At 45.7% G+C, this 72,089-nt stretch overlaps 1 protein-coding gene across 2 annotated transcripts; it reads right to left on the reverse strand.

Annotated features, from left to right (window-relative positions):
• Nucleotides 1-6,792: 6,792 nt before the first annotated feature.
• LOC141264958 (metalloreductase STEAP4-like) lies at nucleotides 6,793-57,783 on the reverse strand. Of its 2 annotated transcripts, none has more exons than XM_073677408.1 (5): nucleotides 57,656-57,783; nucleotides 25,197-25,649; nucleotides 11,725-12,249; nucleotides 8,363-8,527; nucleotides 6,793-8,084 (listed from the first exon to the last, which is right to left on the reverse strand). In XM_073677408.1, exons 1-5 carry the CDS (start codon nucleotides 57,746-57,748, stop codon nucleotides 7,815-7,817), a joined length of 1,506 nt encoding a protein of 501 aa, XP_073533509.1. In that variant the 5' UTR covers nucleotides 57,749-57,783; the 3' UTR covers nucleotides 6,793-7,814. The 2 variants fall into 2 exon arrangements, with proteins under 2 accessions (XP_073533509.1, XP_073533510.1); XM_073677409.1 differs by lacking the exon at nucleotides 57,656-57,783 and adding an exon at nucleotides 42,454-42,595.
• Between the last annotated feature and the right edge of the window lie 14,306 nt (nucleotides 57,784-72,089).

Raw genomic sequence — 72,089 nt, forward strand, 5'->3', positions numbered from 1 at the left:
TGGGAATAGCAAATAGGGTGTGAAACTATTACTCTACCTCCCCTTACAGTGTAGCTGAGCTAGCTTAAAAGCTCAGTCACCATTTTTTTTTCTGTTGTTGTGTTTGGAGTGGCAAAATCCAGACAGGAAGGCCACAGCTCAGAGAGGAGTTGAAAGCTAGGACTACAACCTGTGTGGGCGAACCCCACACTGCTATGGATTGTGCTATCGTTTATGTTTTATTTTGTTGTTGTTTTGCCAGTAAGGCTGCCTTTGTTTTTACTGGAGCTGCAGGGCTTTATGCCACATAATAAAGCCTGCAGAGAAAACACGGTTCCTGAGTCTACTTCCGGAAGCGGCCGAGTGAGGCGTCTTACCACAGTTGGTGGAGAATGCGAGCAAGATTCCAGGAACACGTGTACCTGCTACAGAGACCAGTGGATGTCTTGGGTGAAGGCTGCCAGCCGGCAGTAGACGTCCGGCAGCATGGAAGAGCTAATTAAGCATCTGGTGCAGAGCCAGCAGAGTATGCAGTAGCACCGTGAGCAGCTACAGCAGCAACAAGAGACCATTAAGCTGCTGATACAACAGGTTCAGCTCAAGAAACAGCAGCAACAGGATCAGCATCGCCAACAGCAACAGCAGATCGAGTTACTTGCAGAGGCGATCCGTGGCAAGGTGCAGCTCTGACAAGTCCAGGTGATGACGCATACATCAGGAAGATGGTAAGAAGATGACCCCGGGGGATAATGTTGAGGTGTTCCTGACTGTTTTAGAGAGTGTGGCAGAACGGCAGAGATTGCCGCTGTAGCAGTGGGCGGAGGTTCTGGCGCCATATTTGACTGGGAAGCCGCAGAAGGCTTATTACAATCTGACTTTACAGGATGCCAAGGAGTACGCCAAATTAAAAACCGAAATATTGGCACGCTCAGGAGTGACTATGTCTGTCAGAGCACAAAGCGTCCACCACTGGGCGTATGCAGCGGCATGCTATTCCATCCGGTTTGCGTTTAGTTGGACCATCATTTATTTTTCAACAGGACAATGACCCCAAACACACCTCCAGGCTGTGTAAGGGCTATTTGACCAAGAGAGAGAGTGATGGGGTGCTACGCCAGATGACCTGGCCTCCACAGTCACCAGACCTGAACCCAATCAAGATGGTTTGGGGTGTGCTGGACCTCAGAGTGAAGGCAAAAGGGCCAACAAGTGCTAAGCATCTCTGGGAACTCCTTCAAGATTGTTGGAAGACCATTTCCGGTGACTACCTCTTGAAGCTCATCAAGAGAATGCCAAGAGTCTGCAAAGCAGTCATCAAAGCAAAAGGTGGCTACTTTGAAGAACCTAGAATATAAGACATATTTTCAGTTGTTTCACACTTTTTTGTTAAGTATATAATTCCACACGTGTTAATTCATAGCTTTGATGCCTTCAGTGTGAATATACAATTTTCATAGTCATGAAAATACAGAAAAATCTTTAAATGAGAAGGTGTGTCCAAACTTTTGGTCTGTACTGTATATATATATATATATATATATATATATGCACAGAATACAGGTCACATATATATATATATATATATATATATATATATATACATTATACATTATATATAAATACAGAATACAGATTTATTACCGTAATTCATCGTGCAGAACAAATAAAAATAATAATAATTTTACGGAGGGCTTCCCAAATCTCAATATATTTTGGGGAGCACTTAAAATAAATTACAATTTTATTAATTCATTAAATTACAATTTATTAAATCATCAAATTACAATTGTATTAATTCATCATACAGAACAATTTAAAAAAATACAGTATATATATATATTTTTTTTTTTCAATCATTCTGTATGATGAATTAATAAAATTGCAATTTAATGAATTAATAAAATTGTAGTTTATTGTAAAAAAATGTTTTTTCCCAAATCTTCATATTTTTAGGGGAATATTTACATTAGTAAATAGGTTTGTACATTGGTGAGGATGGAGAGACAGTTCTTTGTTGGACCACATGTCATCATGGTTGTGTGGTTTGCCTGTATAGGTTTGTCTAATGGACTGGCTATTTTCCACCCTTTTATTATTTTAGTCTCCATATTTTGAATAAGAATGCAATATTCATATCGGCCATATATTTTGTGCAGTTAATGGGGATATCACAGTCTCTGGGCCTTAATTATCAAAACTGTTCAATACTGAGATTGTCTTTTTGTCCCTAGCAGCCAATCAGAGTTCAGCTTTCATTTTTTCAGAGAAGTTTAAGAAATTAAAGCAGTGCTCTGATTGGTTCCTAGGCGCAGCAAAGGAAGTCTTAGTATTAGTCAGCTTTGATAAATGAGGCCTGTGTGTTTTCACAAACCAGGAGTTCAGTGACAAATGTAGGACCGATACAACCAGTCACTCCTTCTCTTTGGCATAATATATTAAAAGAACGACGATTTACCCAGATAACCAACATGTAGTACCAAATGTATCCTGCAGCAGGCATCATAGAGGAAATGTATAGCCCATAGTACCTGCCATTGGGCAAAATTAGCTTTTGGGTAGAGAAGAGAGAAGCTGGATCTGTAGCAATCATTCGCAATATCATCTATCTTCAGGAGAGGCCATATTGGTTATCATCTAGTTTTCTCAGGGTTAGATACCAATAGAGTCATATGAAAAAGTTTGGGCACCCCTATTAATCTTAAGCTTAATGTTTTATAAAAATTGGTGTTTTTGCAACAGCTATTTCAGTTTGATATATGTAATAACTGTTGGACACAGTAATGTTTCTGCCTTGAAATGAGGTTTATTGTGCTAACAGAAAATGTGCAATCTGCATTCAAACAAAATTTGACCGGTGCATAAGTATGGGCACCCTTATCATTTTCTTGTTTTAAATACTCCTGCCTACTTTTTACTGACTTACTAAAGCACTGTTTTTGGTTTTGTAACCTCATTGAGCTTTGAACTTTATAGCCAGGTGTATGCAATCATGAGAAAAGCTACTTAAAGTGGCCACTTGCAAGTTGTTCTCCTGTTTGAATCTCCTCTGAAGAGTGGCATCATGGGCTCCTCAAAACAACTGTCAAATGATCTGAAAACAAAGATTATTCAACATAGTTGTTCAGGGGAAGGATACAAAAAGCTGTCTCAGAGATTTAACCTGTCAGTTTCCACTGTGAGGAACATAGTAAGGAAATGGAAGAACATAGGGACAGTTCTTGTTAAGGCCAGAAGTGTCAGGACAAGAAAAACATCAGAAAGGCAGAGAAGAAGAATGGTGAGATCAGTCAAGGACAATCCTCAGACCACCTCCAGAGAGCTGCAGCATCAACTTGCTGCAGATGGTGTCACTGTGCATCGGTCAACTATACAACGCACTTTGCACAAGGAGAAGCTGTATGGGAGAGTGATGCGAAAGAAGCCGTTTCTGCAAGTACGCACAAACAGAGTCGGCTGAGGTATGCAAAAGCACATTTGAAGAAGCCTATTTCTTTTTGGAAGAAGGTCCTGTGGACTGATGAAACCAAGATTGAGTTGTTTGGTCATACAAAAAGGCGTTATGCATGGTGGCAAAAAAACACAGCATTCCAAGAAAAACACTTGCTACCCACAGTAAAATTTGGTGGAGGTTCCATCATGCTTTGGGGCTGTGTGGTCAATGCCGGCACTGGGAATCTTGTTAAAGTTGAGGGACGCATGGATTCCACTCAGTATCAGCAGATTCTTGGCAATAGTGTTCAAGAATCAGTGATAAAGTTGAAGTTACGCAGTGGATGGATCTTTCAGCAAGACAATGATCCAAAACACTGCTCCAAATCTACTCAGGCATTCATGCAGAGGAACAATTACAATGTTCTGGAATGGCCATCCCAGTCCCCAGACCTGAATATCATTGAACACCTGTGGGATCATTTGAAGAGGCTGTCCATGCTCGGCGACCATCAAACTTAACTGAACTGGAATTGTTTTGTAAAGAGGAATGGTCAAAAATACCTTCATCCAGAATCCAGGAACTCATTAAAAGCTACAGGAAGCGACTAGAGGCTGTTATTTTTGCAAAAGGAGGATCTACTAAATATTAATGTCACTTTTCTGGTGAGGTGCCCATACTTATGCACCTGTCAAATTTTGTTTGAATGCAGATTGCACATTTTCTGTTAGTACAATAAACCTCATTTCAAGGCAGAAACATTACTGTATCCAACAGTTATTACATATATCAAACTGAAATAGCTGTTGCAAAAACACCAATTTTTATAAAACATTAAGCTTAAGATTAATAGGGGTGCCCAAACTTTTTCATATGACTGTATGTTCTTCCTTGTTTTTCTCTAGCATTGAAAAAAAAACATGATTTTTTGATACTCTGCTATGAGATAGTTATACTGCATGTGTCTATATATCGTCATCTAGTGGTAGTGTTGTGAACTGCTTATTTCCAAAAATACTTTTTGCATCTTAACAAAAGAGAATAACTAAAGGACTTTTATTTTTAGATTCATCTTATTGAAATAAAAAGGCATCTATAACAGTCTAAGCTCTATTTCTCCGCTACAGCTCTCCAAATTACCTCTTACCTTTACACAATCGTAAACTTACAAGATAAATGGACGTCTGCCATCTGCAGCCACTACATGGATGTACAGTTGCAATCAAAATTATTCAATCCCCATTGCAAATTTTGTTTATTAGAAACATTTTTCACAGCAAGACACAAAATAAATTAAGTTCTCCATATCCAAAATACCAGGACATACACCTCTACTGATCCAAAAGTACAAGAAAAGTTGGCTCCAATATGCTGAAAACCATATAAATAAACCCAAAGGTTTTAGGATTCTGTTCTGTTAAATGACAAAACTGGAACTTTTCAGGCTTGTGGATCAGCAGTAGGAGGGAGAATGAAGCAAATGCTGAAAGCAACACTTGCCTACAGTGAAGCATGGTGGTGGCTCGGTCATGACTACAGTTATTATTATTATTATAGTGCCATTTATTCCATGGCGCTTTACATGTGAAAAAGGGGGTATACATAGCAAAAACACTTACAATAATCTTAACAAAACGAGTCAGCGACTGGTACAGGAGGAGAGAGGACCCTGCCCGCGAGGGCTCACAATCTATAAGGGATGGATGAGGATATAGTAGGTGAGGGTAAAGCTGGTCATGCAGTGGTATGGTGGAGCGGTGATTACTGCAGGTTGTAGGCTTGTCGAAAGATGTAGGTCTTCAGGTTCCCTTTCAAGGTTTCCGCGGTAGACGAGAGTCTGATATGTTGGGGTAGAAAGTTCCAGAGTAGGGGGGATGCGCGAGAGAAATCTTGTGTGCAATTGTGGGAAGAGGAGATAAGAGGGGAGTAGAGAAGGAGATCTTGTGAAGATCGGAGGTTGCGTGTAGGTAAGTACCGGGAGACTAGGTCACAGATGTATGGGGAAAACAGGTTGTGGATGGCTTTGTATGCCAGGGTTAGGGTCTTGAACTTGAGTCTCTGGGCAATGGGCAGCCAGTGAAGGGATTGACAGAGGGTAGAGGCCAGGGAATAGTGGGGGGACAGGTGGATTAGTCGGGCAGCAGAGTTTAGGATAGATTGGAGGGGCGTGAGAGTGTTAGAAAAGAGGCCACATAGCAGGAGGTTGCAGTAGTCGATGCGGGAGATGATGAGGGCATGCACTAGTGTTTTTGCAGAGTCTTTGCTGAGGAATGTGTGGATGAGGGAGATATTTTTCAGTTGGAGTCAGCAGGAAGTGGAAAGGGTTTGGATATGTGGCTTGAAGGAGAGATCAGAGTCCAGGATTACCCTGAGGCAGCGAGCTTGTGGGACTGGGGAGAGCAGGCAGCCATTAACTTTGATGGATAGGTCAGATTGGGGGTGTTGAGTGAGGTGGGGGAAAGTTGATGAATTCAGTTTTATCCATGTTAAGTTTTAGAAATCTAGCAGAGAAGAAAGATGAAATAGTGGACATACATTGTGGGATTCTGGTTAGTAAGGAGTTGATATCAGGTCCAATGATATGTGTCATCAGCATAGAGGTGGTACTGAAAGCCGTGAGACTCTATGAGCTGTCCCACGGCAAAGGACTCTATGAGCTGTCCCAGGCCCAGTTAAGCATAGCGGTGGTTTCGTGATACCTACAGTGAGTATTGTGGTGGCTCGGTGATGCCTACAGTGAAGCATGGCGGTGGGTTAATGATGCCTATAGTTAAGTACGATGGTGGTTTAGTGAAGCCTACAGTGAAGCATAGTGGTGGCTCAGTCATCCCTACAGTGAAACATGTCTGTGGCTTGGTAAAACCTACAGTGAAGCATGGCGGAAGCTCAATGATGCCTACTGTGAAGCATGGTGGTGGCTCAGTGATGTATATAATGAAGCTTGGTGGTGGCTCTATGATTCTTATAGTGAAGCATAGTGGTGGCTCAGTGATATCTACAGTGAAGCATGGCAATGGCTCGGTGATGCCTACAGTGAAGCATGGTGCTGGCTTGGTGATTCTTACAGTCATGCATGGTAGTGGCTCAGTGATACCTACAATGAAGCATAGGAATGACTCAGTGATACCTAAAGTGAAACATGACAGTGACTTGTTGATGCCTACAGTGAAGTATGGTGGTGGCTTGGTGATGTATACAATGAAGCATAGTGAGGGCTCAGTGATGCATGGTGGTGGTTCAGTAATGGATATAGTGAAGCATGATGGTGGCTTGATGATGCCTACAGTGAAGAGTGGTGGTGTCTCAGTGATGCCTACAGTGAATCATGGTTGTGGCTCAGTGATGCCTACTTTGAAGTATGGCGTTGACTCTATGATGCCTACAGTGAAGTATTGTGGTGGCTCGGTGATACCTACAGTGAAGCATGGATTTGGCTTGGGGATGTCTACAGTGAAGCATGATAGTGGCTTGGTGATGTCTACAGCGAATCATGGTGGTAGCTCAGTGATGCCTACTGTGAAGCATGGTGGTGGCTTGATGATGTATACAATGAAGCATGGTGGTGGCTTGGTGATGCATACAGTGAAGCATGGTGGTAGTTCAGTGATACCTACAGTGAAGCATGGCGGTGGCTCAGTGATACTATTGGGCTCTTTGCTCCTTCTAGCACTGGAAATCTACAGCGTGTGGAGCACAACATGGATTCAATAAAGTAGCAGAAGATCTTACCTTCAGTGAAAAAACTGAAGATTGGGCATTATTGGATATTACAACATGACAATGATCATAAGTATTCCTCATAGTCCACCAAGGCTTGTTTTCAGAAGAAGTCCTAGAAGATTCTGGAGTGGCCTTCATAGTTGCCTAACTTGAACCCCATGGAAAATCTTTGGTGGGATCTGAAAAAAGAGGTTTCAGCACAAAAACTCAAAAATATTAGTGAAGAGAAGGCTCATTGTCTATAAGAAATGAGCCAAGATTCCTCAGGAACTCTCCTGGAAGCTGGTGACAGGTTATGATCATGTTTGCAGCAGTCATAAGAGTCAAAGGTGAATAATTCTGAGACTGCAGTAGTCAGTCTAGTAGTAATAGAGGCATTTTGTGCTGAATTTGGAGAAACCACCTGCTATATTACAGTAGTTGTATTGAGCTATGTGTATTTTTATTATTTGATAGGTTTATTGCAAAAAGCAGAATATTTGTAAAGTTTGATAATAAACCTAATTTGCAATGGGGCTGAATAATTTTGATTGCAACTGGATTATTGAGTTTAATGAAAGCTGTATACAGCTGTCTGCAGTGAGCTCCCCCTAGTGGCGATTATGTACCGTCAGAATATAATTACGAAACAATGGATTTAGATGTTTACTCCAGTAATCAATCAGTCCATGCCTGGAAAATGACATTATAGAGCCATACTGTACGTTTTTAACTTTGTTTCTGAGTTTTTGCTTGCAGACCTCTCCCACCCTTGTCGTATTTTGGTAATCCGCTTATCAACGCATGGTATTATTAGAACAAGCTTCAGTATGAGAACAAAGCATGGGATGACAAGCGAAAACATGTACACGGGAGGCATGTACCATCTGTATCTAGCGAGTATAAGGAATCGGTCCCAGCCGTAGACCATTGCATGTCCTGTGCACAGCACCAGGGTGAGATATCCCAGTTTAGACTGAAAAATAAATAAATATATAAAGATATTTTTATAAACGAATTGTAGGGTGGATCTGACTATACAGAAGAATACTGAATGCTGCTTTGAATGTTAATAGAATTTACATAATGCAACTCAAGATCAGTATACGATAAGGCATGTAAGTTATTTACACCATTAGGAAATATTATACTGTATATATCATTGAATATTCATGTATCTTTCTTTAGTGACTTATTTATTTTATGTTCTTTAGTTTGGACAGAACATTGTATATAACAAACTGCAGAACATACCTGGACAAACCGAAATTCTCTCCAGTTGACTGAATTGCTGACAGAAGGAAGAGATGTTATTCCCAGGACAATATAGAAGAAAAATCCCAAGATTCCTAGTGCTAAATAGGTGTCACTTCTCCAGATCAGGGGTTTCTCCAAATTCCTGGTTTTATTCGTCTTTATCTATTAAAATAGGAGAAGAATCATTATACAGAGTCATACATCTCATATCTATCTATCTACTGGGGTGGCCGTGGGCTGGTATTTTTAGGATGGGGAGGGCCGAATATCCAAGGACCTTCCCAGCCTGATAATATAAGCCTGCAGCTGTTTGCTTTACCTTGGCTGGTTATCAAAAATACTTGGGAACCCCACATCATTTTTTTTACATTATTTATTCAATAGGTTAAATAAGGCTACACACCCCTTAGTACCACATAAAAGGCACTAAAGGGTGCAAGTTTATTATATGTAAGGGGCTTGTAAATTATATGTCTACATATGTATATATTCTATCTATCTATCTATCTATCTATCTATCCATCATCTTCCCAATTATCTAGAAATTAATTAGTACCATGGCTAAAAATTTAAGTATATCAGATTTTTGGCAAATTTTACAAGACAGGATGCAATTTGGAAACTGCAGGAAGAGTACTGTTTGGTAGTGGGCACATTTCTTATGACAGATTCCCTTTACCAGCTGTCCATAATTGTTCCCTGTTGATTACAGTTGCCATTAAAGCCATTCAGACCCCATTGGAAATTACAATTATTTGCCAAATTTACAAACTTTCTGCTGTTTGCAATAAATTAATCAACCAAGAACATGTAAATAGCTGAACACAGCTAATGCAGCAAGTTCTTTCTCCTACTTCAACATATAAATGCCACTTTTACTGACAACTGTATTCTCAGAATTACCTCTGGCTGTTATAACCTGCTGCAAACTCTATCTTTGAGACACTGGGCTCAACTAGTGTTCCTGAGGAATCTTAACTCATTCCCCTTGGTCAATAGCCTCCAGTTCACTAATATTCTTGAGTTGTCAAGAGATTGGCCCAAAAAGTTAAGACAAGAGTTTATTGCCTTCACAAACAAGGAAAAGGATGCAAATAGATACAAAGGCATTAAATGTTCCTAGAGAATGTTTTGGCAAGTTTGGCTAAGCGCCGACCTGTGGTTATTAACTAATCATCCCAATAATTTTTCTTAAAGAGGTCATCTTCCATAGACAGTCCCTTTAATGGAAATTTTAATACATTTACAAGATGCATTGCGCTTTGAATCTCTACGCACAACCTTGCCTGGAAACGATTTTGTTAAAAGACCAATGTATACGGATGCAAAGATAACGCTCAAAGAACCACCATAAAGGGAACCAGTCAGTACCATCTACAGACCTAAAGTACCACCACTGTCTTTTAGTGTGGATAAAGAGCTTTCCAAATATGTCCCTAAATATACAGTGTATCCAGCACCTGCATGGGAACCTACTAGGAGTCATGGAGTAAGCCAAAGCAGGCCAATAAATGATCACGGTAGGTCAAAAAAACAATACAAATCCTAAACAAGAGAAAGACCCCAAGACTTCAAAATAGCAAAATAAATGTATTCCTTATTGAACACACAATTAAAAAGACTCATAATAAACAAGTACATGGGAGCATATTACATGATTCGAACAAGACAAGAAGCTGGAAATACAGAGACATTCCATACAACATAGACTTTGGATAGTACAAGGTTCAAGATTACAAAATATTGCACAATACCCTATGGCAAAATTACATTATAGTAGCGATCAAAGTTCAGTGCATAGTAATCCATGGCACCATTCTAGGTTGGGAACTGCTTACATTTGACCGCTAGACAGAAATACGCAGCTGACTGGGCACTAACTAGTAATAATCAATATGACAAGAAGTTTTACCTGATAATACATAGTGTTCAACCCTAATTCCGTCTGCATGGTAGATATCATAGGTCTCAGTTTGTGCCCAAAAGAAGAAAAAATCTGTACCTTAGATTCCTGGCTAGTACCACAGTATATACCGGATAACTTCATCACAACTGCTGAGTACCATGCAAACAAAATAGGGGAAACCAATGATTGATGAACAGTATGATATGGCTCAGGATATTCCTCTGTCGCAACTACCCAGTTTTTACATCATAGATTAAATATACTAAACAATGCCAAGCCTAGAAAGTGCAAAGTGCCTTTCTATGTAAAGTGCTGCGTGCTAAAGTGGCTTGAAATATATTCCAGGAAACTATTTGGCATACTAATGGACAATGCATCAGAAAGGGGCAGAGTGCGTACTCATACAAAGTGCTGCGTGCTGTCATGGTTCAATACCGGTTCTCAGGAATGCAAGAATACGTTACCCACCAGTGGAATGTCACATCCAGCACCCCCTGACGCGCGTTTCCCAACCTAGGATGGTACCGTGGATTACTATGCACTGAACTTTGATCGCTACTATAATGTAATTTTGCCATGGGGTATTGTGCAATATTTTGTAACCTTGAACCTTGTACTATCCAAAGTCTATGTTGTATGGAATGTCTCTGTATTTCTAGCTTTTTGTCTTGTTCGAATCGTGTAATATGCCCTCATGTACTTGTTTATTATGAGTCTTTTTAATTGTGTGTTCAATAAGGAATAAATTTTTTTTGCTATTTTGAAGTCTGGGGGTCTTGCTCTTGTTTAGGATTTGTAGGAGTCATGGAGGTGGAGTCACTCGGCTGAATAATCATGGTGGACTGTACCTAAAAATGCCCAACATGTCCTGACAAGGAGTTCAAAATTCTGTGCAGTCACCATTGACTTATAGTTTATGAAGAAGCCACAAGTGGCACAGTGGTTAGCACTGCAGCCTTGCAGCGCTGGGGTCCTGGGTTCAAATCCCACCAAGGACAACATCTGCAAGGAGCTTGTATGTTCTCCCTGTGTTTGCGTGGGTTTCCTCCGGGTTCTCCATTTTCCTCCCACACTCCAAAGACATACTGATAGGGAATCTAGATAGTGAGCCCCGATTGGGACAGCGACGATAATGTATGTAAAGCGCTGCGGAATATGTTAGCGCTATATAAAAATAAAGGTTATTATTATTTATTAATGCAAGTACACCCAACCTCACTGCGCAATCCAGAAAATCAAAAGACTACAGAGTATGTGCAGAATTTTGGGGACCTTATGATGACATATTCCTGCCTCACAGATTTCAGTCCAGCCACAATGGGCATTCTTAGAAACTGGTCACCATGACTATTCAGCCCAGCGGCTCCAACTCCAAAAGTCTAGTTTAGACATAGCGCAAGCGCCTATTAAGGTGGATGTATAGGATAAAGCTCACTTTTCGGTAATACGTTACCTGGCTGATTATACTCATGTCCGTCCTGTACCTGACACTGTATCGAATGGGAATAACAAGGGTGTAAATTGCATGGAGAAAAGCATAGGACAACGCCACCAGCCCCAGCTGCTTCCTACATAACATCCATCGGTCCAGCCAGTTTGGAAATCGTCTGTACTTGGTTCCTCTGTATAGCTGAATGATGGCGGCAAACAAACCGGGAAGATAGCACAAAGCCAACAAAATCAGTGAGACGACCGGGAAGATCCTGTTCGGAATTGTGATCATCAGATGATGTGAGACGTCGTTTTTTCTTTCTGCATTGTAGAGTATGTCATATATCACGCAATACAGAAAGACCGCCACGGTCAGCCCTGCACCCGTGTACATAGGGAGTCTCCACTTTGGAAAGAGCTGCAGCGGATAGTCTTCTATTTCCTTGGCCGCTACCAAACATCCTTTGTCTTGTGGCGTCAATCCAATGGCGCGGACAATATCCATCACATATTGTTTGGCTTTATTGTCATCTGAACATACAAAGACCTAGAAGGGAAATAATAAAGATATAGTAGATCATCAGTCATATGAAGAATAAGGAACCATGAATGGGCTGTAAAGCATCCACAACCCAACTTTTTGAATAAGGAGTTAAAGAAAGTACAGTGTGTGGCACTACTATTTTCAGAGGGCACCATGTATGACGACATTGTTTTCAGCTAGCACAGTGTATGGCAGCATTATATTCAGGAGACACCGCATGTTACAGTATTGTTTTCAGTGTCGCAGAGTGCATCTTCTTACAGTCACCACTTTACTTACCAGAGCTTCAATCAGCAAGATATCTTGAGTAAACAGTATTTATTTCATACTGGTTAAACATGAGATACAATTCAGTGTCACACAGTCCGTGTGCTGCTGACATAACACATTCAGGAAAGAAAAAATAACGCAGGAAGTAAGAACAACCAACAATTGAGAGCTTTTCTCCCACCATAACAGCAAGCATATAACTTTACACACTATCGCCATCTGCTGTTTGGTTAGTATAAAGTCCTCCTTTCATTTATAATATGTTCTAATCTGTTGCATATGCCAACATTCAGGAAGCCCATTATGTGGAAAAATTGTTTTCAGGGAGCCCAGTATGTCCCAAAATTGTTTTCAGGGGGCATCATGCATGGCAGTATTGTTTTTAGGGGACACAGTGTTTGGAAGTATTGTTTTCAGAGGGCACTATACAGTGGGGAAAATAAGTATTTGATACACTGCTGATTTTGCAAGTTTTCCCACCTACAAAGAATGGAAAGGTCTGTAATTTTTATCATACATCACTTCACCTGTGAGAGACAGAATCTAAAAATAAAAAACTGAAAATCACATTGTATGATTTTTACATAATTAAATTGCATTTTATTGCATGAAATAAATATTTGATCACCTACCAACCAGCAAGAATTCTGTCTCTCACAGACCTGTTCGTTTTTCTTCAAGAAGCCCCCCTACTCTACACTCATTACCTGTATTAATTGCACCTGTTTGAACTCGTTACCTGTATAAAAGACACCTGTTCTCACACTCCAACCACTCCACCATGGCCAATAAGTATTTGATACAATAGAAAAACAAAACATAATATTTGGTACAGAAACCTTTGTTTGCAATTACAGAGGTCGTTCCTGTAGTTCTTGACCAACTTTGCACACACTGCAGCAGGGATTTTGGCCCACTCCTCCATACAGATCTTCTCCAGATCTTTCAGGTTTTGGGGCTGCCCAGCAGGATTTTAATCCATGACAGCGTAGAGTGTTACTAACATAATGTTTGAGACTGTGGTCCCAGCTTTCTTCAGCTCAATGACCAGGTCCTCCCGTGTAGTTCTGGGCTAATTCCTGACCTTTCTCAGAAGCATCCTTACCCCATGAGGCAAGATTGACAGTTATCTTGTGTTTCTTCCATTTTCTAATAATTGCGCCAACAGTTGTTGCCTTCTCACCAAGCTGCTTGCCTATTGTCCTGTAGCCCATTCCAGCCTTGTGTGGGTCTGCAATTTTGTCCCTGGTGTCCTTAGACAGCTCTTTGGTCCTGGCCATGGTGGGGAGGTTGGAGTGTGATTGATTGAGTGTGTGGACAGGTGTCTTTAATACAGGTAACGAGTTCAAACAGGTGCAAGTAATACAGGTAATGAATGCAGAGTAGGAGGGCTTCTTAAATGAAAATTAACAGGTCTGTGAGAGCCAGAATACTTACAATTGTATGAAATTCTTATTTCATACAATAAAATGCAATTTCATTATGTAAAAATCATACAATGTGATTTTCTGGATTTTATTTTTAGATTCTGTCTCTCACAGGTGAAGTGTACCTACGATAAAAATTACAGACCTCTCCATTCTTTGTAGGTGGGAAGACTTGCAAAATTGGCAGTGTATCAAATACTTATTTTCCCCACTGTATGTTGCAATATTGTTTTCTTGAGCCCCAGAATGTGGTGTAGCAGTATTTTTTTTTTCGGGGGTGGAGGGGGGGTCCAATTTGTGGCAGTATTATTTCCAGGGAGAAATAGTGTGTGGCAATATTGGGGACATATACAGGTGCATCTCACTAAATTAGAATATCATAAAAAAGTTAATTTATTTCAGTTCTTCAAAACAAAAAGTGAAACTCCTATATTATATAGAGTCATTACAAACAGAGTGATCTATTTCAAGTGTTTATTTCTGTTAATGTTGATGATTATGGCTTGCAGCCAATGAAAACACAAAAGTCATTATCTCAGTAAATTAAAATAATTAACAAAAAACACCTGCAAAGGCTTCCTAAGCGTTTAAAAGGGTTCCCTAGTCTGTTTCAGTAGGCTCCACAATCATGGGGAAGACTGCTGACTTGACAGATGTCCAGAAGGCAGTCATTGACACACTCCCAGAGTCTGGGGGAAGAGTGGAGAGGCCACAATCCAAGCAGCTTGAGGTCTAGTGTGAAGTTTCCACAATCAGTGATGGTTTGGGGAGCCATGTCATCTGCTGGTGGAGGTCCACTGTGTTTTATCAAGACCAAAGTCAGCGCAGCCGTCTACCAGGACATTTTAGAGCACTTCATGCTTCCCTCAGCCGACAAGCTTTTTGGAGATGGAAATGTCATTCTCCAGCAGGACTTGGCCCCTGTCCACACTGCCAAAAGTACCAATACCTGGTTTACAAACAACAGTATCACTGTGCTTGATTGGCAGCAAACTCGCCTGACCTTAACCCCATAGAGAATCTATTATAGAGAATCTATGGGGTATTGTCAAGAGGAAGATGAGAGACCCCAGACCCAACAATGCAGACGAGCTGAAGGCTGCTATCAAAGTCACCTGGGCTTCCATAACACCTCAGCAGCCACAGGCTGATCGCCTCCATGCCACATTGCCGCATTGATGCAGTAATTGATGCACAAGGAGCCACGATCAAGTATTGAGGGCATTTACTGAACATACATTTCAGTAGGACAACATTTCGGATTTTAAAAACATTTTTCAAGCTGTTGTTATAAAGTATTCTAATTTACTGAGATAATGACTTTTGTGTTTTCATTGGCTGTAACCCATAATCATCAACATTAACAGAAATAAACACTTGAAATAGATCACTCTGTGTGTAATGACTCTATATAATATATGAGCTTTACTTTTTGTATTGAAGAACTGAAATAAATTAACTTTTTGATGATATTCTAATTTAGTGCGAAGCATCTGTATGTGACAGTATTATTTTCAGGGGGGGCCACAGTGTGACAGTGTGTGTTTCGGGGTATCGCTCTTTGTCATTTGTCATTTGGCTAGGTGAGAGGCTTTGGACTGAGGTCTAAGGGGTAACTAACGTTTCTCCTTGTGGAGAATGACATACCGGCCCTGGCATGCCAATGTAAGGAGGCTTATTCACTGTGCAATGTTCCTCTGGGAAATTTAATATACAAATTGCCTCTTCAGAGAGGAAGAGGACTAGAACTCCAGGGAGGCACAGTGAGTGTCAGCATTGATTGTTCTTAGGGAGCACAGTGTGGCAGTATTATTTAGAGGGCAGTCTTGGTCAAATGGAGAACAAGAGGAAAGAAAATTACAGCACATGGATAGACGTCCCCTGTGAGTCACTGGATGTAATGCTTATTCTGCTCATCGATGCTTGGCAATTCTTTCTACAGATTGTCATTGCCGATTTCACTTTTTGCAATACATAAAGTGAAATGACTGACCAATTAGTAACACAATCAACAAAAAAAATCAGCCTGTAACACACGTACCTTTTGCTCCAGATATGTTGGGGAATATTTGCAGCAATGTTCCCAGGTGGCAAAAATGCAGCAACTTTCCGTTGTGTATTCGCTTGCAGATAATTCACTGCTATTTACGGTAAAAGTGTTGTGAATGAGATTAGACTAAATCTCATATCCATGCTCAGGGCCGCCATCAGGGCATTACTACCCTTACTGGCGTATTGGGCCCGGTGAGCAGAGGGGCCCGGACAGGGCTCCTATCTGCTCACCAGGCTCTAGCGAACTGAACTTGTGTCCTCGGACGCAGGTTCACTTTAAATCCATTGCCGTGTGGGAGTCTTCCCGCACGGCGATAATTAACAGTAGCCAGCCAATCACAGGCTGGCACTGACGTTAGCGCGCACGTCGCTGGCGTATGACATCAGTGCCAGCCTGTGACTAGCTGGCGTCCGCGCTTCAAATCAACGAAGCACCACTGGAGCGGTGGCAAGGTAAGGAGGTACTTTTTTTTGAGACATGGGGGCAGAAAGGGAAATGACACATGGGGGCAGAATGGGAGATGACACATGGGGCAGAATGGGAGATGACACATGGGGGCAGAATGGGAGATGAGACATGGGGCAGAATGGGAGTCGACACATGGGGGCAGCATGGAGAGACATGGGGGCAGAATGGGAGATGAGACATGGGGGCAGATTGGGAGATGAGACATAAGGGCAAAATGGGAAATGACAAATGGAGCAGAATGGGAGATGACACATGAGGGCAGAATGGAGAGACATGCGGGCAGGATGAAGTCACATGGGGCCAGGATGGGAAAACATATGAAGGCAGGATGAAGACATATTGGGTCCAGAATGGAGTACATATGTGTCATGCAAGGTGTGGGAAAGACTAGTGCAACACAAAGGGAAGAGGGGAAGGGAGCCCAGACTCTAGGGAAAGGGGGAGTGGAGACCTCCTAGGCTGATCTAATATCGCCCTGTCTCCACTAACGTCCCTATATTGGTTCTTCACAAATCGCCCTGGCTTTCCCTGGTGCTTGACCTTGGCTTGGAAAGGGAGGGGATGAGTGCTAGTCGATCCCCATTGACAACTAAATACAACAAGGGGGGACAGACAAGGGAAGATAGCTTAGCTTTTAGTTGACTTCAGAGAGATGAACACCCGTCCTCATAGCACCAGAGAGGAAGAAGTAATGCACTTGCGCCAAGCCTTCACAGGGGATCATGTGAGTATCGCCGGCACCTCCCTCTAGCACACAGCAGATGTTTATACATCCAGGCCAGGGTGTTAATTAGCCAGAGGAAGGTAGCCGCTGGGTCCTAGAGAGACAGCTTCTAAGAAGGTGTCTGTAATGCCAACCAACTGAAGGACGACTGTCTGTCACTTCTGACACACCCGTGACAATATGGGAGCAGGATGTGGGACATTAGTACTGTAGGGGCTAATTAAAGGATATAATTACTGCTGTGATGTATTTTATTTTTTAAGATATTGTTTTAAGTGGGAAGAGGGTCTTATTACTGTGCAGGGTGACACTATGTCGCTTTTTTTCTTCATCTGGTGCAGTGTAGAGTTGGGAAATGTGCTCTGAAAGCAGTGCTCTAGATAACTGTGTTATTTTCTGCAGAGACGAGTCCTGGCTGGAAGAAGTGATAGTGGTCTGTGTTGGATGAACAAGAAAAGCTAAGATGAAGGACTTCACCAGTGAGTCAGTGTGTTACCTGTACACTGAAACTATAAACTACATACTATAAACAGGGCTCCTGTGTATAATGTCACTGGTGATCCCTGTATTACCTGTACACTGACACTATATGCAGAGTTCCTGTGTTTAATGTCACTGATGATTCCTGTATTACCTGAACACTGACACTATATATATAGAGCTCCTGTGTATAATGTCACTGGTGATCATTGTTTTTTTATTAATGATCAGTATTGTAGTAGTCAATCATTATGTCATGGTAATATGTGGTCCGGCCATGGTGTGGCGGCATTTGTTCCTTGTATGTGACATTATTCAGTCACTATGTGGTGGTAATATGTGGTCTGGTTATGGTGTGACTGTATTCATTGTATATGGTATTATTCGGTCACTATGTGGTGGTAATATGTGGTCTGGAAATGGTGTGGCAATATTTGTCCCTTGTACATGGTATTATTGGTCATTTTTAAAAAATGTATCTGACACATTATCTTAAAGAAAAATATACGTAAAAAGAGTATTGGGTATTCTAAGAAATGTTTAATGGGTTAAAGTAGAGTAGGGACCGGCCAAAAGAGTCTACCTTGTCCTGGTGGCGGCTTAAAAAATCTTTTGGCCAAAACAAAAGCTGATGGCTATGTATGTGATGTGGTGTTCGATGGGAACTGTTAATGTGTGATTGGTGAGGACGTGGTGCAGAAGTGGAGTTTTTCCAAGAGGGGGCGGTGGGACTGTGGAAGGTTCGAGGGGTGGAAGCGGAGCTGGGATGGAGGAAGACCTGGGGTGGAGCCTCGGGCAGAGTCTCAGGGGGTCTGAAAATTTTGCCAGTATGGGGCCCTTAAATTCCTTGTGGCAGCCCTGACCATGCTGCATAAAAAACCTTCAGCACCAAGCTATGTGCTCACAGAGTCTTTTTGCACAATTATTGGGACATAAACTGAGCTGAATCCCAAAAACTTGAGTTTTGAGATTTTTTTGAGAATTTAAAGAGTTTACGCTCAGTTTCCTCTCAGTGGCTATGTGCACACAATGTCTTTTCCAGCTGCATTCCACTCTTAATCTGCCTGAAAAAAACGCCAACAAATTGCTGCTAAAAAATTAAATGAATGCACAGCAATCTAAAAACGACTTTTCTTTGCTGTGCACATGTTCAGTATTTTGTTACTTCAGAGTTAAACCCTTAATGAAGATACAAGGGAAAAGACGCCAGCGGCGGACCAGCTACGAAGACAATGGGAAAACCACCAGCAGTGCCGCTTCAGGTAAAAAGCCGCAGGCTTTTCCCTGATATGGTTTCGGCTGGGAAAGCATCTAAGAGACACCGTGTGCACATAACCAGTTTCTCCATAATCTCCTCAAAAGAGTCCAAGTGCATGTAGCTAAAATTGGCTAATGCTGTGGATTTTAAATCTACGGCATGTCAACTTTTGTGATTTCAGCACATATTTTAACTATTGTATTGCAAAGGGCAACAATGTGCAGAAAATCTACACCTTTTCAGCACAAATCCCGCAACAGTATTTACCACTAAGAATTTTGCTGTGCTTTTTCCACTGAAATTCTGAAACAAACCCAACCCAGGGAAACGTACCTTTAGGAGAATTCCCAAGCTGCAAAATTTCGCAACTCATCTATTTATCTGAAACCGCTCCATTCAAATGATTTATTTTTCAAAGTTTTGGTGGCACGACGGAGACCTAACACAATGAGTCTGTGTATAAATGGCACATGATAAGTTGTGGACCTTAGTGTAGACTTTGCATTGGGCACTAGAAGCTTTTAGTTATGCCTCTTGTGACAGATAACAGGTTTCCTGAAAGAGGGGGAGTTCCAACAGGAAAGAAATATACATTCCTGGCCAAAAGTCTTGGTACCCATGCAATTGTTCCAGAAAATGAAGTATTTCTCCCATAAAATTATTGCAATTACTCTTGTTTTGTTATACACATGTTTATTTCCTTTGTGTGTATTGGAACATCACAAAAAAACAGAAAAAAAGGCAAATTGTACATAATTTCACACGAAACCCCAAAAATGGGCCAGACAAAATTGTTGGCACTTTTCCAAAATTGTGAGTAAACAACTTTGTTTCAAGCATGTGGTGCTCATTCAAACTCTCCTGTGGCAAGTAACAGGTGTAGGCAAAATGAAAATCACATCTGAAATCAGATAAAAAGGGGAGAAGTTGACTCAATCTTGTCTGTGTGTGCCACACTGAGCATAGAGAGCATAAAGAGGAGAAGAGAACTGTCTGAGGACTTGAGAACCAAAACAATCTCAAGGTTACAAGTCCATCTCCAGAGATCTTGATGTTCCTTTGTCCACCAAATATTTAGTTGAGGGTGCCAACATTTGAGTTTTGTGTAAAATTATGTCCAATTTGCCTTTTTTTCTCTGTTTTTTTTGTGTTGCTCCAATACACACACACAGGAAATAAACATGTGTATCACAAAATATGTGTAACTGCAATAATTTTCTGGGAGAAATATTTCATTTTCTGGATCAATTTCAAGGGTGCCAACACTTTTGGCCATGAGTGTATAAAGGAAAGACTGATATTTTCCTCTTTCGATTCTAAAAAAGTGCATAAAAAAATTTGAACAGATCAATAAAATTTCAAACCTCTTGATTAGACTTTAGGACTCCAAGACAATCATTTTGCTTTTTACATGTAATAAAAAAATATTTTCAGAAATGAATTGTTAAATGACTCTTCTTAATTCATGTGAGAAATATTAAAAATAAGTTGCCTGCCACAAAAAAACAAAGAACTGAGGAGAAAATGAAGAATTGTTATGATGTTAATTTGTCTACAAACGCTTTTTCCAATGTGTTAAGGTTTAGATGGATTTTCACTGTGGTAATTGTTTTTAGGAGTTTAGCTACAACAGTTTTTAGCCACTATAAATATGGTGATCGAAGACTGCAAAAGTTGCAAATCTACAGCCGGCCAGATGAATGACCATCCACATAAGCAGTTAATTACTAACTCGTTTCTGCTACTGCTCGTAGAGAAGTCCTATATGTATGGTGATGTGAGCACAGCAAGATTGGAGCAGGCTCAGGAGTTTCGCCTCCCCAAAAATGGAATAAAAGAGATCCGAAACTGATACAGACCCCAAAATAGTATCAATAAAAACTACAGCTTACAGTATCTAGCAAAAAACAGGTTCTCATACGGATTTATTGATCAAAATGTTAAAATATTATGGCTTTCAGAATATGGCGACTGAAGCCAAAATTCTTTTGCAATTTTTATGTTATATTTATTTAAGTATTTAATTATTAAGTATTTATTTAAGTAGTTAAAAAAATTATGAGTTTGATAACACCATATCAGGACTGACCCATAGAACAAAGTTACTCACTTTTTCATTTTTTTCTTTACGTTATATGGTAAAATGAATGGTGTCTATTAGTGTTGAGCGAGTATGTTCTGTCCGAGTATGCTTGGGCCGAGCTCCGAGTATTTATAGCTGCTCGGTGATCAGGTTAAATCGCTCCTGTGTGCATGATTTGCAACTGTTTGACAGTTTTATTATATGTGAGGAATGTGTAAGAAATAGACATTCCTCACATGTATTAAAGCTGTCAAACAATCGCAAATCATGCACACGGGAGCGATTTAACCTGATCACCGAGCAGCTATAAATACTCGGAGCTCGGCCCGAGCATACTCGGCGAAAGGGTTAATAGAACATACTCGCTCAACACTAGTGTCTATCAAAAGTAAAACTCGTCCACCAAAAAACAAGCCCTCATACAGCTATATCGACTGAAGAATGAAGAAGTTATGACTCTTTAAGGGATTAAGAAGAAACTAAAGAGAAAAAAAAGATGAATGGCTGCATCTCCAAGCGATTATCACATGCATATGTGAAAAATTAGCAAACATCCATATGTCTCTGGTAGTGTTTAAAAAGCTAAAAAGCCAGGATTTTCCCTTTAGTAGAAGTTATACACATGCAGACAACACAGACCAATGGAGACAAGCTGTGCAGCAATAAGAAATTCCTGTGTCCTAAGTATCTAGCAAGTGGGGGTGAGCAGCACTGTCTCTTAAAGGAAAGCGATCATCAGAAAGTGAATTGTTCGATAAAACGGGTTTTTGTTTTAAACTTATTTTTAAAACATGTTTGCCAATGTTTTTTTTCCATCTCACAATGTTTTTTTGCAAATAAAAAATAAAAAACTTGCAATTTTCACACTGGCTACTGGGGCTTTATTATACTCTAACTTCCTGTTGCTTCAGGAAACAATACATGTACATTGGCCTCTGTGACGAAAAAGCTTCTTATCTTAATCAGCCAGACGTCTAGATTTCTTAAGCCAAGAGAAATGCACTATTGTGTTTGTGTTGACTTTAGAACTTGTGTGTGTTTCTTTTGTGGTGCCCCTGAGGGTTCAGTCGCCCCAGGGGTACTGCACCTCAGTAGAGGTGTGGTATCTCCTCTTCCAGGTAAGGATGGAACATCTCTCAGGACCCCACTTCACCACTCAACACTACACCACTCCCGTCCTGTAGGGGGCCTAAATGCACCAGGGTGCTGCCCCGGCCCGGGATAGAGGAGATGGGGGGAACCAAAGATAGGGGGAACCATGTAGTGGATGAGGGTGGAGTACACACTTTTAGGCAACACTTACTAATTCATATTTAATCTACGGCCATCTTAAGTTCAAGGTCTTTTGATTGTGATCTTCATCTGTGATTGTGGTCCTCTGCTAGAGCCTGCATCCGACTGAAGATACATGGTCATCATTCTCTGGCCTTGAGACGAGGAGCGGATCAGAGTTAACCACTGTCTCTACCCGGTCAAGGTCCTTATCTAAGAAGGCCTGGAGGGGAGCAGAGGAGATAGGCTCCACAGGCAAAGGGATCCCAGGGGGATACGGACGGAGCGGCATATGACACCTGTATTCTTTATTCTGGCCTAGTCAGAGGGATTCCTGCTGCAAGATGAGAGACCGGCCCCCGATATCTGACTTTGTTACTTCACGTCTCAGTCAGAAAAGCCCGGAGGCTTAGTGGATCCCAGGGGGAATACGGAGGGAGCGGCTTACGCCACCTGTATCTCTCTACCTGCGTTTATCCAGTGGGACCCGGCCTTACACCTAGTTCTAACCACACACAGTCAGGAGAAGACTTAGTGGGAGAACTCACCAAGGAGAGGAACACACACCAGAGGGGTCTCGACAGGTGCTCCTGATCTACATGGAAAGTGCTGGACCCCCTTCCCGGTGGCCGCAGTACGCCGTGAGGAGCAGAGGGAAGCTTTGCGGCTATAATTCATCTGAATGTAAGTAAAAACTCTGGATGACTTCATACCCCGCTTCAGCCTGTTATTTCCTGCACGGCACTGCACCCACCACTCTTCCTCACACTGCCCTGAGGCCTGCTCCGCCTGTGGAGAGCTATCCCATCTTAGCTGCCCGTAACACCGGCCTCAGTGAACTGAAGCAGCGCTGGTGCCCATCACCAGAAACCGCAGGTGGCGTAGTCGAAAAATACCACTCTTACTTGAAAGCCCATTACATCTTTTATGTGACTGCCCTGGGCACGGAACGGGTCCAGGCCACGACTGCATCCCCCGCTAGACCTACACTGACCCGGCTCCAAGTAACCCCATTTCCCAGGGAGGGCGACAGGTGTCACACTTTGGTGGATCAAGAAGGACAGACCAGTATTTGTATAACCCTGAATGTTGTCTTCTCTTGGTTCTGAAACAATGATGTTCGGTACTATGCCTATTGTACTAAAGCCAGCTAGATGTTTATTTAAAAGAGCCCCCTGCTACATCAACTATGTAAATTGATTAAAACAATGAGACCTGAGCCCTGTGAAATAATACCCTCCCTAACTCTTGCCCTGTGGATGTGTACTTGAAAGAACAACTGTGAACTAATTAAGGAACATATGCCTCTGTAGCAAGCAGAATTGAAAGAGACTTTACAAGGAGAATCAAAGATCAGACTCTCTTCAGACCATCAGCTTTGTAGCATGGCTTTATCCAAAGAGACAAAGGGTATATGGCCCTGACTGGAAAGATACAGATCTGTTCCATTGACCATCACAGAGCCCATGGATATATTTGGGGAGACCAGGTTGGGACAATGAAGTCACTTGGCCCCATGGTTATGTTGTTTGGGGTTGCCAGGTGGAACCCTCCGGTTGCCTGGAACCCATGGAAACATTTGGAGAAGCCAGATTGGGACCAGCCGGTCATCTGGCCCCATGAAAACTCTCGGAGAGGCCAGGGTGGGACCCTCGGGTCTTCGGGCCTTGTACCTTGATGGACTGTCAGCTTCCTAAGCTTGCCGCTACCTTCTTTCTGTGGGGGCCCGCCAAAAGCAGGGGGCCACTGGTTGAGGTAGTTGGCCCTGGAAGTCCCAAAGTCACAGCTGTTTTATCCCAGGCGGGCCAGCAGAAGGAAGGGTGAGACTGTGTAATGTTGTACCATCTTGTGTATTTGCTGGGACTGTTCTATGTGTTTATTGTTTGTTTGGTGATTCAATAAAGTATTGCCATGCTGTTTTACCCTCACCCTGTATTGTCTGAGTGGTATTACGTCCATGGACGACCCCGGGTCTTCACAGCCTCAATAGTCAGACTGTTACCCTTTGTATCTAATGAATGTGTGTAAGGGAAGGGAGGAGCAGGAAGGGGAGCAGCGCCATCGCCTATTATGATTGGAGGATCCTTTGTTATCTCTATAGAAGATCTAACTGTCATTGCAACCCTACCTCTGAAGATAAGGAGTCTGCTGAAAACTATACCTGAAAGGACAGGAAGTATGAGCCTAAAATAGCCCACTACCCTGTGTGGAAATTTCAAGATTACTAATTTCTTTTTAATAGGTCATGACATGGAAAAAAACAATGGCAATTTTTTTTTTAGATACTTGTAGCACAAAAACCTGCGTTTCACAGGACGTGTTTGAAGCGCGTCACCATGTCCTCTCTCGCTCCCCACTTAATTCATATGGAATTTTAATCATTTTTGAATAGAAGAGGATTTTATATGATTCAACCAGAAGCTGGACTCTCCACCTTTTATTCCATTGTGTTGACGCTGGTCAGAGCAGTTGTCCTTTGCATGCTGGACTACATGATACGGTGAGCTGTCTTTTTCCTATTTTTTACACTACCCTAGGGCTTAGTGAACTCAACAGCGGTAAAAAACAGAAGCTCCAATTTCCACTTTGCAGTATGTGAATAAAAAAACCAAAAAAAACCCCAACAAAATGCACAAACAAAACAAAAACTGTTAGATATTTTAAATATGTAAAGTATTACATTTGATTATTACATTTGATGATTACTACCAATGTTAAGTAAAATGAAACGTTCCTGGGTCTTAAACGACATCCAAAGTTCTTCCAATTATTCTTGTAGACTTAAGATGAAAGAAGTTGTACATGATTATAAAAAGTCGGCTGCTTTCTTCCATAAACAGCGCCACACCTGTCTGCCAGCCAGGCTTTGTGCACACATACGACATGAGCAGTTTATTAGTATTCATGAGGATTACCTGTCTGCTGGCATCCAGACCTCCGGACTGCAGAGCCCAGGCGGAGACGGTATTAAATGCTTTGACGACTGTGGCCTTGGGTACAATCTGGGCAAGGTATTCGGCATTAGACTCCGGGTACTGGTTTACCTTGACATTATTGCTGACATCCACCAGTATTTTACCTTCCAGAACTTCTTCAAGCTCCTTTAGAAAATCATAATGGTCCCTTTGTATGGCCGCAATGATAACGGAACATTTTCGTGCCGCCTCTGAGTGACTTAGCGCTTCAGCAGCTCGGGGCAGTAAACTTGTATCACCCGGATTACGGCTTCCGAATATCACAGAATATCCACTTTGTAGCAGTTTGGATCCAAGTGATCGGCCAAAATCTCCAGTTCCGAAAATGCATATGCTGTCGTGCTTTTCTGCAAAATCTGAGCATAGCGGTATCATGACCTTGGTTCCCATTATCTGAAAGTAATAAAGTGACAATTACTATGGACACTTTTTGTGCAGCAATATCAGTAGCATATCTACCATAAAGACAAGACTAGTGACTACTATGGGCCTCGAGGTAGGAAAGGGCTTGACACTAAACTGTTTTCTATACTCTTATGGCAGCTACCTAGAGTCAACACTAGGGGGAGCTCACAGCATACAGACCTATACAGCTCCCATTGTGTTCAATATTAGCTGCTTATACATTTAGCTCCCCCTAGTGGTGGCTGCGAGTATCTGGAATTATAACATTTCTCAACACTACAGGAGTACAAATGGAGGTCTTAAGTCACAGTTGTCAATATTTCAAATTGGACCATAACAGGGACAAAGATTAATTCAAATTCTCCAAAGTATTTTGGGGGGTTCTAAGGCTGGGCCTAAATATCCAGAATTTTGCATTGTAAATATTGTTAAGTATCTGCATTGGATGTTTTAATATTCTTGCTATTGTTATTAAATCCTATTAGCAAATTCAAGTTGCTTTGTATATGGACAGACTGCAGGCTGCAGTATTATGGCAGCCTGCATCCTGCTGATTGATCTGTAGGATTAATGGGAAGGATTTGTGCACTGATAGGTTATTAGCAGACAGATGATGTAGCTAAAAGAAACAATTGGAATGAAGAATTGTAATTTATGCAAATACTTAACCCCTTAATGACAACCATTTTTCATTTTTTTTTTGCTTTTTTTCATACTTTTATCCATGACCCTTAACTTTTTTTATTTTTCTATTGACATAGTCATGAGGGCTTATTTAATTTACAGGTAGATATTTAATTTTCAGCTACACTACTCATTTTAACCAAAAATTTACTGAAAAACAGGAAATGGATTTCAGGTGGCGCCGATGGGAGTGGTTCATGACGTGTCGGAGATTGACAGCGGCATGTAACTTGTTAACAACCGCTGGTTGATTGCGATTCCACTCGTGACTGTTAGGGGCACATAACAACTGATCAGATCAGCTGTCATGTGTAGGAAAAGATGTAGGCTCAGCGCCAAAGGGGGAGACACGACATATGACGTATATATACACTGCTCAAAAAAATCAAGGGAACACTCAAATAACACATCCTAGATCTGAATGAATGAAATATTCTTATTGAATACTTTGTTTTGTACAAAGTTGAATGTGCCGACAACAAAATCACACAAAAATCATCAATGGAAATCAAATTTATTAACCAATGGAGGCCTGGATTTGGAGTCACTCCCAAAATTAAAGTGGAAAAACACACTACAGGCTGATCCAACTTTGATGTAATGTCCTTAAAACAAGTCAAAATGAGTCTCAGTATTGTGTGTGGCCTCCACGTGCCTGTATGACCTCCCTACAACGCCTGGGCATGCTCCTGATGAGGCTCAGTATTGTGTGTGGCCTCCACGTGCCTTTATGACCTCCCTACAACGCCTGGGCATGCTCCTGATGAGGTTGCGGATGGTCTCCTGTGGGATCTCCTCCCAGACCTGGACTAAAGCATCTGCCAACTCCTGGATAGTCTGTGGTGCAACGTGACATTGGTGGATGGAGCGAGACATGATGTCCCAGATGTGCTCAATCGGATTCAGGTCTGGGGAACAGGCGGGCCAGTCCATAGATTCAATGCCTTCATCTTGCAGGAACTGCTGACACACTCCAGCCACATGAGGTCTGGCATTGTCCTGCATTAGGAGGAACTCAGGGCCAACTGCACCAGCATATGGTCTCACAAGGGGTCTGAGGATCTCATCTCGGTACCTAATGGCAGTCAGGCTACCTCTGGTGAGCACATGGAGGGCTGTGCGGCCCTCCAAAGAAATGCCACCCCGCACCATTACTAACCCACTGCCAAACCTGTCATGCTGAAGGATGTTGCAGGCAGCAGATCGCTCTCCACGGCGTCTCCAGACTCTGTCACGTCTGTCACATGTGCTCAGTGTGAACCTGCTTTCATCTGTGAAGAGCACAGGGTGCCAGTGGCGACTTTGCCAATCCTGGTGTTCTGTGGCAAATGCCAAGCGTCCTGCACGGTATTGGGCTGTGAGCACAACCCCCATCTGTGGACGTCGGGCTCTCATACCACCCTCATGGAGTCGATTTCTTTTTGTTTGTGCAGACACATGCACATTTGTGGCCTGCTGGAGATCATTTTGCAGGGCTCTGGCAGTGCTCCTCCTGTTCCTCCTTGCACAAAGGAGGAGGTAACGGTCCTGGGTTGTTGCCCTCCTGTGGCTCCCTCCACATCTCCTGGTATCTGCTCCATGCTCTGGACACTGCGCTGACAGACACAGCTACCCTTCTTGCCACAGCTTGCACTGATGTGCCATCCTGGATGAACTGCACTACCTGAGCAACTTCTGTTGGTTGTACTGTAGACACCACCTCATGCTACTTTACCTCTAGGTGTGAGAGCAATGGCAAAATGAAAAAGTGACCAAAGCATCAGCCAAAAAGGATGAGAACAGAAAAATGGTCTGTGGTCACCACCTGCAGAACCACTACTTTATAGGGGGTATCTTGCTAATTGCCGATCATTTCTACCAGTTGTCTGTTCCATTTGCACAACAGCAGGAGAAATTGATTCACAATCAGTGTTGCTTCATAACTGGACAGGTAGATTTCACAGAAGTGTTATTGACTTGGAGTTACATTGTGTTGTTTAAGTGTTCCCTTTATTTTTTTGAGCAGTGTACATCATATGTCTTGAAGGGGTTAATAAATGTGAGCTTGCCCACGTTGGCTGTGGACAGGTGCATGCCCCTGTCTGTTATGACACTCCCTGCCGTGCTAAACACTCATTTAGTGCTAGACACTCTGACAGTACACTTGCAGCGGCCCAGGCCAGCACCTCCAAGACGTAAAGGTCAAGCTCAGTCTATGTGTCCAATTTTAAGACCCAAAAGTTAAAAGGGGCAGACCCATCAGCTATAACGCGTAGACATGTGGACAGGTACTCTTCCACTATGTTGTCGAAATGCTGCCTCCTGCTGATATGGACCGTATTAGATGATAGTGCCAGATGTTGTGGCGTGTCGAGGAACTGTTTCCACATTTCGGCCATGCTAACCCTGTCTTCCGAGGTGCTGGTGGTGCACGAACTGTTTTTGGGTCTTCCTCCTCCACTCCAGCCTTGCTCTTCCACTGAGCCCCTGCTGGCAGGTGGGAAAGCCATCATTAGTTTCTCTACCGGTGTGTGCTTGTATGCACGAATAGTGCAATCCTGGTCCGAGGACGGAAGAAAGGATGGTAACTTGTCCTTGTAGCAGGGATCCAGCAGGGTGGCAACCCAGTAATCAGAACTGGTAGTAATATGGGCAAAAAGGCGGTCATTGCGTAGGCACAGCAGCATGTATTGGCTCATGTGTGCCAGGTGTCCAGAGTCAATGACAAGCTGTCCTCGGTCGGAGGTGTATGGTTTGGGTCCTTTGCAGCCCCCCAGCCACACACACTCGAGTGATGTCCGTAAGCAGCTTGGAGTGCCACCTGGCTGGAATCACGGTTCCTCAACATCCTCCTCATCCTCCAAAACAGACACACTGCATGTGTAATGACCGGAGGTCCGAGAGAGATCCAGTGAGTCACAAACTGAGACAGAGACAGAAATAAACAACACTTTCTTTACTAAAACAGGGATTCGACTAAAATTCAGTATTGCATGAATCAGTCTCAGGTTCTACCTGGGACACTGTCTCTACTAAATACACACAATCAGCAAAAGCGGAAATCAATGTGCCAATCTCAAGGTTTCCAGTTTATGTGAATTATTCTAGAGATCTGGAACAATTTTACCTAAACACTGTGTCAGTCTAGTGAGGATGTTCTATAGGGACCCCTGAGATGGCACACTGAGTACAATCCTACCACTATTAACAATAACAATGCATGAAACTATACCAATTGCTCTTATACCCCTATTATAAGGATAACCGGGTATCTTAAAGTTACGGTACCGTTAACCTCAGATGTGGTCTATCACAGGCCTGTGAATCGCGGTGGCTGCAGCTAGTTCCGGAAAATTTGGCGCCAAAACAAAAGTAAAGTTCACAAAAACAGCAAAGGTTCCTTGTCTTGTCGGCTGATGCTGAGCCCACACGCCGGGGACTTTAGTCCTGTAGCCTCAGGTTAAGGTCCGGGAAGATCTCTTTACAAGGCTTGTCAGTATCCTCTCAATGTGAATGGCACCGGACTCCTTCTCTCCTCTCGCAGTCACTCACTCTTTTCCAGACCACCGACCATGTGCTCCGTCACAGAGATGGATTCCTCAGTCTCTTTCCTTCTCACTCGACACTTGGCTCCTTCAGCACAAAGTCTCTAGTCCACTCAGCATGGACTTCCACAAAACTCCAAAGAGCCACACAGCTTTCCCCAGCACAGCACTTGTTCTTAAGCAGGGACACAGCTTCACCAGGGATAGGGGTTAACAATCTCCACAGGGAAGCTTGTAGAGACAGCGTTTTGTTGCAGCTCAGTTCTCACAGACTTCCTGTCTAGCGTCTCACACAGCAGACACCCTCAGAACACACAGGGTTTCCAGCTCTGCCCCTGCTCTGAGCTCAGCCCGGCAAAAGTCACAGGGTCCTAATGTTCTCCTGCTGCTATCACAGTTCACACTCTCACACATGCACTTTCATCAGCAAATCAGACAGAAGTTCTGCACCACCAAGTTCAGCACATATGCCAGGCAAAGGGTGTGAGTCAAAACAGATAGGCCCAGAGTCGCCTTTATTGTAAACCACCAGGCCTGGCTTGAGATTCACCGAAACCAACCACTCATCTGCTGTTTGATCCTTGTCAACAGCTCCTGCGTGGTATGGGATCTGTCCCCCAAACAAATGAGTCGCAGAGCAACCCGCTGCCGTGTCCACCTGGCTGGGCTGAAATTGGTGGAGCAGGGTTCACTGTGAACGGATGAGGTGATGGTGGAGGATGCGAAATATTCGTCATATGTCATGAAGGGATTAAATACAGTGAGGGAGCAATTATAATGGTATTTTTGTTGGTATAGAGGGGAAATCAGGAGATGATAGAAACGTTTGTGGATGCAACGCAGAAGCAGATAAAGGTGGTGGTATTTGTTCAGAGACACAAAAACTGGTGACAGTTTCCCATTAAATACATATGCAAATAACCTCTTCAGAGAATGAGAAGATGTGACCTCTAGTGCCACTTATTTGGGTAGCAATCCTAAAAGTCAATATAGACCCTTTAACGAGCCTTGCCACATGTCCTAGGATAAAAAGCCAAACCAGACACCTAATTTGCAGACAGATGTTTCGAGGTGTTTGCCCCTCATCAAGTCAAGGCAGCAGGCCTGATTTGGCTGAGTGAGAGGCCTCTGACAAGGGGTATAAGAGGGAGAAATGCATGCAAATACATATGTAGCACCCTGAGGATTCGGCTGCTACAGGGGTATTGCACCTCAACCCAGAGGTGTGATATTCCACTCCCGGGTAAGGAAGGAGTGTGGAACTGAGCTCGGTAGGCTGCATGCACTACACACATCCCATTTCCGAGGAGCAGACCGACGGTACTCCCACTTAGAAATGTGCAGGTACGACCGAGTCTGTTCCTGGCTGGAGTGGGAGGGGGGTGGTACATCCCAAGTAGTGTAGGGGCAGATAGGGGGAGCAGCCTGGGTAAAGATAGGAGCTCATTGGGTGCTGGTCACCTGAGCTCACACATAGAGGGTGTATAAAAGGAGGGCACCAACTAAGATCAGGGTCAGATGCAGAGAACAAGTCAGCAAGCAGAGGAGAAGAGAGACCCAGAGTGAGAGAGGAGAAGAGAGACCCAGAGGGGAAACAGAAAAGAGGACTCCAAGAACCCAAATTAAATCCCCGGGTGAAGAGTCGGCACAGGGTACCGGATCCCAAACTGGCGGGGGCAGAAAACACACCCTAGCCAGAGACCGGAGGCCGTGGGCAGCATCTGCCATGGCCACCCATCACATCCACCCCGAAGGCACACCACATGAAGGGTCAGGGAACCCAAGGCCAAGGGTGTCCCAACAGAAGGCCCGAGGGAGCTGGACCTAGGTGGATCACTGGTGGGGACGGCCAGAGAACGGGACAGAAGGAGAGCTCAGGGCCACGCTCCGGACTTGTTTGGGGGTTGGCTGGATCCAGGACCTGGTGGACGCAGCACGGCTCGGGTGGTCACTCGAAGCTGGAGTGACCAGTACAACATCTGCAGTAAGTAAACACCCTTAACTGCACAACCCGACTCTGTCTTCATTGCCGTCTGCACTGCACCACCACAACCCCCATCCTCTGCACCTGTCCCCCCTGAGGCTATACCCCTCCCGTTGGGGGTTATCCCACCAAGCTGCGCACCCACCATCAGCCTCAGCGGACCCTGCTGCAGCGGCGGCCACAGTGACCGCATCCCAACGGGTGGCGTAGTCGACACAAAAGAACTCTTAATAACATCTGTAGGACTGCCACATAACACTGAGTTTGACGCCCTGGGCACGGGCCGGGTCACAGCCGCTCGGAGACTACAACCCCCCATCTGATCCGGTGCCGGGTATTCCCCTCAAAAAGGAATATGTCCCAGGGGGCGCGTCAACTTTGGCGTAGTCAGCAGGATTACGTGCCCACAACAACCGGGTACTGCGTGCCTGAAGAAAAGTGCAAGTTTACCTCAGAAAGAAGTCTCCTGCCGGTTCCGGAGGGTCCACGCCATCGGACCCCATCACAGGTCGTTTCCCGCCGATTGTCCGCCATTTCCAGCTTGTTCCCGCCATCTGCAGAGTTTCCCGCCACTGGGCGACGCTTCCCGCCAAATCCGAAGATTTCCCGCCTTGGAAGAGCAGCGGACGCCATTATGGGCGTGCCAAAGGAGGGCAAGAGGCCGCCTCCCATCGTGGGCCAGGACAGAAAATGGCGCCAAAAGTGGAAACCGCCCCCACCAACAGAGACTGTGATGCTGGAGGTGTCTGTCAGCGTGAAAGAACTACCCCTGGAGCTGACAGTCACCGAGTTGCCCCGGGACCGCCCTCGAAGTGGGAGGAGACGAAAGAAAAGAACGAAGATGGGTGCCGCCTGGAGCAGTCTGGAGCGAGCGCACCCGGAGACAAGAAGTCTAACGAGGAGTCTGGAGCGAGCGCACCCGGAGGCAAGAAGCCTGGAGAGGAGTGGCGGAGGAGCTTGCCCGGAGATGGAGAGAAAGCAGAGCAGCACCGGCCCGTTGGCCAGGAGCCTGCTAGAAACCGAGGAGGGAGAGCAGAGCAGCACCGGCCGGCTGGCCAGGAGCCTGCTGGAAGAAGAGCAGAGCAGCACCGACCCGTTGGTCAGGAGCCTGCTGGAAACCACGACCCCACTAGGCCTAGTGGAGGTCCTCGCACAGCTCCCCCGAGACCGGGAGTGTGCACAGACTGCCCTGGAGGGCCTCGCACGGAGGATGGCCCGGGTACAGCGAGAGACATTGGCGGAGTGGAGCCGAGAGATGGCCCAGCAAACCAAGACCCGGAGCACGCCAGTCAAGATGAGGAGACAGACCGCCTCTGAGGATGGCGCGGGAGGACCCAAGGCCGGAGACGGCGCCGAGAAGGGAGCCGAACGCATGGAGGCAGGTAAAGGGGACGCCTATACCCCAAGCCGGGAAACCGCCCACCTGCCCCAGCTCCCCGTCGCAGAGCCCGAAAGTCCCCCTGCTGTGCCCGAAAACGCCATGTCACCGACACAGACTAGGCCCCGACCGGAAGCCGCCGCAGCGACCCCTGTGACGTCACGCGCCTCGACCCGGAGCGTGACAAAGCAGGAAATACCACCAGCCTGGTCGCAAGGCCTAGTACCCCCGGGCGCCGCATCACCAACAGCGCCCCCTACCTCCGCGGAGCCTCCGGCCTGGCCGCAAGGCCAGGTAGCCCAGGGCGCGGCCGTCCTAACGGTGCCCTTCACCTTCCAGGTGCCCCAGGCCTGGCCGCAAGGCCTGGGCAACCCGGGCGCCACCACCACCGCGCCCGCACCCGTAAAACCAAGGGTGCCGCGTCTGGGAGAGGACTTGTTTGCCCAGCACACGTGGCCGGACGGGCAGCCTTTCATCTGGCCCCAGGAATATTATGGACTGGAGCGCCAGAGGAGGGTTGGGGCCATGTGTGCACCCCTGATTCCGGCTCCGAAGCCCGTGATAAGGATCTCGCCCCCGCTTGAAGAGACCCAATTTGAGTGGGACCCCACCGGAGAAGACCTAATGGGGTTCACTCAGGAAACCAGGGCAGCTGCAGCAGAGCGTGCTGAGTGTTGCCGACAGCAGCTCGAGGAGTTTGCGAGGGAGCGGAGAGAGAGGCGGGTCCGGGAACAACAGGCCCAAATAAGGAGCGCCGAGCAGAAGAGCCGAACCAGGAGGGACCCCCGTGCAGCGCACAGTCCCCGCACCACCGGGACTGTAATAAAGTTTAACCTGCAGCACGGGTGGGGCTTCATCAGAGACAACAACACCCCCGGCGACGTCTTTGTCACGCGCAGAGATGTGGAGTCCCATCTGCCGGAGGGGCACAGAGGTCGTGACCTCTACATCGGAGACGAGGTCACCTTCACCCGGCACAAGTGTGCCAAAGGACCTTACGCCCTCCACGTACACCGCCTGACGGAGGAGGAGTTGCGGTGCGAGGAGGAGGAGCAAGAGGACCCGGACGGGTCTGAAGCCAAAGGTAACCATAAAGCAAGAGCAGGAGGACGCCGTCGCTAAGGACAGCGAAGCAGAAGCTGTATATAGTTGCCCGTCGGGGCACAGTAAACTGAAACCGTAAACTGAAACTGAAACTGTTGTTGCTAATATAGTCCCCGTTGGGACCAGCATGTGTGAACTGTTACCCGTATTTCCCTTAATCCCACTGACCGAGGACTGAGAGCGGTCATTCCTCCCCAATACCTGGCCGAGGACTGAGAGCGGCCATATTCCCTGTATATAGTTGCGCGTCCTAAAGCGCCCCCTACCGGTTTTATAGGAAAACCAGTTTTCTAGAGACGGTTTTATAGGAAAACCAGTTTTCTAGAGAGACTGTCGCACTGTACCCGGTCACACGTTGCACAGTGACCGGAGGAGGAGCCAGAGGCGACGAGAAAGTTTTATATATATGATGTTTTATATATTTTATATGTTTATGAAAAATTTTGTATGTTTTTGGTGTTATGTCTTACAGCCCGAGGACGTGCTGTGATTTACCAGGGGGGAATGTAGCACCCTGAGGATTCGGCTGCTACAGGGGTATTGCACCTCAACCCAGAGGTGTGATATTCCACTCCCGGGTAAGGAAGGAGTGTGGAACTGAGCTCGGTAGGCTGCATGCACTACACACATCCCATTTCCGAGGAGCAGACCGACGGTACTCCCACTTAGAAATGTGCAGGTACGACCGAGTCTGTTCCTGGCTGGAGTGGGAGGGGGGTGGTACATCCCAAGTAGTGTAGGGGCAGATAGGGGGAGCAGCCTGGGTAAAGATAGGAGCTCATTGGGTGCTGGTCACCTGAGCTCACACATAGAGGGTGTATAAAAGGAGGGCACCAACTAAGATCAGGGTCAGATGCAGAGAACAAGTCAGCAAGCAGAGGAGAAGAGAGACCCAGAGTGAGAGAGGAGAAGAGAGACCCAGAGGGGAAACAGAAAAGAGGACTCCAAGAACCCAAATTAAATCCCCGGGTGAAGAGTCGGCACAGGGTACCGGATCCCAAACTGGCGGGGGCAGAAAACACACCCTAGCCAGAGACCGGAGGCCGTGGGCAGCATCTGCCACGGCCACCCATCACATCCACCCCGAAGGCACACCACATGAAGGGTCAGGGAACCCAAGGCCAAGGGTGTCCCAACAGAAGGCCCGAGGGAGCTGGACCTAGGTGGATCACTGGTGGGGACGGCCAGAGAACGGGACAGAAGGAGAGCTCAGGGCCACGCTCCGGACTTGTTTGGGGGTTGGCTGGATCCAGGACCTGGTGGACGCAGCACGGCTCGGGTGGTCACTCGAAGCTGGAGTGACCAGTACAACATCTGCAGTAAGTAAACACCCTTAACTGCACAACCCGACTCTGTCTTCATTGCCGTCTGCACTGCACCACCACAACCCCCATCCTCTGCACCTGTCCCCCCTGAGGCTATACCCCTCCCGTTGGGGGTTATCCCACCAAGCTGCGCACCCACCATCAGCCTCAGCGGACCCTGCTGCAGCGGCGGCCACAGTGACCGCATCCCAACGGGTGGCGTAGTCGACACAAAAGAACTCTTAATAACATCTGTAGGACTGCCACATAACACTGAGTTTGACGCCCTGGGCACGGGCCGGGTCACAGCCGCTCGGAGACTACAACCCCCCATCTGATCCGGTGCCGGGTATTCCCCTCAAAAAGGAATATGTCCCAGGGGGCGCGTCACATACATCTTGCTGGCCTTAGAGGCTTCTGATTGACATTGCATGTTGTTATTTAGTCTGCAATTTAAAAGTACACCCAGATCCTCCTCTACAAGTGGCTCTCCTAGTTTTAATCCTCCCTAGAACATATGGTGCCTTCAGGGAAGCAAGCATAGAGTTACATTGAACGACAGCAAGCAGAGATTTTGGAAACCTTGAAGAATTGGTAAAAAAAAAGTATATTAGAGACATATAACTTTTCCTTATGCAATACATAACATTTATTTAATTCCCTATTTATATATTAAGGAAATGGACTAATAAGGTAATAAACCGTATAGCGTTGAACTTTATTAAAACTAATTTAGCCTTGAAAAATACATTCAAGGATGAATTAGAAGTGAATGTGGTGGAAAAACATGACATTAGTTTCTGCGGTTTTCTTTTATGTGCTGTGCTGAATACATTTACTTGACCGGAAGCCTTGATTGCTATTAGGTCTCATCTGTTCTTATGTTTGCGGTGGTATTGTACCATCTAATGGAGGTACAGCACATGTATAAAAGGTAAGAGATGTAAAACACGTATATGAGGTAGGAGCTATATACTATACATACAGTGCTCTTTTCTCTAACATCTGCACGTAATCCCTTCTCGATGCGGCCAATTTTAGTTTTTGCGTTTTCATTTTTTTCTTCCCATTCTTCCAAGAGTCACAACTTTTTTTTTTCCCGTCAACATTGGGGATTGTTTATTTAGTCCATTCTTTTTACCGTAAAATGTAATGAAAAACATGGAAAGAAAAATTCCAAGTCTGGTGTAATGGTGAAAAAAAATCAACTTTGCCACAGTTTTTTGGGTTTAGTTTTTAACAATGTTCACTGTGCAGGAAAAATGACTTGGCAATATGATTCTCCAGGTCAGTACGGTTACAAAGTTACCAAGCCTGTACAGTTTTCTTTTTTTTTTATTTAAAGAATAACCGCCATTTAAATTTTTAATTTATAAATCAATAGTACACGGGAAAATAAGCAATATACACTACCGTTCAAAAGTATGGGGTCATTTAGAAACTTCATTATTTTTGAAAGAAAAGCACATTTTTTTCAATGAAGCTAACATTAAATGAATCAGAAATACACTCTATACATTGTTAATGTGGTAAATGACTATTCTAGCTGCAAACGTCTTGTTTTTATTGCAATATCTACATAGGTGTATAGAGGCCCATTTCCAACAACCACCACTCCAGTGTTTTAATGGTACATTGTGTTTGCTAACTGTGTAAGAAGGCTAATGAATGTTTAGAAAACTCTAGAAAACCCTTGCACAAGTATGTTAGCCCAGCTGAAAATGGTTTGGCTGATTTGAGAAGCTATAAAATTTACCTTCCTTTGAGCTAGTTGAGAATCTGGAGCATTACATTTGCTTGTTCTATGAAATTCTCAAAATAGCCAGAAAAAGAGAACTTTCATGTGAAACAGTCTATTCTTGTTCTTAGAAATGAAGGCTATTCCATGCGAGAAATTGACAAGAAGCTAAAGATTTCCTACCACGGTGTGTACTATTCCCTTCAGAGGAGAGCACAAACAGGCTCTAACCAGAGTAGAAAGAGAAGTGGGAGGCCCCGCTGCACAACTGAGCAACAAGACAAGGACATTAGAGTCTCTAGTTTGAGAAATCGATGCCTCACAGCTCCTCAACTGGCAGCTTCATTAAATAGTACACGCAAAACGCCAATGTCAACATCTACAGTGAAGAGGCGACTCCGGGATGCTGGCCTTCAGGGCAAAGTGGCAAAGAAAAAGCCATATCTGAGACTGGCTAATAAAAGGAAAAGATTAATATGGGCAAAAGAACACAGACATTGGACAGAGGAAGATTGGAAAAAAGTTTTATGGACAGACGAATCAAAGTTTGAGGTGTTTGGATCACACAGAAGAACATTTGTGAGACGCAGAACAACGGAAAAGATACTGGAAGAGTGCCGGACGCCATCTGTCAAGCATGGTGGAGGTAATGTGATGGTCTGGGGTTGCTTTGGTGCTGGTAAAGTGGGAGATTTGTACAAGGTAAAAGGGATTTTGAATAAGGAAGGCTATCACTCCATTTTGCAACGCCATGCCATACCCTGTGGACAGCGCTTGATTGGAGCCAATTTCATCCTACAACAGGACAATGACCCAAAGCACACCTCCAAATTATGCATGAACTATTTAGGGTAGAAGCAGGCATCTGGTATTCTATCTGTAATGGAGTGGCCAGCGCAGTCACCAGATCTCAACCCCATTGAGCTTTTGTGGGAGCAGCTTGACGCAAAAAGTGCCCATCAAGCCAATCCAGCTTGTGGGAGGGGCTTCAGGAAGCATGGGGTGAAACTTCTCAAGATTACCTCATCAAATTAACAGCTAGAATGCCAAAGGTCTGCAATGCTGGAATTGCTGCAAAGGAGCATTCTGTGACGAAAGCAAAGTTTGAAGGAGAAAATTATTCTTTCAAATAAAAATCATTATTTCTAACCTTGTCAATGTCTGGACTATATTTTCTAATCATTTTGCAACTCATTTGATAAATAATAGTATGAGTTTTCATGGAAAACACAAAATTGTCTGGGTGACCCCAAACTTTTGAACGGTAGTGTATCTTATCAGAGAAATCAGCTTCTTTCTCTGCTAAAATTGATCATTCATTAAGCCCTTCAACCTGATTTTCTGTTCTTTCATTTTCGTTTTTCCTCCTCTTTTTCCAAGAGCCATAACTTTTTTTTATTTTTCCGTCCCCATAGCCGTGTGAGGGCTTGTTTGGTGCAGGACGAGTTTTACTTTTGAATGACACCATTCATTTTATCATGTGATGCACTGAAAAGCAGGAAAATATTCCCAGTGCGTTGAAATTGCAAAATAAGTGCAATTCTACAATTGTTTTTTGCGTTTTTCATTCACCATTTTTACTATATGGTATAACTGACATGGCAATATGATTCCTCAGGTCAGCGCGAGAACACAGATACCAAACATAGTACATATAATGGCCTCAAACAATAAATCAACTCCCCTCTGAACATTAACAATGTATCAAATAAAGAACTCAACAGAGTGTATGGGATAAAAATTACATGATCTTTATTTAGAAAAATTAGATATATCACACATTATTATATAAATATTACACAATATACAGAGTAACAGAAAACCGAAAGCTACTGGTCAAACATTGATCCCACCTGGTATATACAATCAGCCTCTCAATGACAGGCTTTGCAGCATATAATATTCAGTTATATCCACACTGCATGAAGATATTAAGCCCATATGCTATAGAGCATGGTCAGGTGCATATATGAATTGCCATTTCTTGTATCAGAATAACACTGCCTATATATATTTTGGCCAAATAAATCCCACAGACATACCTATGCTCATGTTTGTAAAGCACACCGCCAGATACCAAAGTGGGAAGAGGGAACGCCAGAAAGACTGCCTCGACGCGCGTTTCACCGCCTCCACTTGTGGCTTCGTCATTGTACATACCAGGTGGGTATATACCCACAGAGATTGACAGTGGCATTTTGTAGGTTAACAGCTGTGGGCAGAGTTGTTAAAGGCACATGATGGCTGATTAAATCAGCCATCATCTGCCAGGAAAGATGCAACTTTTGTTTTTTGTGTGCCAAAATATAGTTTTAACAAGTAAAATATTACGGTGCAGACAACGTTTTGATGACTTTTTATTGCATTTACAGTTTTTCTTTTTCTTTCTGTTATATGCTGTACAGGTTAAATAATTTTATATTTTGTTAGATTGAACTCTTGCAAAATCCTTTATTTTTTAAGCTTCTGCAGTTGAGGGGGGCACAAAAGGAGGAGATGATTCAAATTGTTATGTTTTTTTAATATTTGAAAAATATTTTTTTCTTACTTTTCACGATTTTTTTCTTTAAGCCCCTGGCACTTGAACTCACGATTGTTTGATCTCTTCTTCTATGCAATGTATTACAACAGTGATTACAGCATATTGGGAAGATGATGGCTTCCTTTGAAGACCAGCCTTTGGCTGCGCTTCACAGGGTCACCTAAATGTAGACATGAGCCTTCAGCTGGCCCTCACCTGCCATGGCAATTCATTGGCACCTTGCAGTGAAGTGCGATTCTGAACATCCTGGCAGGTTGTCCACCTTTAGAGACAATTTTTCATACTTAAGTGCATATATTTCGGGCAAAAAAATAAAAAAAAAAATTGAAATTAAGTTTCAGTAGAAATTTTGCATTGCTTGTCTTCTATAGCCTCTGTGTTTACACTGTGTATTGCTGGTTTCAGAATGAGTTAGGTGAGAATCTGTCAGTAAGCCCGATATGATAGTCTGACAGTGAGTTTGTATCTCTTATCTGTACTTTTCTGAGCTCCTCTCAGCTGATTTATGACCACAAACCACATCATAATTGAATGAGAAGGCAAATAAAGAGCCTGTAAAAGCAAATTGCTGCACTGTCATGCGCCACTCATCCCACTGTGTCCACCCACTAGCTATGGAGCAGGAAGAGGATGCTACTCGCCACAGGGGCGTAGACAGATAAGAATATTTTTTTTTACATTATTACAAAAAGGGGCCCGGGACAGGGGACATTATTAAAGGAAGGGGCTCAGAACAGCAGACAGTATTATTGGAAGTGGTCCAAGATGGTAGATATTATTACAAGAAGGGGCCCAGACAGGGACATTATTACAGCATGGGGGACATTATTACAGGAAGTGGCCTGGATGGGGGACATTAATACAAGATGGGGGCCAGCATGGAATACTTTAATACAGGATGAGTAACATTATTACAGGAAGGGGCCAGTATACGGGATATAAGGGGTCTGTATGAGGAACATTATTATAGTATGGGGCTAATATGGGGGACATTATAGAAGGGGCCAAGGATGGGGGACATTATTATTGGAAGGATACAAAATGGGGGACATTATTACAGGGAGGAGCCAGGATGAAGGACATTATTACAGGGAGGGGCCAGGATGGAGATATTATTAACGGATGAGGGTGAGGGGGGGGGGGAATTATTACAGGATGAGAAACATTTTTACAGAATGGAAATTATTACAGGATGGGGGCCAGGAGGGGGCATTATTAACGGAAGGGGCCAAGGATGAGTGACATTATTACAGGATTGGGCCGGGATGAGGGATTATTATTAAAGGAGCGGTGACATTATTACAGGATGAGAGGCATTATTACAGGATGAGGGACATTTTCATAGGTTGAAGAACATTATTACGGGATGGAACCAGGATAGGGGACATTATTACATGAAGGAGTCCAGAATGAGGGATATTATTACAGAAAAGGGACAGGATGGAGGACATTATTACCGGAAGGGGCAAGGATGAAGGACATTTTTACAGGATGGGGTCAGGAGGGGGGACATTATTACAAAATGAGGGACATTATTACAGGATTGGGGTCAGGAATGGGGGCATTATTACAAAATGAGGGACATTATTACAGGATGAAGAACATTATTACAGGATGGTGGTCAGGAATGGGGGCACTATTACAAGATGAGAGACATTTTTACAGGATGAGGAACACTATTACACAATAGGGTCCAGGACAACTAACATTATGACAAGGGTCTGTACATCTGACCAACATGCTGATGGGGGTCCAGGGCACAAGGTGGGACATAAGACTCTAACTGCCGTGAGACATCATCACTGATGAATCCTGAGACAATCAGCTGTGATTGTCATGAGACATCCCCTTTACTAAACCCCTTTAATCCAAATGACACCTTTAAGGTGTGATGTGAGACAAATACCAAGTATGATGAGCTGCAGAAAGCAGAGAAGTCACAAACCAAGTTATATACAGCTGCTTGTATACATTAGAACGGGTTTTTGCCAGTTGTCAAGTAAGAAGAATGTCTATGGTTGAACATATAAATATGGGACTTCCCATTAGTAATTTAAATGAAGAAAACCATAGAATATCCTGAGGCTGAGAAAGCTGATAACAGAGAACAATAGATTGTATCTCTTGTATCTATTAAACACTGATAACACATTCTTTTTAAGTTTCGTTTGTTCACACTATCTACACCTGGGGTCAGAAAACTGATGTGAAACTACAACTCGAATAAACTAGACTGCATCAGTCCAGGAATGTTGGGAGTTGTAGTTTCCCACTGGCTGTAGGTTGCTGTCTGACTCCTGGACTATAAGCATGTCCTGCCAATAGCCTAATGCCATCTGTGATGTATATACTAATACAGTCCACACTACAGCATGGCAGACATTACAAAAAAGTAGAAACAGATGTAGAAGAGCTGAATCTGCTAGCTTAGCTGAGGTTTATTGGCAGTCCTATGTAAAATATCTGCTATTTCATATTATAATGCTGAAATTTAAACTCAGCTCAGCTACATGCTACTCCAAATTAGTACTCACCGTCAATCACTGCAGATAACGCACAGAAAGTTGTGATCCTTCTTCGTGGTAGCTTGTAGAGTATCCTCTCCCTACTAGTATCTGCTAGCTGCTGAGCAGATATGAGGCTGGAGCCTCAGAGCATGAAAAAAAGTTTTTTTCCTTTAGGGGGAGGCAATAAAGAATGTGCCATAAAGGACTGACACGCAGGAGCTTGGTGGGGCAAAAATTGTGGCTGTTGTCCGGCACCCCCCCAGGTATCAGTAGATGTGGGGACATCCCTGACCTGCATGGTGGTCATCATTGCTGGTGCCATCCTCCTCATCCTTGGTTGCCAACATCGGCACCCATAGTCAGTCCTCTCTTCCACTTTCATATAACTTGTAAGGATCAAATTTACAAAAATCCGTTCCCGGTGGTGAAAACCTACAAAGGATATTGCCAGTCGCTGCTGATCTTGATTGCACCCCGTCTATTTATGTAGCAGATTGTCACTGGATATGAATGGGGCGTAATCCATGGTGAACCCACAACCAAAATTTTGCTGAAAACCCGACTTTAAATCTTTTGCAAATTATATTCTGTGAATTATACTACATGGATGACTATGGGTTGTGCATTATATTATATGAAGGATATGGGCTGTGTATTATGCTAATAAGGAGGATGCATTATACTATATGGAGGACTATGGAGAGTGCATTATATCATATGCAGGATTATGGGGTGCATTATATTATATGGAGGACTATGGGGAGTGCATTATACTTCTGCTATTGGGCCCCATGATTTCTATGTACGCCCCTGTGAGTATAATGGTTTATTTTTTTCTATACATTAAAGAACCGCGGCAAAACGGGGGACATATACCAAGATGGGGATATATATACCAGGATATGGGATGTATACCAGGGTGAGGGACATAAATAACAGGATGGAGGGCATATATACAGGTGCATCTCACTAAATTAGAATATCATCAAAAAGTTAATTTATTTCAGTTCTTCAATACAAAAAGTGAAACTCATATTATATAGAGTCATTACACACCGAGTGATCTATTTCAAGTGTTTATTTCTGTTAATGTTGATGATTATGGCTTACAGCCAATGAAAATACAAGTCATTATCTCAGTAAATTAAAATAATTAACAAAAAACATCTGCAAAGGCTTCCTAGGCGTTTAAAAAGGTCCCTTAGTCTGTTTCAGTAGGCTCCACAATCATGGGGAAGACTGCTGATTTGACTGATGTCCAGAAGGCAGGCATTGACACTCTCCACAAGGTCCCAGAGTTCAAATTTTCATTTGTTAATCAAGGTCCCAGAGTCTGGAGGAAGAGTGGAGAGTAGTGTTGAGCGAGCATGCTCGACACTGCTCGGTACTCGCCCGAGCATCTCACTACTCGGGATGTTCGGAAAGCACTGAGCATTTCCGGGTTACTCGGGCGGGAGCTCGGGTCTCCGCCCTGCATGTTTGGCGCTCTTTACAGAGCCAATGAACATGCAGGGATTGCCAGCCAGTCACTGTAATGCCGCAGCCATGTTGGTTGTGGGCATTACAGTGATTGGCTGGCCGCACAGCGTCACCACGAGTATTTAAAACCGGGCGCCGCCATCTTGGACACAGTCGCTCCAGATTAGACAGTGTAGGGACAGCGCTGCTGAGTTAGGGAGAGATATATAGTGCGAAATAGTTAGTGTAGGGTCTCTAAAGCCTGCCAAATCAAACAAACAGTCCTTCTCAGGACTAATATCCATCCCAGATATCAGGCAGGCAGGCTGTATAGGAGACGCAGTGGTTATACCAGAAAACGCTGCATTACAGTCCTGTATGGTGCTGCTCAAATTTCTAGACTTAGTCCCAGGTCTCGGGGGCCAGGAAAAATCCTTTTTTTTCATCTAAATCCTCTTTTTTTTCCCCCCCTCAGTCAGACTGTACAAATACCCGTCATATTAACCTTTTGGTATCCCCCCCCCCCAAAAAAAAAAATTGAGTGTGTCTGTGAGTGTTCAGACACAAATATATCTGTTTAAAAGATTCTGGTGTAGGCCAGATAACTATAACTGTGGTTTTGCAGTTCCACGGTTCAAATCTCTGTATTATCCAGCTTTTTGCCTTTTTTCCGTAAAAGAAAACAGTAATAGTGTCTCACTGACTGTTCAGACACAAATATATCTGTTTAAAAGATTCTGGTGTAGGCCAGAGAAATAGAACTGTGGTCTTCCTCTTCCACAGTTCAAATCTCCTTTTTATTACCCTTTTTCCATTGATAGTGCGAGTGTAAGCTATTTTACTTCATTTACAATGGGCAAGGCGCATGGCAAGGGACGTGGAACTGGACGTTCTGGTGATGGTGCGTGTAGAGGGCCGCGGCGAAGGTGAAAATGTGCCACGACCTACAGCCACATCTTCTCGCTCCCACTTCTTGACCGAATTACTAGGGAAGCACACAACAACACCACTATTGCGAACTGATCAGTGTGAACAGGTTATTAATTGGATAGCAGATAATACTTCCAGTTAAGTGGGCACCACCACCTCCGGTCTGTCTTCCACACGGTCAAGTTTTAGTAGCCGTGAGTCTCGACCGCATACTCCTCCTCACCCTGATGCTCCTTCCTCCCACCATGCCGAGTGTCGTCAGACAGCAAGTGATCCCACAATTGGACACTCTGAAGACCTGTTCACTGGTCCATTTCCATATTTGTGCCCCTCGCCTGCTCCACTTGAAGTGGTGGAAGAGGAGATCCCATGTAGCGATGCCCAAATATTTGAACAGCCACGGCCACAGGAAGGCGACGCTGGCAATTTGTCACAAGAGGTGGACGATGACGAGACACAATTGCCACGAAGTGAGGAGGAGGATCGTGGTGTGCAAGTGGAAGAGGAGGAGGTGGTGGATGATCTAGTAACTGACCCAACGTGGCAGGAGGACACGCAAAGCGAGGCCAGCAGCACACAGGGGGAGGGAGGCAGAGTACCCCAACAGGCAGGAAGATGCAGTGTGGTGGCCGCAGAAAGAAGGCGGACAACCGTTCCCCGTAACACCAACACGAGGGACGTTGCCAGTACAACCGGGAGGTCTTCCAGAATCTGGAAGTTTTTTAAAGACTCTGCTGATAACTCCAAAAAGGCCACTTGTACCACCTGCCATGCCAGAATCAGCAGGGGTGACAAAAGTACCAGCCTGACCACCACCAGCATGATCAGTCACATGTCAGCAAAGCACCCGACTTTGTGGGGCGAACCCCAGGGTCCACGACCAGTGTCAGCGGGTGTCACCACTGCTTTTTCCGCTGTTGTGCGTGTAAGAGAACCCCCTGTTGTGTGTGCAAGGCAATCCCCTGTCCATACTGCACGCAAAGATGCCCCCTCCTCTCAGTCTTCACTTGTTATGGCAGTTTCTCAAGAAACAGCATCAACGTCCACGTCCACGTCCCACCGCAGCGTTCAATTGTCCATATCCCAGACCTTTGAACAAAAGCGCAAATTCGCAGCCAACGCCCCACAGGCCACAGTCCTAAATTCGCACATTTCACGACTGCTTGCATTGGAAATGCTGCTTTTTAGGCTGGTGGAGACGGAATCCTTCCGCAACCTTATGGTGGTGGCCGTCCCTCGGTACTCGGTCCCCAGCCATACTATTTTGCCTGGTGTGCCATTCCCGCACTACACAAGCACGTGTCCCAAAACATCTGTCGTGCCCTCAACAGCGTAGTTACTGGGAGAGTCCACCTGACAACGAACACGTGGCCAGGGAAGGTACATCTCCCTGACGGCACCCTGGGTAAACATAGTGGAAGCCGGGACCCAGTCGGACTTTGGGACGGAACACATCCTCCCCACACCGAGGATTGCGGACCCTATGTCCGCAATCCTCGGACCCTATTGCGGACCCTATGTCAGTCAGAGTTGCCCCCACAGTGTACAGCTCCTGCGCATCATCCTCCTCCTCCTCCTCTTCATGTTCAGCCTCCATCTCAGATATCACCACATCAGTTACAAGCTGGAAGCACTGCAGTACTGCCTCCGCCAAGCGGCAACAGGCTGTGCTGAAACTCAAGCTTAGGTGATAAACCTCACACTGCTTGTGAGTTGTGGACAGCTGTGAAAGAGCAGGCAGATCTGTGGCTGAGACCGCTGAACCTACATCCAGGCATGGTCGTGTGTGACAATGGCCGTAACCTGGTGGCGGCTCTGAGGCGAGGCGAGATCACACACGTACCATGCCTGGCTCATGTGCTTAACCTCGTGGTTCAGTGGTTTCTTAAATCGTACCCCAAGTTGCCAGATCTGCTCGTCAAAGTACGCCACATGTCAGCTCATTTTCGGAAGTCGGCTACAGCTTCCGCCGCCCTTGCTGTGTTGCAGCAGTGTTTGCAGCTTCCGGCACACCGACTGGTGTGTGATGTCCCCACACGTTGGAACTCTACCCTCCACATGTTGCAAAGGATTTGTGAGCAGAAGAGAGCAGTTGTGGAGTACCAGCTGCAACAAGGCCGTCGATATTCAGGTCAGACTCCATACACAAGACCTCATGAGTGGACCTGGATGTCTGACATATGTACCATCCTGACAAACTTTGAGGAGTCCACCAAGATTGTGAGTGGCGATGACGCCATCATTAGTGTCAGCATCCCACTTGTCTGTCTTTTGCAACGCTCTCTGCAGAGAATTAAAGAGGAGGCATTACAGCCAGAGTATGATGAGATGGATCAAGAAGCCGTAGTGGGCAATTACACACAGCCCAGCCTCATCTCATCCCAACGTGCATTGGGGGACAATGAGGGAGAAGAGACGGAGGAGGAGGAGGAAGAACAGGAGCTGGTATCATGCGCTGTAGACGGTAGTATCTGTACAACTGTCATACCGTCGGTTCAGCGTGGGTGGCCTGAGGACAGGGGGGAGGAGGAGGAGGAGGAGAGCATGGTCAGTCGTCATCTTGGTGAGGACACGGAAGTCTTGCCCGTTACCAGTCTGGCACGCATGGCTGACTTTATGTTACGCTGCCTTAACCGTGACCCTCGTGCTGTCAAAATGTTGGGTGACAGTCATTACTGGTTGGTGACACTTTTAGACCCCCGCTACAAGGAGAACTTTCACTCTCTTATTCCTGAGGTGGAGAGGTCTACAAAAATGGGGCAGTACCAGAAGGCCCTTGCTGCAGAAATGTTAAAAAAATTCCCATCTGAACACGCTAGCGACAGAGGTCACAGTTCGTTGCCCAACCAAGGCATACAGGCGAGAGAGACGCAACTCCAATCCAGCAGAGGCAGGGGAACAATGTCATCGTTCTGGGACAGTTTTCTGAGACCCGCCCAGCTTACAGTCCCAGAGGCGCGGAGTACTCTCACAAGGAGTGGAAAGATGGTGAGGGAGTACCTTGCCGACCGTACCAGTGTCCTCCGTGATTCCTCTGTGCCTTTTAATTATTGGGTATCCAAGCTGGACACTTGGAATGAACTCGCTCTGCACGCCTTGGAGGTCCTGGCCTGCCCTGCCGCTAGCGTGTTATTGGAGCGTGTTTTTAGTGCCGCTGGGGGAATTATAACTGATAAGCGCACTCGCCTGTCGACAATGCTGACAAGCTGACCCTTATCAAAATGAACAAGGGCTGGATTGGGCCAGACTTCTCATCACCACCAAATGACAGCAGAGTAACATAAAGTCAAATCCACTGTGTTATTTCGGGAGGTGTATTCCCATGCACCACTTCACACCCACACATGGGTATACGCTTCCTCATTTTGGCTGTTTTTTGCTCTTCTCCTTATCCTCAGCCTCCACCACCACTATACCACCAGGGTGACCGTGGTCTGTGTTGCCAGCATTGCAAGTCCCTCTGTTCTAATTTTTGGCAGCTTTCGTTTGGAAGGCGTAGGCAAAGACTATGGGAGACCCACTCCCAAATAATGGGAATAATGTTTTTAATATGCTGTACTGCATGGCTATTGTAAGGGGGCATTGCAAGTTCCTCCGTCCTAATTTTTGGCAGCTTTTGCTTGGAAGGCATAGGCAAAGACTATGGGAGACCCACTCCTCAATAATGGGAATAATGTTTTTAATATGCTGTACTGCATGGCTCTTGTAAGGAGCTTTAAAACCGTCTTGTTAAGCTACTGTGACCTCCACGTCTCTTCCAAGGGTTCATTTATATTGTCTTTTTATTCCACTGTGACCTCCACCACTCTTTCAAGGGGCATTAAAACCGTCTTGTTAAGCTACTGTGACCTCCACGTCTCTTCCACGGGGCATTGATATTCTCTTTTTATTCCACTGCGACCTCCACCACTCTTCCAAGTGGCATTAAACCCATCTTGTTAAACCACTCAGAACTCCACAGCTCTTCCAAGGGGCATTAAAACCGTCTTGTTAAGCTACTGTGACCTCCACGTCTCTTCCATGGGGCATTGATATTGTCTTTTTATTCCACTGCGACCTCCACCACTCTTCCAAGGGGCATCAAAACCGTCTTGTTAAGCTACTGTGACCTCCACGTCTCTACCAAGGGGCATTGATATTGTATTTTTATTCCACTGCCACCTCCACCACTCTTTCAAGGGGCTTTAAAACCGTCTTGTTAAGCTACTGTGACCTCCACATCTCTTCCAAGGGTTCATTGATATTGTCTTTTTATTCCACTGTGACCTCCACCACTCTTCCAAGGGGCATTAAAACCGTCTTGTTAAGCTACTGTGACCTCCACGTCTCTTCCACGGGGCATTGATATTGTCTTTTTATTCCACTGCGACCTCCACCACTCTTCCAAGTGGCATTAAAACCATCTTGTTAAACCACTCAGAACTCCACAGCTCTTCCAAGGGGCATTAAAGCCGTCTTGTTAAGCTACTGTGACCTCCGCGTCTCTTCCATGGGGCATTGATAGTGTCTTTTTATTCCACTGCGACCTCCACCACTCTTCCAAGGGGCATCAAAACCGTCTTGTTAAGCTACTGTGACATCCACGTCTCTACCAAGGGGCATTGATATTGTATTTTTATTCCACTGCCACCTCCACCACTCTTTCAAGTGGCATTAAAACCGTCTTGTTAAGCTACTGTAACCTCCACGTCTCTTCCACGGGGCATTGATATTGTCTTTTTATTCCACTGCGACCTACACCACTCTTCCAAGGGGTATTAAAACTGTCTTGTGAAGCTACTGTGACCTCCACGTCTCTTCCAAGGGGCATTGATATTGTCTTTTTATTCCACTGCGACCTCCACCACTCTTCCAAGGGGCATTAAAACCATCTTGTTAAACCACTCTGAACTCCACAGCTCTTCCAAGGGGCATTAAAACCGTCTTGTTAAGCTACTGTGACCTCCACGTCTCTTCCACGGGGCATTGATATTGTCTTTTTATTCCACTGCGACCTCCACCACTCTTCCAAGGGACATTAAAACCGTCTTGTTAAGCTACTGTGACCTCCACGTCTCTTCCACGGGGCATTGATATTGTCTTTTTATTCCACTGCGACCTCCACCACTCTTCCAAGGGGCATTGATATTGTCTTTTTATTCCACTGCGACCTCCACGTCTCTTCCAAGGGGCATTAAAACCATCTTGCTAAACCACTCTGAACTCCACAGATCTTCCAAGGGGCATTGAAATGTTGTTTTTAATTTCCTCTAACCTCCACGACTCTTCCAACGGGCATTGCATTTCCTCCTCATTTTAGTCAGCTTTTGCTTTTCAACGCATAGGCGAACACTAAGGGAGACCCACTCCCCAATAATGGGTAGAAGGTTTTTAGTACGCTGTAATCCATGTCTGTTTCAAGGGGCATTGCAGTTCCTCATAATTTTTGGAAAGCCTTCCATTCACTGCTTAGGCCAACAGTGTACAGGAGACCCAGTTGCTATAAATGGAAAAAACGGTTTAGTTAAGGCCCTCTGACCTCCATGTCACTTCCAAGGGGCATTGGAGTGCCTCGAAATTTTTGGTAGGCATTGCACTCACTGTATGCCCTATAACTGTGTAGCTGAACGGCTCCTTTTGGTACAGAAATATATCCTACAAGACATGTGTGGTTGACTGGCCTGATATTGATGTGAATGGTCCCTGTTCCTCCTGCTTTTTCTCCTTTGCCACCACCTCATCCATCATTCATCACCTGAAGCTTTGTTTTAACGGCAGTCATAACTGGGATAGTAGCAGGAAAACATCCAGCAATCATCGGAGGAGGTAGGATATGCGCCAAAACGCTGACCACCTCAGGCCTAGCCGCTAATACATACATGCGCTTGCATTCCAAGGAACAGAAAGCTAAGGAGATGGATGGCCTCATGATCATGAATAATTTACGCGCTGTGTAGCAGGCCGACCACTGCTGCTGTCTACCTTCTGAACTTTGTGTTGAAGCCTGATTGACCCAGGACCCGCAATCCTCTATGTCTGGAGGCCGTGTTGCATCCCAGTGTCCAACTGTGTCCCGGCTTCCACAATATTAACCCAGTGTGAAGGCGTCAGTGAGATGGACCATCCCTGGCCACATTCACTTCTCCACGTGTTTGTGGTTAGGCTGTCCTTCCCACTAAATGCACTGGGGAGGGCACAGGTAATGTTTTGGTATGCGCGCTTGTATATAAGGCGCACTGGGACAAATAGGGGCGGCTGGGGACCGTCTATGGACACCCGGCCGCCCCCAGGCGGCTGGGGACCATGTGTGGGCACCCGGCCGCGGGGCAGCTGGGGACCGAGTATGAACACCCGGCCACCGGGCGGCTGGGGACTGAGTATGGATACCAGGCCGCCGACGCAGCCATGACGTGGTGGCCAGATTCCGCCTCCACATGCCTAAAAGGCCCAATTTCAAGTGCAAGCAAGCAGTATGGTATTGCAGCCTGTGGGTGGGTGGGTGGCAGGCTGCATACTTGCGCTTGCATTGCAAGGAATGGGGGAGGTACTATTGAACACTGCCCTGGGACAAGGACTTGCACGGGGATAGTTGCAAGTCTGCATCTTCTGATGCGGCAAGGATCACTTCTGATGGGCACACGTTTAGGCAGTGACCTGGGGGTCAGAGATGCTTCCAGGGGTCTTCCCCATGCTGTTCCCATGTCTTTTCAGCACTGTATGCATGTGTCACACAGCACATGGCCAGATAAGGTTGTAAAATGTTAAAATTACATTTCCGGGTGAATGCATTTGTCACGGTTGAAAGCTATACAAAAGTGCAAAAACGCATAAAAAATGCTACGTGTGAACATAGTCCAAGGTGTGGAGGAATATTTTTGCTTTTGGTTATTTATTTTACCTTATACACAAGTCTTTACCCTGGAAAGGAAGTTCCTTAACATATTTCACAGGAAAACCGTTTCAGTTTAGTTTTTGAACGTTTTATTGTGAGCCCGTAAAAGTCGCTTAGTACCTCTGACCACGTTGTTGACAGCAGTGACCTGGGGGTCAGAAATCCTTCCTAGGACGATCCCCATGCTGTCCCCATGTCATTTGAGCACTGTCACTATCGTTTTGGGCACTTTTTAGACTTTCTACAGACTGCCGGGGGTGCCGCCGCAAAAATGCTCAGGTCTCCAATAGACTAACATTGGGCTCGTTGCTCGGGTCGAGCACCCGAGTATCACGGTGAGCTCGGCCCGAGCTTCGAGCACCCGAGCATTTTAGTGCTCGCTCAACACTAGTGGAGAGGTCACAATCCAAGCTGCTAGAGGTCTAGTGTGAAGTTTCCACAATCAGTGATGGTTTGGGGAGCCATGTCATCTGCTGGTGTAGGTCCACTGTGTTGTATCAAGACCAAAGTCAGCGCAGCCGTCTACCAGGACATTTTAGAGCACTTCATGCTTCCCTCTGCCGACAAGCTTTTTGGAGATGGAAATTTCATTCTCCAGCAGGACTTGGCCCCTGTCCACACTGCCAAAAGTACCAATACCTGGTGTAAAAACAACAGTATCACTGTGCATGATTGGCAGCAAACTCGCCTGACCTTAACCCCATAGAAAATCTATAATAGAGAATCTATGGGGTATTGTCAAGAGGAAGATGAGAGACACCAGACCCAACAATGCAGACGAGCTGAAGGCTGCTATCAAAGCCACCTGGGCTTCCATAACACCTCAGCAGTGCCACAGGCTGATCGCCTCCATGCCAAATTGCCACATTGATGCAGGAATTGATGAAGAAGGAGCCCGACCAAGTATTGAGGGCATTTACTGAACATACATTTCAGTGGGACATTTTGGATTTTAAAAACATTTTTCAAGCTGTTGTTATAAAGTATTCTAATTTACTGAGATAATGACTTTTGTGTTTTCATTGGCTGTAAGCCATAATCATCAACATTAACAGAAATAAATACTTGGAATAGATCACTCTGTGTTTAATGACTCTATATAATATATGAGTTTTACTTTTTGTATTGAAGAACTGAAATAAATTAACTTTTTGATGACATTCTAATTTAGTGAGATGCACCTGTATATGTCAGGATGAGGGACGTATATAGCAGAATGGAGAACCTATATATATAATCAGGATGGGGGGGCATGATCTAAATCTTGCACCAGGGGCAGGGCCCATCAGATTTTAGTTACACCACTGTGTATAGGACCACCTTTTGCTGCAATTAGTGCTGAAAGTCTTTGGGGGTCTGTCTCTACCAGCTTTGCACATCTAGATGTGACATTTTTGCCCCTTCTTTGCATACTCGCTCTCGCTCAGTGAAATTGGATGGAGACGTCTGTGAACAGCAATTTTCAAGTCTTGCCACAGATTCTCAATGGGCTTTAGGCCTGGACTGTGACTGGGCCATTCACACACTCTGGCAGTATGTTTAGGGTCGTTGTCCTGCTGGAAGGTGAACTTCCACCCCAGTGTCAAGTCTTTTGCAGCCTCTAACAGGTTTTCCTCCAGGATTGCCCTGTATTAAGTTCCATCCATATTCCCATCAACTCTGACCAGCTTCCTGTCCCTGCTGAAGAAAATCTTTTCCACAGCATAATTCTGCCACCACCATGTGTGATGATGGGGATGGTGTTTTCAGGGTGATGTGCAGTGTTAGTTTTCCGCCGAACATAGCATTTTGCATTTAGCCCAAAAAGTTCTACTTTGTTTTTGGCTGACCAGAGCACTTTCTTCCACATGCTTGCTGTGTCCACTACATGACTTTTTGCAAAATTCTAATGGAACTACTTATGGCATGCTTTCAAAAATGACTTTCTTCTTGCCACTCTTCATTAAAGGCCAGATTTGTGGAGTATATGATTAATAGTTGTCTTGTGGACAGATTCTCAAACCTGAGCTGTGGATCTCTGCAGACCCTCCAGAGTGACCATGTGCCTTTTGAATGCTTTTCTAATACCTTGCATGGGATGTCAGTTTAGGTGGAAGGCCATGTCTTGGTAGGTTTGTACTTGTGCCATACTCCTACCATTTTTGGATGATGGATTGAACAGTGCTCCGTGAGATGTCCAAAGTTGCACTATTTTTTATAACCTAACCCAGCTCTACTCTTTTACACAACTTTATCCCTGACCTGTCTGGTGTGTTCCTTGGTTTTCAAACGTCTGTTTGATCCCTGATGTTCTCAAACAAACCTCTGAGGCTTTCACAGAACAGCTGTAGTTATAATGAAAAGAAATTACATATTACTAATTTTGTGACTTCTAGAGGCAATTGGTCACTCAGGATTTTATTTTGGGGTATTAGATTACAGGGGGCTAAATTCAAATGCACGTCACAATTTTCAGATGTATATTTTTAAAATATTTAGAAAACCAAAATATTTCCTTTACATTTCACAAATACATACTAGTTTGTGTTGGTATATCACTTTAAATCCTAATAAAATACATTTAAGTTTGTGGGTGTAACGTGAAAAAGTTCACGGGGTATGAATTTCTTTTTTAAGGCACTGTAAGACTTTGTGAGACAAGGGAAAAATATTTCGATTTGAGAGTCCTCAGTGGTTGATACCTTTTAATGGCTAGCTGAAAAGATGGTAACAAGCTGCGAGCTTTCGAGGCTACTCAGGCCTCTTCATCAGGCTAGTATAACCCAAAATGTGAAGAGTCTGGCTAACACGGTACAAAAATATATATTTTCCCTGAGACAAGGGAGCACTATATGGCACAAATCTGTGGTGTTCTCAAGTGGGGTACCACAGGGCTCTGTCCTGGGCCCTGTGGTGTTTAACATCTTTATCAATGATTTAGATGAAGGAATTGAGGGTAAACTGATTAAATTTGCTGATGACACAAAGCTAGGAGGGATAGCTAATACTAGAGAAGAGAGAGAGAGAGGAATCAGAAGGATCTAAACAAACAGGAACAGTGGGCAGCAACTAACTAACAGAATGGTTTTTAACAGGGAGAAATGCAAAGTCCTTCATCTGGGCAAGAAAAATGAAAAAAACTTATACAGAATGGGAGGAATAGGTCTAAGCAACTGCACATGTGAAAAAGACTTGGGTATACTAATAGATCACAGACTGCACATGAGTCAACAGTATGATGCAGCAGAAAAAAAAGGCAAACACAATTCTGGGTTGCACTAACAGAAGTATACAGTCTAGATCAGTGTTTCCCAAACTCCAGTCCTCACGGACCCCACAGGTCATGTTTTCAGGATTTCCATAGTATTGCACAGGTGAGAGAATTCCTGATACCTTGATGATACTTCCATCACCTGTGCAATACTACTGAAAACAAGTCCTGTGGGGTCCGTGAGGACTGGAGTTTGGGAAACACTGGTCTAGATCATGTGAAGTCATTATCGGTCTTTACTCCTCTTTGGTCAGACCTCATCTGGAATACTGTGTCCAGTTCTGGCCACCCCCCACATCTTAAAAAAGACATGAAGAAACTGGAGCAACTTCAGAGAAGAGCTACCAGTATGGTGAGCAGGCTGCAGACAATGTCCTATGAGGAACAGTTTGAGGATTTGTGAATGTTTAGCTTGCAAAAGAGAAGACTGAGAGGAGACTTAATAGCTGCCCAGAAATATCTGAAGGGCTGTCACAGTGTAGATGGATCAGCTTTATTCTCATTTACACAAAGAAAGACTAGAAGCAATGGGCTGAACTGAAAGGAAGAAGATACAGATTAGATATTAGAAAAAACTTTTTGACAGTGAGGGGGATTAATGAGTGTAACAGGCTTCCACGAGAGGTGGTGAGTTCTCCTTCAATGGAAATCTTCACACAGAGGCTAGACAGACATCTGTCTGAGATGGTTTAGTGAATCCTGCATTACAGGAGGTTACACACGGGGACCCTGGAGGTCCCTTCTAACTCTTCCTTTCTATGTTTCTATGAAAGGGACACAAATAGCAGGGCTCTGTTGGATTAGTGACGCGCCCCCTGGGCCGTGGGGTACCCGGTGCCGGGCCGGTAGATGCTGGGGGTGATGTCACAGTGGCGGTGACCCGGTCCGTGGCCCAGGGCGGTCAATAAGAAGGGGGATTATTTATAGGGGGTTTGTAAAATTCGTGACGCCACCTGTGGTGTCTGGTAAGGATTACCAGCGCTGCGACAGTCCTCTGAGGCAGGTGTTTGAGCAGCTTTGTTAGGATGGCTCCCCACAGGTGGAGCGGGCCTCAGGGCAGTGTAGGAGTAGATGGTGGATGCTGGTGAGAGACGGCAGGAAGGTCCCGGAGGAAAGATGGACACTCACACGGGGGTAAGCTTCAGTACTTTTACTGGTGATGATGCAGGCACGGTCCAGGGTACTTCGGGCGAAGGGTGCACTTTTGGACTCTCCCCAGTGAGCGGGTGTAGGGGCTCCTGATCCATTGCTTCCTCTTGCTAAGCTTCTGACCTGCCTGGAGCTAGGCCTAGCTTGGTTACTGTCTCTCTCTTGCACCTGCTGACCTGGTGGTAGGGCCTTCTCTTGGAGATCACTCTCCCTGGACGCTGGGGCCTCCATGACTCCTAGCCCTGGTACTGTAGTCAGCGTTTGGTAAACCTGGGACCTGTAGTCCTCCAGGTGTCCGGTGGTCCCTACTGGGTATAAAGGGACCCCGTAGGCGCAGACCCGGTGTCCGGTATATATCTATGGTGAGCCTGGTATGCTCCTCTGCCCCCTCGCTACTTCTTCCTTCTCCTCTCGCCTTCGGCAACACTCAGAGCCCTCACTAGGCTTCACCTCGTGCTGTAGGCCTTGGCTCGCCTAAGCACAGCAGCCAGCGTGCCGCCTCTTCACTGCTCTCTGAGCGTCAGCACGCTCTCTCTCTGACTGAGAGACTAAACTAAACTCACAGACTAAACTGAGCTGCCTGGCTCCACCCTCCTTATATATATCCCTAACGGGCTCCCTCTGCTGGTCTGAGGTGGTAGGGTGGAGGTGTGTGAATGTGTGAGGGCCTCTTGTGGAGAAGTCCATCCATGCACCCTTCTGGGTTCTGTGGCACCAGTGCGCAGCAGGGCGCCACATTAGTAGGTGTCAGTAGGATAAAATGCCACATGGGATAGAGGGGCAGTGATGTTACTTGTTAGGGGTTCATTGGGGGAGGAGGATAAATGATGCAGTAGAGGCAAACAAAGGGTGCCTGGGCTTCCGGCAGGAAGGAAATAGTGGATGGCATGGGCTCTGGGGGTGCAGGAGAGGAAAATTGGATGACAGGGTCTTTGGGTGGGGGATGTAGAAAGGAAGCACTAGATGGCAGGGGCTTCTGTGGCTGTAGGATGGAAACGAGGATGGCAGGGGCTTTGAAGGGGGAAGGAGAAGGGAAACAGTAGGTGGCAGGTTCTCTGAGGGGGTATAGGATGGATACCGTGTGGCAGGGGCATTATTAGTCCAGACTTGCAGTTGTGATGGAGGTCCCTACTACCTCTTTCATGCTCTCAGCAACTGAGAGATAAGGATCATCTGACCCACTTGGTCCTTTTATAACCTCCACAGTGAGAACTACCAAGAAGGGTGCCTAACTCTACATTAAAGTGTATAAAGAATACTATGGCTGGAAATTGGCAAATTGGTGTCAGTTTTTTTTTGGAAAGATTTGTTCTGCAGGGACAAAGTGATAAAGTTGAACTTCCTCACTATGGCTTACTATGTACAATGTATCAGTATCACTGTGACTTCTTCGTTCAGAGGATCACTGGAGGTCCCACAGATTAAGCCCTTAGCGATTAAGTGATGGCATTTTTTTGTAGCAAAGTTACATCATTTACTGAGATGGGTGAATCCCTTTAAGAAAAGGGAAAACAATGGCTGTCTGTGCAGCCTCCCATATATTAATGGTAATATATAATCATTGTACTCACTGGTACTTGACAGACGTTGGTAATAAGAGGCACAGACCTCGGAGCTTCATCCAGGGTTATTCCTCTGTGTGCACATTCAGGATCAGCCCTCATGTCATCTATTTATTTTTGATGATTTCACAACCTGCCCTTCCTGAAATATTTGCCAGGGTAAACCAGTAAAAGTAACATTGTGCAATCCAGTTCTCTGAACCTTAAATGGAAAATCCAAATTGTTATGCAATGTAACCGTTCATTTAAAGGGGTTCTCCACTATTTGGACAAACCCTCCTTAAATGAATCAGTGCCCAATAATATAAAATAATAACAGCATCACCTCCCTCCTGGATTGGTGTCATTACAACGATGTCGGCGCTGTGTGTGCCAGGACTCACGAGACATAATTATGCAGATGCTGATGGGCTGCAGCGCTTACACGTCCCCCTGTTTAAACAGTTGCAGCACATCAGCACCACTCACGTGCAAACAATTTAAACAGCACCGACATGGCCAGAATGGCGCCAGAATAAGAGAAGAGTATTTGCTGTTTTCATTTTACATGAAACACTGACTCATTTTGGAAGGGGTTGTCCAAAAAGTGGACTACATCTTTAAAGGGAATCTATCAGTTATATCATCTCCCAGCCCCAAAACACATATACTGTATGAACATGCAAGTCTTTAGAATGTAAATCCATCAACACCTTTACATCTTCTATCTGTTGCTGCATTACTGAGTATTTAGAGTTTACATCCATATGCAAATGATGCATTAAGTGCTCTGGACATGACAGAGCACTTAAGGAGCCATTGCCTATGGAAATTGTTTCCCTGCCCTGCACAGTACCATTCTCTTTACCTTAATTGATAGGTTACTGTCTATAGGCCGACAGGTGCCAGGAAAGGAAATCAGACAGTGCACCATCAATAAAGCCAAAGGGGCTAGTACTGTGGAGAAACAAGGTCAGAAAGCCATGGCTCCTTAAGTGCTTTGTCACGCCCACAGCACATATTGTTTTATTTGCATATAAGTTTAAATGCTTATTACTTGGGAATGCAGCAACAGATGAAAGATATAAAGGTGTCAGTTGATTTATGGTTCAAACACCTACATGCTCATATATGCGGTGTGGGGAGGTTGGTCATGCTAACATATTTTCTTTAAGTAACCGGTATTTTCTTACCTATATTTCTTACATGTCCTAGGATATGATGGCACTTACCAGAATCCACTGAGACTACAGACATTGATCAAGCAGTGCTACTGCCTTTATAACTGTGAGTGAAGCTCTGGAGTATAGTACAGGAGGTAACTCAGGATCAGTACAGGATCAGTAATGTAATGTATGTACACAGTGACTGCACCAGCAGAATAGTGAGTGAAGCTCTGGAGTATAATACAGGATGTAACTCGGGATCAGTACAGGATAAGTAATGTAATGTATGTGCACAGTGACTGCACCAGCAGAATAATGAGTGCAGCTCTGGAGTATAATACAGGATGTAACTCAGGATCAGTACAGGATCAGTATTGTAATGTATTTACACAGTGACTGCACCAGCAGAATATTGAGTGCAGCTCTGGAGTATAATACAGGATGTAACTCAGGATCAGTACTGGATCAGTAATGTAATGTATGTACACAGTGACTGCACCAGCAGAATAGTGAGTGCAGCTCTGGAGTATAATACAGGATGTAACTCAGGATCAGTACAGGATCAGTAATGTAATGTATGTACACAGTGACTGCACCAGCAGAATAGTGAGTGCAGCTCTGGAGTATAATACAGGATGTAACTCAGGATCAGTACAGGATCAGTAATGTAATGTATGTACACAGTGACTGCACCAGCAGAATAGTGAGTGCAGCTCTGGAGTATAATACAGGATGTAACTCAGGATCAGTACTGGATCAGTAATGTAATGTATGTACACAGTGACTGCACCAGCAGAATAGTGAGTGCAGCTCTGGAGCCTAACACAGGATGTAACTCAGGATCAGTACAGGATCAGTAATGTAATGTATGTACACAGTGACTGCACCAGCAGAATAGTGAGCGCAGCTCTGGAGTATAATACAGGATGTAACTCAGGAGGACCAGTACAGGATATGTAACATATTTACACAGTGTCTTCACTTTTTATATTGATCAATTGTATATGTGAACTATGATTGGAGATTGTACCCAATACCAGTCAGCGCTGAGGTTGTAGAAACACTGTCACAACTCTTGCAGAAACGCTCAGGAAAAATCCGGAGTATTTCTGCATCGTGGGCACATAGCCTAAAAGTTTTTGCTTTTTTCAGCATAGTGTTGACTTCCAGAACTTAACTGAGAGATAACAGAATTCAATGCCTATAGAGGAACACAGGGAAATGTTGGAATTTCTTATCTCTTTGCCTTCTTATCCTAGTGACATGTGTATGTTGGCTGCAAAAATGAAAGGAAAAGGAAAGGAATAAAGAAGGCCGGTCTGCTCTCCGGAGAATCTTTTTATTAGTCTATATTACTCTGCTCCTTTGTTACTTCTGGAAATGGTGAATAAATAAGTTACAGAAAACATTCCAACCCAAGACGTCAGGGTTTGATAGTGGAACTGTATACAGTACTGATATCCTCCGCCTGATAATGAGATGACTCTGTTAGCTCTGTCCCAGTTAATACAGTAAAGTTGACTAGTGAACTGCTGAAAATAGGAAGCAGCAGGACAAGCTGGACAGCTGCTGCATAATTTAACAGCCAGGTTTCTCCTTGCAGAAAGCAGTCTCCAGTCATCATAGGGGTTTGCCCGTCTCCAGGCACTCTTCTTTGCTACATACATCAAACCTTTATCATCATTTACTTCTTCGTAAATGTTTTATCTTAAAATTGCAAATAATCCAATATTAATAGGGTAGGGGATAACCTACTGATTGCTGGGGGTCAGACTGCTGAGGTCCACACCGATTCCAAGAATGGGTTTCTGCATAGCCCGGTCTTATATGGTCCAGAGGTGCGCATGCTTGACCTCTGTTTCATATGGGACTACCGTAGAAAGTCGAGAACAGCACTTCATTTTTTTCCAATAGTCAGACACCTTCACTCCATTTTAGGTGGAGCTCTACAGAGTACCGTTCTTGGGATTCCTAAGCGCAATTTTTTAGGATTACTTAGGATCCCAGTGATTGGACTCTCAGTAATCAGCAAATAATCCCCTATCCTATGTCTTGTTACACTCGGGCACACCCTACACACTTACTGTATTTAGCAACTGTTTTCTATATTTCAATAGAATACATAAGCTATTGTGTAGGGATGAATAAATCTCCTGAAATTTGCTACAGAAGATTTTCTCTATTTGGTTGGCAAATTCCATTTGGTCTAAATCAAAAGTGCCCCAATTGCCATAAAAAGACATCTATTATGCCCTGAGGTCTCTAGACCCCAATGTATAATAAACAAAGAGGGGTCATTAAAAAAATACATTAACCTCACCTTGTCCTTACGCTGCTTCTGTTGCAGCTCCCTGATCCTCTTCACCAGCCTTCAGTTCTTCTAGCGTTTCCTTCTGGTGTTGATGCTAGTGATTGATGTTAATGAAGTGCGGCACCACGTGACCATGTTAGGCTAATCACTGGCCTCAGCACCAGGAGGGAGTGCTGGAAAAGCTGAAAAACTCCTTCACAGCTCTTCCAAAGAAGACAACACGATGGGATTTACTGGATTTCTATAAATTGAATCCCAAAAATTTTAGATATGCTAGATTGGAAATTTTTGAGAAATTTTCGGAAATTCAGTTTGTTACGGATCAATCTTATCTCTACTGTCGCGATATATACCATTACTGCAATATCAAGAAATAGTGAGTTGCAAGGCCAAGAGTTTCATCAGAGGAGTCTCTCTCTTGAGCGTTCAGTCGAGTACGAATCTGGGTTATGCTATGGATCATCGCTTGCCAGGCAGTTCTATCCCACATTGTTTCTTTCAGTTTGCCAATGGTCATTCCTGTGTCTCTCTTGATGGTGTCGATCCAGCAGATTCTTGGACGTCCTCATCTTCTTCTGCCATTAACCTATCCACATTAAAGGAGTTTTCTGTATCACTATGTAATTTCCACCCATAGGAAAAATGAACAGTCAGTTGGGGTAGATCGGCTTACTCGGCTGCTCACAGAGGTAGACACAGGAACCTTTTCCGTTTAAATCTTCCACTGGTTTATTAAATGTGCTGCATAAATCAGTGCAAAGTTCAGCAAAATAAATACCGGCCTTTCTGGCATAAGGGCAAAACAAAAGATAACATATAGCACAGTCTATATGGCTGCAGGAATACGCCCTCTCTTGCAAAACAACAGAGTTCAGCAATTAGTTTATACCACAAACGTACGTAGCTCTGGAGCTCTCACCTCCAGGCACACCAGACACTGAATAAGTCAGAAGCCTGGGTATTTACCTTCTGGACCACACCTTGGGGTGGAGATATGGTGAACAGCTTCCCATCCACTCTTCAGCTATTCACAAAAACCTAGCCCTTAATATGGCCGATTACCCCCTCTCAAATCTTAGTGTGCTGGAGCATTTTTCCAGGCTAATATCACTGAAATTAACATCCTCAGTGATATATATCTCCCCTACAGTACTTTACCAATGGCCTTATCACACTCCTTTAATGTCCAAGGTTGATTTTATGGACAATTGGTTAAGCAAGCGCTCTATTCTACTAAGTCAGCATTCAGAACTCCACCAATCAAACAATTATCACCATTCCGATGGATACATCATAAATTCTAATGCCTGGAATATGCCTTAAATGAAGAACAATACACAATATGGTGACTGCAAACACATACCGCTATATGCCCTGTGTTGCATCGTGAATAATAAGATGATTGATACTCCTATCCCAGCCAGGACAAACCTTTCAGCAGCCCAATCAGCCAGGCAGCGGAGTACAAAGAGCCATAGCTGGGCACAGCAGATTTCTGGAATGCCACAGCTTTAATCTCTCTGCGTCTTCTTCATGGATTGTGGAGCTCATCAATTACAATAATTCAGATTTTCATTTTTATATCTAAATTATCACATCTTTCATTGCCTCTTAATTCTGCTATTCATTTGCAAAAACATCAGGTGCCCAATATCCATCTCAGAAGTATTGAAAGATTGTGTAAGTAGCTGTAATTATCATGGCCGCCTACATGTTACGGTAATTCTTAGGGTCGCTTTGATGCTGTGATGATGAATGTCTCCACGCTGCATTGAAAACTATGAGAAACTAAACACAATCAAAGTTCCCTCATCGTACACTGACAGGTTATGATTAGATCATTACTAATGATAATGTGATTATTAAATATCTTGTGTACAGTAAATCTTATTCTCCTTTTAGTACAATTCCTACTTATTAGAATGTGACATGCAGAAGTAGTGCTGCTGCTTTAAAAGCATTCAACAACTATTAAAATTAACATAAACACATGAGAAAGAAAGTGTTGTGCTCCAAAAGCATCCAGCAACTAGAGGGTTTAACACAGTCACAGGAGAAGGGGAGTGTTTTAGCAGAGCCCCAGGGGGATTGTGGGGAAGTTGTTTACTGTCTGGCCGAAACCGAAGAGAAAGGTGGCTTATGATCCGTATCTCACAGAAGGCAAGGGAACAGAATTGAGGTCCAGAGGGAAGCTAAACAAAGGTCAGTTAAACTCCCTGAGCTAATGTGGCACCCCAGGGGTCTGGTTTTCCACAGTAATGTAATGTTATGTCTGAGAGCAGGTGGGAGGTCCTTTGGTCAGGGATCCTGTGCATGCCACACCTCCTGCCCAGTCTTGGGAGGGGAAGAACTTCCCCTGTATAAACCCTGGGCTGAGGCAGGGTTAGTCAGTCAAGGAGAGTAGAGACAAGAAACAGCAGAAGCAATACTACTACGAGTCAGGGGCTGGCAGCTGCAGAGCTCGCCCTGACTGAGAAGCTTTCTTACCGGACCCGGCGTCCGAGGCTGTGGGGACTAACTCTTACCCAGCAGCAGAAGCCGACCGGCAGGGGATTTCAGGTCCTCAGGCCCAGAAACCCGAAGGCACGGTCACACGCGTGGGACCAGCACCGCCATCGTGGAGCGGAAGCCATTAGAAGGCCCCGAGTCACCGGCCATACGGGTGAGCATCACACGGTACACTCAGGGACGTGGGCTACTTATATCCGCTTCTAGCAAGGTAGCCAGAAGAGTACAGTCAGTTTGGGAGGCCTACAACTCCGCCTGGCCAGGGGAGATCCCATCTGCTCAAGGACTGACCAGGCCCCGTTCACTAGCAAGTACTCCGGGAGGGTCTATCGTTGTTACCAGTAAAGACCCTGAATTACACCGCACCGTCTCTGAGTGGTTCCTGCTACCCCCATCATCCACATCTGCTGCCCTGAGGCCATACCCCTCCCGTTGGGGGTTATACCATCTACGCTGCACCATCCATCCACCGGACTCAGCGGACTGTCCTGCAGCGGCAGCTCCATAGCTGCATTCAACGGGTGGCGTAGTCGTCCTGCATCTACCGCTGTTACATCGCCGCTCAGTTTGACTCCCTGGGCACGGACCGGGTCACCGCCACGAGACTACAACCCTCAAGAGAACCGGCTCCGGGTAAGCTCCCGCGTGCGCAACGCAGCGCGACACAGGCCCAGGGGCGCGTCAACTTTGGCGTAGTCGGCAGGATTTCGTGCCCGCAACCACCGGGTACTGCGTGCCTGAAAAAGAGACTTTTCAAACTTACCTGTGGTGAAGATTCCCGCCATCCGGCGCCATCTTCAGCCTTCTTCCCGCCATCGGTGAAGTTTCCCGCCATCCGGCGCCATCTTCTGCCTTCTTCCCGCCATCCGTGGAGTTTTCCCGCCATTGGACGCCATCTTGAGGACGCCGCGCGGGAAGAAGAGGGGCGTGGACTCCGAAAGCGCGCGAGAACTGAAGCCCCGCCTCACGTCCGGACGTTGCGTAAGGTCCTGGAAGGAGCCCAGCAGACGCCGACGTCACAGGAGCGCGACGGAAGGTCCTCAACCCTGACGATCCACTGCGGAGCCGCGGCCTACGGAACAGGATCATCGCAAGGTAGGCCACGGTCCACTAGGGGGGAGGAAGATGTCGGATACGGAGGAGAGCTTCACTGCCTCAACCCCCGCCAGCGCTACCGCTGCTGCAGTTATGCCCTTCACCATGCCCTATATCCCGGGAGCAGCTTGGCTACCCCAGTACTCAGGGGAGTCACATACCCTGCATGACTTTAGAGAAAAGCTGGATAGCCTCTTCCAGGTGTACCCCCTCACAGAAGAGCAAAAAGTGAGCATCCTGGTGGCCCAACTAACCGGGGCAGCCAAAAGGGAAGTAAAATCCTGGCCACCTGGGAGGAAGACTGTCGCAGGGATACTAACCCGGCTGAAGGACACCTTTGATACCCGCACCTCAGCCGAGATTAAGCTTAGATTCTACGGGTGCAAGCAGCGAGCGCATGAGAGTATAAGGGACTATGCACTAAACCTACAAGAGGCCCTGAGGGCCATTAAGCAGACCAACCCTGATGGAGTGGGAAACGAGGACAGGCTGTTGACCGAACAGTTTATAGAGGGACTGTATTGTAATACCCACCGAACCCAGTTGCGGGCAATGGCCTTACAGGATCCCCATCTGGGCTTTGCACAGTTCAAGGACAGAGCCATCCGGGTGCTCCGAGAACCGGCACCGGGTGGCGTTGTGACCCACAAGCGTCCTGCTATCACTTACCACCAGGAGGCGGCGCCCTTGTCGGCAGGGCCTGTGGGAGCTGATGCGCAGGCTTTGGACAATGACCCGGCTCCAGACCTACACCATCAGGTCCAAGAGCTAGCTAAGAGCGTTGCTACGCTAACCCGAACTGTGCAGTCTTTACAGGCTTCCACCCCAGGGAAGATCCAGCTGGCATCCGGACCGGAGGACATCCCGTGGCGTCGACCAAGGAGGACCCCACCGGCCAGAGGAAGACCCAGTGACCGATACAGCGAGGACGGACGACCCATCTGCCGCCGCTGCAATCAACCTGGACATATGGCAAGGTACTGTTCTTTAAACGGGCACAACCTGGGGTAGAGGGCCAACCCCCAGGAAAAAGATCACCAGGCCCATCGAACTGGCGCGACAGATATGTGGGAGGACGTCCAGTCTTGCCTGTGGTACTGGATGGCATTCCCATGAGTGCCCTACTGGACACCGGGTCACAGGTCACCACCATCCCGTACGTGCTCTTTAAGCAGTACTGGAATGACTCGGATATTACCCGCTACCCTGACGACGACTTGAGTATCATCGCCAGCAATGGCCAGCCCGTGCCACAGATCGGATTTAAAGAGGTGACCATCAAAATCGGTAGAGTCGAACTGGCAGCACAGGGACTGATCATTGTAGATATTGACAAACATGAGAGTCACCCAAAAATAACTCTAGGAACTAATGTAATTGAAAATTGTCTTGCAGAGGTGATTTTCCTTTTACAGCAGGTTGCCAAGAACGCCAGCTCCGGCGAGCAGCGGGTGCTCCAGAAAGAGATCCGGGCACTGATGCGACGGCAACAGGTGGAACTCTCCGGCGGTGAGATTGGTAGCGTAAGAATGTGTGACCCTTTTCCTATTGCCATGCCCCCAAAAAGTGAAATGATGATTTGGTGCCGGGCAGCTATTGGTCTGAGAGGTAGAGATTACCAGGCAATGGTAGAACCAGTTTACTCGGACAGTAGGCCCACCATTTTGACAGCACGGGGGGTGGTTGATGTACGCCATGGGAGGGTGCCCGTTCGCATAATAAATGTCGGGGAGAGGGAAGTGTACCTGCCCCGGTATGCCACGCTAGCCAAATTATATACCATTAACCAAAATTCTATACAATCTGTGGAACCCTTGCCTCCATCTCACCCGGAGGAAGGTAACGGCTCTAAGAAAAACATGGAGGACTGGTGTCAGCAACTACATCTGGGTACTGACTCCACTCCCGCACACCAGAAACAAGGAGTCTATCGGGTGGTTCAGGAGTACGAGAGAGTGTTCAGTAAACACCCGTTAGACTTCGGGCGAGTCAAGGGGGTAGAACACCACATCCCCACGGGAGACCATCCTCCTATAAAAGAGAGGTATCGACCCGTACCTCCTGCCCACTACCAACACGCCAAGGGGATGCTTAGAGACATGAAGGAGGCTGGGGTGATCAGGGATAGCTGTAGCCCCTGGGCAGCTCCACTAGTCTTAGTCCGAAAGAAAGACAACACCATGAGGATGTGTGTAGATTACCGGAAAATCAATCGTATCACACACAAGGATGCGTACCCCTTACCAAGGATAGAGGAGTCATTGGCTGCTTTAAGATCTGCTAACTTCTTCTCTACCTTGGATCTCACTAGCGGGTACTGGCAGGTTCCTGTAGCAGAGGCGGACCGGGAGAAGACCGCATTCACCACCCCGATGGGACTTAGCGAGTTCACCTGCATGCCGTTCGGACTCTGCAACGCACCGGGAACCTTCCAACGACTAATGGAGTGTTGTCTGGGCCACAGAAACTTCGAGACGGTCCTGTTGTACCTGGACGATGTCATCGTATATTCCAAGACGTATGAGGACCACCTGAAACACCTGGCGGAAGTGTTCGAAGCTCTGGCAAGTTACGGCCTAAAGGTGAAATCCTCCAAGTGTCACCTCCTGAAACCAAAGGTGCAGTACCTGGGACACGTGGTGAGCACTGACGGAGTGGCTCCCGACCCTGATAAGATCACCGCAATTAAGGAATGGCCAAGCCCCTCCAGCGTAAAAGAAGTGCGGCAGTTCCTCGGGTTGGTAGGCTACTACCGAAGGTTTATTCCCGGTTTCACCAAAAAGGCAGCACCTATGCAGGACCTCCTGATAGGCCAGTCCCGGAAGGCCAAGAACCAGAAGCCGCCCTTCAAATGGGAGGAGCTGGAAGAAGAGTCCTTCCGCCAGCTGAAGATGGCCCTCACGGGGGACGAAATCCTGGCGTACCCGGATTATAGCCAGCCCTTTATCCTCTACACCGACGCCAGTAACATCGGGCTAGGAGCCGTACTGTCCCAGATCCAGCAGGGGAAGGAACGAGTAATTGCCTACGCCAGCCGAAAACTGCGACCCACCGAAAGGAACCCCGAGAATTACAGCTCATTTAAGTTAGAGTTCCTGGCCGTAGTATGGGCAGTCACCGAGCGCTTTAAGCATTACCTCGCTTCTTCCCGGTTCACCGTGTACACGGATAACAACCCGTTGACACACCTGGACACGGCAAGACTCGGTGCCCTGGAGCAGAGGTGGATGGCCCGTCTGTCCAACTACGAGTTCACAATCAAATACCGGGCAGGACGCTCCAATACCAACGCGGACGCCCTGTCCAGGATGCCCAACCTGCCGGACGAAGGAGAAGATCCGGAGGGACTGGAAGAAGTTGAACTCCCTGCATTCCACCGTCATGGGACTATCCAGTATTCCCACCGGGTAAGGAGTAAGCAGGCTGCTACGTTGAACCCCTTACCCCACTACAACTGGGCGGAAACGCAAGACAGCGACCCTGCCGTCCGACTGGTGAAGGAGATGCTGACTCGGCCGGAGGCTCGCCTTGAACCAGACGCTCCGGAGGAAGCCAAACAACTATGGGCAGAGAAGAGTCGACTGTTCCTTTACAAAGGGAAGTTGTGCCGCAGAATGGTTAACTCCCAGACGCATGAATTACTCTGGCAAGTAGTGGTGCCACGAAGAGACGCAGCCATGGTGATGGAGGCATACCACGACGGAGCTGGACACTTCGGGTGGAAGAAGCTGGAGTTCCTGCTGCGCGAGCGGTTCCACTGGGTAGGCATGAGGGGAACCATCGAGAAGTGGTGCAGAGACTGTGGCCCGTGCAACCTGAGAAGGAAGGACCGTGCCAGCCAGAAGACTCCCCTGCAGTCCATCGTCACCCGGCAACCGTTGGAACTGGTAGCCTTGGATCATGTAAAACTGACCCCAAGCAGAAGTGGCTACGTCTACGCGTTAACCATCGTGGATCATTACTCCCGGTTTCTGGTTGTCGTCCCCGTCAAGGACTTAACGGCTCAAACAGCAGCTAGAGCCTTCCAGCAGCACTTTTGCCGTCCACACGGGTACCCGGACCAAGTGCTGACGGACCAGGGACCTGACTTTGAAGCGGAGGTCTTCCAGGAATTCTGCAATCTGTATGGCTGCCGGAAGATAAGGACGACACCCTACCATCCGCAAACTAATGGACTTTGTGAGAAAATGAACCAGGTGGTAATGGATCTTCTAAAAACGTTGCCCCTGGAAGAACGCAGTCTGTGGCCTGAGAAGTTGCCCGATCTGGTGGACCTATACAACCACATCCCGGTAGGTTCCACCAACTGTACCCCGGCTTACCTAATGAGGGCAAGACCTGGTAAGTTACCTGTTGACCTGGAAATGGGAGTCCTGACACCCGAGGACACTTCACCAGAAACAGACTGGGACACAGAGAGGCAGCAGCAGTACCGGAGAGTACAGGAGAGCGTGGAGCGAAGTCTCTGTCAGGCTAGGGAAAGACAAGAGAAAACTTACAACCAGTATGCTCCCGCTGTTCCCCTGGTACCCGGAGAGCAGGTCTTGAAGAGGAAGAGACGGCTCCACAAGTTGGATGACCAGTGGGAGAAGGACCCGTACACCGTACTGCCCTCAAGCCACGAGAACCCGAAGGTTTGTACCATCAGTAAAGACGGAGGGGAAACCACAGCCATTGTATCCCGGGACCACCTGAAGAAGTGTCCCGAACAACTGAGGAACCCTGAAGAGGAACAAGAAGACCATCGACCCGTAGAGGAAAGGGAAGATATGGTTAGTACTGTGCTCGGGGACTTCCCTCGGTCTTGGACTCAAGTCAATGGTGCAGTTGTGGTACCCGTACTCACCTTCCTCCAACCAACATCCCAAGCACCTACGGAGCAACAGGTAGAGCTGGAAGAACAGCCGGTCCAGGAGGCAGAAGACTCCACACAAGCAGAACAGGAGGATCAACCCTCTGCTTATAGTGAGCCTGCCGTACCCCTAGTGAGACAAAGAGCCGGTAGACAGCTGCCCAGTTTACCCTTGACAGCTCCTACACCCTGTAGTTCAGGGCCAGACAGTCAGCTCCGTAGGTCCACTAGGGCCACTAGAGGCCAGTTACCCGCACGCTGGAGGATTTGAAGTGTATAAATTGTTTTATTTATGTTTATCTGTGTATTGTTGCTTGTGTATAATTTTGTGTTTCCAGTTATTTTTAGGAATCCTTGGTGGATTTACCGGGAATCCTTGTACATAGTTGGAGCGTAACCCAGGATGGACTAGAGACTGTTAAGGACTCGGGGTAGGACAGACCCCTACCTGGTTACGTCTCCCTGTTTTGGTGAAATGGACACCTTGCTTTCTTCAAAGACTACACCCGGTTACGGACATGCCGTGACCACCTTTATGTGTTTCTTCTTATTGTACTATTATTGTTGTTATATCTTGTTATGTTTTTTCTAAAATATGTTTAGTCCCGGAGTACTAAATTTCACTAGGGGGGAATGTGGCACCCCAGGGGTCTGGTTTTCCACAGTAATGTAATGTTATGTCTGAGAGCAGGTGGGAGGTCCTTTGGTCAGGGATCCTGTGCATGCCACACCTCCTGCCCAGTCTTGGGAGGGGAAGAACTTCCCCTGTATAAACCCTGGGCTGAGGCAGGGTTAGTCAGTCAAGGAGAGTAGAGACAAGAAACAGCAGAAGCAATACTACTACGAGTCAGGGGCTGGCAGCTGCAGAGCTCGCCCTGACTGAGAAGCTTTCTTACCGGACCCGGCGTCCGAGGCTGTGGGGACTAACTCTTACCCAGCAGCAGAAGCCGACCGGCAGGGGATTTCAGGTCCTCAGGCCCAGAAACCCGAAGGCACGGTCACACGCGTGGGACCAGCACCGCCATCGTGGAGCGGAAGCCATTAGAAGGCCCCGAGTCACCGGCCATACGGGTGAGCATCACACGGTACACTCAGGGACGTGGGCTACTTATATCCGCTTCTAGCAAGGTAGCCAGAAGAGTACAGTCAGTTTGGGAGGCCTACAACTCCGCCTGGCCAGGGGAGATCCCATCTGCTCAAGGACTGACCAGGCCCCGTTCACTAGCAAGTACTCCGGGAGGGTCTATCGTTGTTACCAGTAAAGACCCTGAATTACACCGCACCGTCTCTGAGTGGTTCCTGCTACCCCCATCATCCACATCTGCTGCCCTGAGGCCATACCCCTCCCGTTGGGGGTTATACCATCTACGCTGCACCATCCATCCACCGGCCTCAGCGGACTGTCCTGCAGCGGCAGCTCCATAGCTGCATTCAACGGGTGGCGTAGTCGTCCTGCATCTACCGCTGTTACATCGCCGCTCAGTTTGACTCCCTGGGCACGGACCGGGTCACCGCCACGAGACTACAACCCTCAAGAGATCCGGCTCCGGGTAAGCTCCCGCGTGCGCAACGCAGCGCGACACAGGCCCAGGGGCGCGTCACTAACAGTGTGGAGTGTTATCAGTCAGGAAGATAAGGACTGAAAGGAAGCCTGCCATAGAGATCATCTCCCTCATCACACCCTTCCCCTCTCCATCTCCATGCAGGATAAAGAATGCTGTGTACCATTTAGTCCTTGTGAAGGAAAAGCCTGTGGTTGTGTCTGCATTAAAACTGTGCTGTACTGTGCTACTGGATAATAGACTGTGTACTGCTGAGCTGCAAAGGAGACTGTACTGGTATTACTGGAGCTTGTTCCTCAAAGAGACATTTGCATTGCACTGGCCGTGCCTCATTAAATGTTACTGTTCTACCATTTATGAAGACTCTTGTCAGCAACTGAATCTATCGTGTGCGTGAGAGAAGTTGCAGCACATGGTCTATGGTCGCCCTGAGTAACGGTTCCCCGAGGATTCCAACGAATTCATGTAACCGGTATTGCCCCTATCTGAACTTAGGTGGCGTGTGTGTAACAAGAAGCTTCTCAAAATGTCCATGTCCTGGGATCTCCAACGATCAGCTGTAATCGGTGGGGAAACCTAGCAGCAAGTCTTCAGTTTCCCTGCAGTGTCACTGCAAATTTTCATATCACTGTTTTATGAAAAAAAAACAGAAGTCTTGCAATTTTGCACACTGGTCACTAAATCTAATACTAGACAAATACTTCTGGTTTACCATTCTCAATAGGTGATGTCACAGCTCACCTCCTCCTCCTGTACAATGACTGATAACACCTCTATATACAGTAGATAACACAGTATCCAATATTCACTATAGGAGATGTCACAGCTCACCTCCTCCTCCTCTTGTACAATGACTGATAACATCTCTATATACAGTAGATAACACAGGATCCAACATTCACAATAGATGATGTCACAGCTCACCTCCTCCTGTACAATGACTGATAACACCTCTATATACAGTAGATAA

This window comes from Phyllobates terribilis, unplaced genomic scaffold (assembly GCF_046119375.1).
Source record: "Phyllobates terribilis strain yellow unplaced genomic scaffold, ASM4611937v1 Scaffold_4__5_contigs__length_816908805, whole genome shotgun sequence".
Lineage (NCBI taxonomy): Eukaryota > Metazoa > Chordata > Amphibia > Anura > Dendrobatidae > Phyllobates > Phyllobates terribilis.

Excerpts from the sequence above, each read along its gene's own strand:
- LOC141264958 (XM_073677408.1), bottom strand. The coding sequence starts at position 57,748 with ATGAGGGCTGATCCTGAATGTGCACACAGAGGAATAACCCTGGATGAA. Across the intron at positions 12,250-25,196 it reads GTCTGGATGCCAGCAGACAG|GTCTTTGTATGTTCAGATGA; the intron begins GTAATCCTCATG and ends TTTCCCTTCTAG. Across the intron at positions 8,528-11,724 it reads ACATGAGTATAATCAGCCAG|ATAAAGACGAATAAAACCAG; the intron begins GTAACGTATTAC and ends CTATTTTAATAG.